The 72,089-nt window shown below is 35.0% G+C and overlaps 5 protein-coding genes across 5 annotated transcripts; 3 read left to right on the forward strand and 2 right to left on the reverse strand.

Moving 5' to 3' along the window:
* Nucleotides 1-9,546: 9,546 nt before the first annotated feature.
* LOC126695223 (uncharacterized) lies at nucleotides 9,547-10,340 on the reverse strand. Its single transcript, XM_050391891.1, has one exon. The coding sequence runs from the start codon at nucleotides 10,165-10,167 to the stop codon at nucleotides 9,844-9,846; it is 324 nt and encodes a 107-aa protein (XP_050247848.1). The 5' UTR covers nucleotides 10,168-10,340; the 3' UTR covers nucleotides 9,547-9,843.
* Nucleotides 10,341-36,459: 26,119 nt separating this feature from the next.
* LOC126696169 (uncharacterized) lies at nucleotides 36,460-37,557 on the forward strand. Its single transcript, XM_050392945.1, has 3 exons — nucleotides 36,460-36,890; nucleotides 36,947-37,008; nucleotides 37,097-37,557. Exons 1-3 carry the CDS (start codon nucleotides 36,460-36,462, stop codon nucleotides 37,555-37,557), a joined length of 954 nt encoding a protein of 317 aa, XP_050248902.1.
* An 8,956-nt stretch (nucleotides 37,558-46,513) lies between these two features.
* On the forward strand, nucleotides 46,514-47,319 carry LOC126696173 (CRM-domain containing factor CFM3, chloroplastic/mitochondrial-like). The gene is made up of 3 exons (XM_050392951.1): nucleotides 46,514-46,885; nucleotides 47,023-47,179; nucleotides 47,258-47,319. Exons 1-3 carry the CDS (start codon nucleotides 46,529-46,531, stop codon nucleotides 47,317-47,319), a joined length of 576 nt encoding a protein of 191 aa, XP_050248908.1. The 5' UTR covers nucleotides 46,514-46,528.
* Nucleotides 47,320-62,683: 15,364 nt separating this feature from the next.
* LOC126696174 (F-box protein At3g07870-like) lies at nucleotides 62,684-63,607 on the forward strand. The gene has a single exon (XM_050392952.1). The coding sequence runs from the start codon at nucleotides 62,684-62,686 to the stop codon at nucleotides 63,605-63,607; it is 924 nt and encodes a 307-aa protein (XP_050248909.1).
* Nucleotides 63,608-65,174: 1,567 nt separating this feature from the next.
* LOC126696175 (uncharacterized) lies at nucleotides 65,175-65,912 on the reverse strand. Its single transcript, XM_050392953.1, has one exon. The coding sequence runs from the start codon at nucleotides 65,910-65,912 to the stop codon at nucleotides 65,175-65,177; it is 738 nt and encodes a 245-aa protein (XP_050248910.1).
* Between the last annotated feature and the right edge of the window lie 6,177 nt (nucleotides 65,913-72,089).

The raw sequence follows: 72,089 nt of genomic DNA on the forward strand, positions 1-72,089 counted from the left end.
AATCTCTGAAAATTGTTTATAGACTTGGAGGCCTATTTAAGGGCTTCGTAAAATTTGACAGACAAGAAAATATATTCTAAAATAAGTACTAATTAATACCTAACCATAATAGGAAACAAATTTGACCTAAAAAACATTAAAAGCACCTAAAAACAAGAAAATAATAAACCTAAACCTAAACCTAAAATAACGAAAATTAGAAATTAAATACCAAAATTAATAAATTACAAAAATTAAATAGTAGCTTCTGTCCTACATTAGACCCCTCAACTTGCAACAAACTTGTCCTCAAGTTCATCTTTGGGATTTGAAATCTTCCATGCCAAGCAAACAAATATTTGGAATACTTAAGCCCCTTGATCTTATTTCCATACTTACAGCTCATCAATGGAATAAACAAATTAACTAGAATTTCTTTTTCCTTGGTCCTCATGCAATTGTAGAGATTTACCAAATAAGAACTAGCAATTGAAACAAATCTATCAACCCCAATAAAATTAATAAACTTTGATGTATCACTTACCACCAAAATAAAAGGATCTTGAAATTGATAATCAAATGATTTGTTTTCATTGAGATCCTCGAAACTTTCCTGTTCAATTTCTTCCTCAATGGTCTCTACCATCTTGACTTCAATATCTTTCTCCAAAATAGGATCTTCATTATTCTCCTCCACAATAATCTTGATTTGAGGATCTTCCATAACAAGGCCTTCAATAATTTCCTTGGAAATCTCTATATTTTGTTCTTTGACTTCTACATAATCTTCAAGAAATGTATTTTCTTCAACATATAAATCTTCCCTTGATGGCGGAAAATATGGCTCTTCAAAATAATTCAAGTATGAACTTTTTGGCCAATAATCTTGTTTTGTATATGACAAAAGTTCATCACAATCCGTGAGATAATTTTGTTAGCAAGAATTTTTTTCATCCTTGGCCATGAACAAAAGATAATATTTGTTACCTTGTTGGATTTTATTAGATTGTATTCATTCCAACAAACGTAAGACATACTCACTAAGTTTATACAAAGCAAGACTAGCTTTTCTCTCATCATGAATATTCTCAATGTCAAATAAATCATCTAAATCAAGTGACCAATCAAGAAAATTTTATTATAGAAATAACCATTAAAACTTGCAATTCTTTTATAAGGCCTATATGAAATTTGCTCACTAATATGTTGCCCATGAGGTATGTTTCCACAACAGTTATCTCTATTGTTTCCATGCTCCAACGGTTTCATCCTAGCAAACATATATGTGAGTATTGGCTATACGTCATGTAATACTTGCTAAGTTTTCTATCACCGAAATCGCTACCATCTCATACGTTAGCCACCAGATTATGAAAAGTGAAGGCTTTGATACTAATTGATGTGTGGAAGCCTGAAGAAAACACACAAGATGCTCTCTTAATGGAACAAAGACTAAACTATTAGCTTTTGTTAGTAAACCTTGAATCCGCGAGAGTTCCTTGAATCCACAAGGAGAAAAGGTTTTGGAATCCACCATAGAAATAATAAACAAAAGTCTAAATTTTTATTAATATCAATAATTTCTAAAAAAAAAGTTTATAGACTTGGAGACCTATTTAAGGGCTCCGTAAAACTTGACAAACAAAAAAATATATTCTAAAATAAGTCATAATTAATACCTAACTATAATAGGAACCAAATTTGACTTAAAAAGTATCAAGAACACCTAAAAAAAGAAAAAGAAAATAATAAGCCTAAACCTAAAATAACTGAAATTACAAATTAAATACCAAAATTAATATATTACAAAAATTAAATAGTAGTTTTTGTCCTACATCAGAAGGCCTCAACAATTATTGTCACTTACCTACTTGGCGTGTTGCTTTCTCATCGAGCTTAATAACTTGTTTGGATGGAGGAAGAGTAAGTTAAATTATCTTATTTGAATGTATTTTAAGGGGGAAGGGGGAGGGATTTAGAAGGGTTTGGAGGGATTTTAACTACTTCTAACCCCTCATTTTTAATTTCCCCAAATTGGAGAGATTTGGAAGGAGAGTAGAGCATAGAAACATAGGACTAAATAAATTACCAAATTTACTTTTACCATATTAACAAAATTACAAACTATGAAAATGCTAATTATTCCCCTCTCCTTTACTTTTTTTTTAAAAACATTCAAACAAGATGGAGGATAACCATTTTCATCTACTCTCCTCTCCTTCCAAACTTCCAAAAATAACATAAAGCACACTTGTTAGGGACGCTTATTGAATTGATTACAGATGCTTCAAAATTTTTGTAATTGCTTCGAATTTTACTTTGCCGACGCCATTTGTAATCAACGTAGGTGTTATTTGTTGAATTAATAGCACAAAGTTTAGAACTGCCTTTAATTACCTACTCTGGACTCTAAAGGATTGCCACATTAGTTTCACATTTACTACTTTATGCTCCTTATTGCACCACTTATCATGCAATATTAGGGCACATTTTGTAGACTGTAATAGACACTGTAATATAATAGATATTCCTATGGCATAACTATTCGGTTGTTTGGTTATGTTTTTATTACAATGAATAGTTATTCCTTATGAATAACTATTCTTCAAAATGAGGAATAACTATTCATTATCAAAAGTACTGAATATCTATTCCTTCATCTTATGTAATAACTTTTTAAAATAATTTCCTAAAAAACCATTAGTTGCCACATCTTCTAAAGGAAAGAAAATAAATTTTCCTTCTTGTTAATTATTGGCTTTATTTTGAACACCCTAAAATAAGTGTATTTTAGGAAATTTGATTTAAAAATGATTTAATTACACCTTCTTTTTATACTCTACTACACTGTGGATGCATATTCAGAATTCTATTCCTAAATGGTCACCAAACTAATGAATAATAATACTTATTACATTTCAACTTAATGTATTCCTTGTAATACTTATTCCTATTCTCATGTAATAATCATTACAATGTACCAAACATGCTCTTAATAAATCAGAAAATTTTTTATTAATACCAACAAAGATACAAAGAGGCTTTTAGGTTTGGATGCGTAGTGCAGCCATTTTTTTCATCTCTTGGAGCTTGGGGTTTTTATAAGTTCATGATCTTCCGTTTTGGTGTGACAAGTAGATAGAGAAAGAATGGGGTTCTGATTTCTGAAGCTCCCAAGCTAAGAAGAGGAGGGCATCTTGCTTCCTTGCTCCTGAGCTAAAATTAGTAATATACAGCCATTTTTTCTTGGCTCAGCCAAATATAGAAAAAGCTTAGTGTATGGCCAAAAAGAAAAGAATTTCGATTCTCAGTTCTTACATGTCCACTATCTAATATCTCTTTTTTCACATCCATTTTTATGTGTTAAAAAAGTGGAAAAATTTAAATTGTGAACATTCCTGCATCAATTTTAGATGTGTGTGAAATAGTAAACGTAAACAAGTGTGAAAGGATATTTTCTCAAAAGAAAAATCCTTCTCTCTTGATGTTTAAGGTTCCTTCATTTTATGCCTTTGTTCCTCAAGTCCCTATGTTATAACCATGATCTTCCAAGAACCTATGCCAAGGATTTTATAGGAATATCCTTTTTTTTCCCCACTCAGCCTTCAATACCAAAAAGTGTGTGTGAGAGATTGAAACCATAGAACCATCCAATGAGTTTCACTGCAGTCAAACCTTCACGGAGGTTCCTTTGAGTGCAAGAGATTCTAGTTTTTGCAAGCGAGGATTTTGTGGAGCAAATCACTACATAATAATTCTAGAGGTTCAGAGCTACTATGGTAAGAAGGCAATTGACATTTGAAGAGGTTGCATAGAATCTAGGCTACAAAAGTTTTATGAATCATTGACTACTTTGTAATTGCTCCTTATTTAGTGGATTTTCTACGGGACTATTTGTGCCTACCTAGTGGTTTTTCCTTCAAAGAATTTGGCATTTTTAAAACAGTTTTTCCTATAAATAATTCGTCATTTTTAAAATAAAAAATAAAATTCCACTTCGTAACCAAATATTTGTGCATTATCTTTATTGCTTTGATTGATTTTATTTATTGCATAACTGTGATAGATTTAATTTATTTGTTGGGTCTTTCTTTTAACTGGTGTGATTAATCATTAAATTTGTTAATTCCACAAATTTAAAGTCATGGAGATCTTAGCTTTTTCTAATAGAAAAATACATGTCATGAGTCTTATGACTTGGGGGTATTTTCTGTTTGCTAAGGGAAGGGATGGACTTAGGATTTTATGCTAGTGGGGGCGAGAGTATAAAGAAAAAAAAAATTCTAAATAGACATCCATATTGTAAGGACTCAATTTGTAACGACCCCAAATTGGTTTATTGGGTTCGAACGTTAAAGACCCAAACAATAAATTTGTAGAGAATGGGCTAAAAGGCTAGGCCTTAGTCGCCGGACAGTTGTTAGTCATGATGTTCATGATGGTCGCACAGGGGTGAACTAAGTTTGTCTAAAAATACTTTCTCTCTGAGACGGCCTGAAAGGCTCCAGTCATTGGACCTCGTCTGATGAGCTTAATGTTCTTATTATTCCTTTTACTTTCGGTTCCAATGGTTCAAGAGTTCCTCCAATGGTTCCAGAGTCCCCGCTCTCCTTCTTGGTGCATGAATTCTTACATTATATAGCCCATCTCAGTTGATCCTGACCTTCCATCTGTTGATAAGGCAGGTAACTACTCGAGTGCCTGTCCCATCAGCCGCCTTCCCCCACTTGCTGTTAGTTGCAATACCCGAAGCCACACTGTTTATGGGTCTTTTCCCATCAATGTGGTTAGGACGTTTGTTGGCACATTTAATGTGGAGGTGACATCTTTTCCTTGAACCGCTCCCACACTGTACCCCCGTGCGAGTCCTATTCTACTCGCCTTTTTTTTTCTGGGAGCGCTTTGAGGGTTGCCTTTGATGACGTGTCGTTCTTCCCTTCTAGGCTTTGGGATGCTGAGGACAAGGTCATCCTCAACTGCATCTCTAGGCCATTTGGACTTTCGCTGCATGTTTTCGGCAACGACTCTCCTCGGCGCGAGCCTTGGACCCTAATGGAAAATGGGCCGGAGTCACAAATTCTCTGGTCCCACACATATAATTTTTTTGTTCTTTTTTTTGAGAAGGACATACAGATAGTATTAAAAAATTTATAAATCTACAAAAATTGTTGTTTCTAAATACATTAAAATGCAATCATCTATAAACAAAGACAAAAACAAAAACAAAATTATGTTTTTATTTTATTTTTTTATTTTAATACTAGGCTGGCTAGGATTTTTTATTTTTATTTTTTGAATTTAGAGCATTCATAGTGGTGATGCTAAAAATTTTAGTTTTTAGTACTCCAAAAAGCTACTTTATCTATTTTACCACCCCACTTTGCAATACAATCAATATCAAATGTTCTATTTTTTCTTATCACTTCATTTAAAATAATATAAACAACTCATTAAAATAATAAGGAAGAGAGAGAATTTGAGTTTTTTAATTGAAGGAAGAGATATAATTTTAATAAAATATTTTATTTTATTTTTAATAACTTGCTATAGTCAGCCAATATTTATATCTGTTTACTGTTGTAAGAATGAAATTTGTATCCCTAGCCCAGATGATAGATGGACTAAAGCCCAAAAAACCCAAAACAATGAATTTGTAGAGAGTAGGTTGAAAAACAGGGCTAAAATGAGTTGGATGACAAATAAAGTGGATTTAAATGACAAGAACAGAAAGATAGATTAATTTCAACTAAAGAAAATCATCCTTGGCATGGTCCAAGGAGATCAATTCTAGTATATTTCTCTTAAGTTTGATTACAAGTTTGTTTCCTAATTGTTACAGTGTTTCTCTCTAGATTTTTCGATCCCCTTCTCTCATTGCCTCTCCCTTTTTTTATACTCTCTTCCCCTTTCATCTTTACCCGCCACGTGCAGACCAGATGGTTGGTGTTTGATCATTGTCCCATTAGCTCCTTCCTAAAGTTTTTACATAGTAGCTATAAGGTTGAAAATCACTGTTCAGATATCACCTCCATATTAATGTGGTCAGAGAGTTAGCTGCAAAGTATTTAATGTAGTGGTGGCAGCTTTCTCCTTAGATAGCAGCTTTCTCCTTAGATATTTTAGGACTCCTCTCTGTCCTTTGTTTCTACAATGCTTACCTACACCAGCAGAACTTCCTAGAACATTGCCCTGGATGGTAGGCCACCTCTACGAACCTCAGCTTTTGTTAGCCGAGGAGGTACTCATCCTCGGCCCAACCTCCTGGGCCATTATAATCAAAACTAATTTCTTTATTTACTAACACGGGCTCCCTTGATAATGTTTACTTCTCCTTAGATGACCCCCATCCTCAACTTAGGCCTTAGGCTCAATATATACATAGAAAATAAGCTCCTGGGCCCAGTACCCCTACAATAGCCCCTCAAGATTCTTCTTTCTAGCTCCTCGGGAAGAAAAGCGGATTTCGATGTCACCTTAGCTAGTCCGTGCTCATCATACATCACCTCTGCCTATGTAGATGTCTTTTTAACTACCCAAGACATGCTCTTGACGCTTCGGCATACGAGACATGTCTTCATTAAATTTTTTGCAGCTCCCTATCCCCCACGTTCTACGGCGTGATGTGGATCCAACGGTTGAGAATTCTACTAGAACATGGGCAGGAATTTTCCTGCTTGCAGCTTTCTCTTTGATATAAATACCACTCAAATCAATCGCCCATCTCACTTTAGCATTCATTTAGCTCTAGCGCACATACACTAAACCTGCCAATTTTCCTAACTCACTCGTGCCTTTATAAATACCAAAAACCTGTCCGAGGATACTTCTCTTCTTTCTGTAAGTCTTCACAAATCTTTACACTTTATTTTTCCATATATTTTTCTTTTCTCTGTACTTTTCCTCTACTCGGCTCCATTTTCTCCCCTCAATCTTTTTAGTTCTCCCAAACCTTTCTAAGAATGGGTAGATTCAAGAGTTTGATAGACTCTGAGGAGGGAATAGAGAGCTTTAGGACTCAGTATAGGATCCTTCCAGGAGTAGGCATTAGGTACTGTAAAGAAGGGCAATGGCACGAAGATAGGCAAGAGGGAGAGGTAGTGATTCCGATAATTGTCTTCATAGAGGGTAGGATGAGAATCCCCATAAGCACCATAACTAGGGATTATCTTAGGGCTCATAGGTTAGCTCCTACCCAATGTGCCCCAAATATGTTTAAAATCTTAGGTTCTGTAGACGCCCTTAATGAAAGGATGGACTTAAACCTCACACATCACGATGTTAATTGGGTTTACAACCTCAATCATTTAACGGGGCAAAAGTAATACCTAAAATCTAGGTACCCCGAGATCAAGCTCATTCAATGCCTCCCCGAATCCAATAAGGGCCTTAAAAAGGACTTCTTGATCATGTCAGGGGAATGGCACGATGGCCTCCCCTGCTCGACGAGAGAGGGGAAACCAGCACAAGCATATCCAAATTGATGGAGAAATTTTACATGAAAGGAAATATGGGTTTGTATCCCCTTCTTATATATATATATATATATATATAGACACACACAAGCACAAGCATATCCAAATTGATGGAGAAATTTTACATTAAGGCCTAGTATAATAATTATAGATTGAGTGAACAAAATAAATCGTGTTGAAAAACTAGGGATAAGTGCGGATTAAAAGTGGAGATGATCATGAATGAATAATTTCATTTGGCCAAGAAAATTTTGTTCAAAGTGTGAGTAGGCAAAATCAAAGGGATTAAGCTTGCAAATAGAAACAGGTGAGACAAAGTGAAATTTGATACCAATTAAGGTTCTACCACATTGTACGGGCCACTACTCTCCACCACTAGTGAATATCAGTTCCCATTAGACAAGCATCACATAGTTGATCCAGTTGACTCTATGCATTGTTTCCCACTTATTATGGTCATAAAACCAACAGCATGATTGCTCTTCTTTTAGGTTCTACACTCATCTAAACACTTCGAAATTCATTAGGCCTCTCTAATGATTACCAAAACATTTTTCTTCTTTTTCTTTGGAGATATGGACTATATGGATGATACCGAATCAAGGTTTTGTGGATAGCACATATTCGCTAAACTGCACCCAGCAGAAGAAAAACAGTAGCAAGAGATCTAAAATAAATTTAAAGAGATCATTCTCCGTTTTATTTGTGAGCTTCGTATCATGGAATCCATGTTGTGGTAGACAATAGATATCTGGTAACAAAGTAGGGACTTGTAGATAAACCCAATGGAATTTATTCCCATAGCTTTGATTGAAAAAGAAGAGAAAAGAAAAGCAAATAGAGACAGGCCTGAGTATCATGCTATAGCTATCATTGAGGATTACCAACTATTATTATTATTATTTTGGAGAATCGATTATCAGCTCAATTTGATGGCCTACAATTTTTTTTTTTTTGGAGAAGTACAAAATGTTTTTAAGTGGGGAAGATTAAACGAAAACTTCATATTATAAAAATCTAAACTAGTACTTGATGGGCATGCAAAGTGTGTGAACCATGATCAGGTGCTGATGTTCTATAATTCCAATTAGGCAACAAAGTTGTATCACTAAAAATAAAAAAGCTGCAAAGTTTTTTTTTGAAGCTAAAAGAAATGGAGTTCCAAAGATTTTAGTGAGCCTCAAAGTTTGAGATTCCTAAGGTATGAGTTTAGTACTTCAGTTTTAAAGGTTTGAACACCAAAAGAACAAAGGAAAACAAAAAATTGTTCATATTTTAATTTCTCAAACCAAATTTTAGTTAAAGAAGTCCATCCTTGTACTTCTAAATTTTAAACATGATAAAAGGTATTCAGCATAAAGTTTGAAAATTATTTACATTTTTACCAAAAAAAAAAAATTATTTAGATTAATGCTTTGTTAATTAATTTAAAGTTTGAACAATCTATAAATTAACTATATTATTGCTTCTCTTTATTGATATTTTAAAAATTTATTAACTAATATTTTTAATAATTTAAAAAATGAAAATAGGTACATAAAAAGTATCATTTCTTTTTAGGATGTAAATAAGAAAAAAACAAAAATCAAAACAAAACAAACTTAGTGGAAAATCCTGGTGTCATTTAAATTAAAGACAGCTTATGGTATAGCGGGTTTATTTTTATTTTTATTTAAATCAGTACTTAAGAGCAGCTTGAATGTAACCGGAAACTCCCTTATTATGCAATTTTTTGCTTCTTCTTCTTCTTCTTCTTTTATTTATTTTATTTTTATTTTTTATTGCTCTTTTAAAAAAAATATATATATTTATATATATATATATATATATATAAATAGTCACTCCCAATTCCACTGTGGGAGTAATTGCATCCCGTCTCAATCTGTCACACACCCATTCTCTCTCTCCCAATAAACAGACCAAATTTTAAATTGCAGCAATCAATTATTAATATTATCTTATAAAGTACTTCTAAAACAAAAAGATTATCCTTTAATTTAAAACACAATTAATAATTATTCATTCATTCTGTAAGCTTTAGATCATTAAATTCTTTACACATTTACATACTACATAGTATATGACACAACTCAACTGAAGCAAACACCATCCGAACCAACTGATATTAATTGATACACCAAAGATCTCCATTCATATATGGACGTACAATTAACTTCACCTCAAACATTTTCTCATTAGGTAAACAAAAAATTAAGAGAGTAATATTTTTACATGGATCACCACAAACTAGCTAGCTAGGTTATTTCTTCCAAATCATCCAATATCCATGCAAGAACTTGTCTAGTCTACTAGTATAAAAAGAAGAAGAAAGCCCATGTCGTTTCCAAGAGAACCCAGAAAACAAGACCCTAAACCAATATCACTTCCGTTTCTACATTAATATTGCATAGCGCATGCTGTCACTTACCATAAGATGATTCATCTCTGAAATCTGAGCAAATTCACCAGATACCCAAACCCCATCAGCACCATTAACATGTGGGTGAGAGAGGCAGGAAAGAATTGAAATCGGAGCACGCACAACGCTATATATAAACGAAAAGCCATTCCACCCATGTTGCCTTCTTTCCCTATCAGGAGCATAGATTGGCAATTCAGCTCCATTTCCTGCAGCAAACATATTCTCATCAGCTACTCGTGGACTCTTTTTAATGTTCTTCAGGTTTCTTCCCACTGCAGCCAATATACGCCACATCTTTTTTGGGGAATAAATCCTTGCACGAATTTTTGCAAGTTGCTATGGGCTTTGAGTCTGGTTAGAGAGGTGAAGAGAAGGGTTGGAAAGGAAACTTTTTTATATAGCTTTTGATAATGCTATTTTGGTGGCAGTGTTGCGAGTGCTAGTGTTTATCACAAAGGTTTATGGACGGCTTTTTAGGGACCTTTATTTATATGTGAGTGTTTTTATTTATTTATTTTTTCCCCCTATACTTGTGGGGTCTTTTAAGGCCAATTAATATGCCGACAAATCTGCCTAATTATATGCAAAGCTTTCCATTGGGTTTTCAGTTTTCTTTTTCTTTTTTTTCTTTTTTCCCCTCTCCTGACACAGGAGAAATTTTGTTGATAGCTAGGAGTTCATTTGATTTGAGTACAAACTAGGGTTGATAACATAAATGAAACTTGTGACAAAATGGCTAGCTCAAGCTATTATCAAAGAATAAATAGTGTTTAATACACAAATTATTTTATACAGTTTTACATATATTTCAAAAAGTAATTAAAATTGTAATTCAAAGATAGGTCATGATTTTCAAGTGTAAAACAGTATGTGTGCAACAAGTTTATAATTATTTATCAAAATAACTCGTAGCATTGAGATTCAATGGCAATTATCTCTTTTGTGGGATGTGGTTTAGAGAATGAAATCCTCTTATTTACACTTAGAAAAACAAAACAGAACAAAAAGAGAGAAATATTTTTAAAACCTATTGATGAACTTTTTTCAAAATGAGATTTTAGGGGCTAAGCTCACAAGGCACAAGCCCAAACCAAGGTCTAATGTAGTTCAGGCTCATTAAATGACTCAAGACCTCTCACTCTACTTTGAGTCAAAAAGACTTGCACCTCAAACCCTCCATCGACATGCGAGAACACAACTTTCTTCCTTAATTTCACGGACCCTAAGTAGTAGTCTAACTCTACAACTCAAGCAATCCTACTCATGATCCAAGTTACGGGTTGAAAACAAAAGAAATGTGGGGGTGTAGTCAGGTCTGTGTTTGGGAATTGTTGAAAAAAATTAAGCTTTTTTGCTTTTAGTTTATTTGAAATAAATTAGCTTTTAATTTTTTTTAACACATTTAATATAAAAGTTACTAATTATAAATTTATATCCTTTGATAAACACTATAGTAATAAGCTACCAAAAATAAGTATAATTGATTTTCTATTATATGCAATATTAGCTTATTTGGAACAAAAAATGATAAAGCGTATGAAATTTTGGCCAAGAGCTATCTTAATTGACACATTTTGATGTTTCTAACACAAACATCTAGAATTCAAATTCTCCTTCCCTTAACTATCACATTGTTGTAAAAAAAAAAAAAAAAAAACTAAGGCTGAAATATAATTCTCATCATTGAATTTGGGTATATCTAATTGTCATTCTTCAAATTTAAAATATTATAATTTCACCATTAGAAAATTAGAAATGAATGAACTGTATCCTCTCCTCCATATACCTTAAGGAAATTACATACAAAGTAAACAAATTACAAACGTGGTACATTAAAAAGCTTATATATGTAGCCTGGAATAAATTTAATAACAAATGGACAGTGATGAAATTGATATCTTCTAAACTTTTTAGGGAATGAAATTATAACTTCATAAAAGTTGGTGGAAAAAATATATATCAAACTTGAACCAAGTTTTAAAAACTTAAATTACATTTTCACTAAAATTTAATAAGATGGTTTTAAATGAAAATTTGTGATCAAGAAATTAGTCCAGAAATCTATGATTAAACTGACTATGAAAATTGTGGGAAATAACTTCTGGGTCCCACATTTTGGATCAATATTATTTTCATCATAGTTGTACATGATATTGTGTGCAACTTTATTTAAATCATGTGCGTATGAATAGTTCATTGGAGACGCTAGAATCGTTAGTGCAGCACCAGAGTTGTAATACTAAAGTTAAATATGTTATCACCTTACCATATCATTATTTATATTTGAAAATGCTTCTTGCAATGGACATTAGATACTGAGTCAAAAGTCAAAAGTCAATTTCTCTTTAAACTTAAGTCAAGTGCCACTATAAGATAAGATAATGGAATTAACCAGGTCTGTCTGGATATACGCATGAACCTTCTTTTCTTTTCTTTTCTCGAAAAGCTTGGCCACTATAAGGTACATGTAAATAGGTAAATTGTCTTTATTTGAGTATTGCTGTATTGGTTTAGACGCGTTAAGTTGGTCTTGTCTTCAGTGATGCCACTGTTGTTGTATCGTCCAATGGTCAAATACGCACCAAACATGCCAAACTTTTTTCTTTTCTTCTATCTTTTTTTTTTTTTTTTTTTTTTTTTTTTTTTTTAATTTTTAAATATTGTTAACATTTTTACCATTTGGGCTAATGCCAGTCAGGTTTGGAAAATCATTGTAAGAGTGAGGAGAAAAATAAGTAATGTTTGAAGATCCAGTTGAGTTTAGGGATCAAATTAGTTACTTTTAAAAAGTTTTGGATTTAGTTGGCATTAGCCTAAACCTTAAGGGTGTTAATTGTATTTAACTTTTTTTTTTAATTAATAACTTTCTAGGTATTTATAGTTTATGTTCCTTGATTTAAAATATCACAGTTGATCAATCTGTACGAAAAACTATATCTATATCCTGTAAAACAAATCAAAATAACTTATAATAATAATCCATGCATTTTTCTATTAGAATTTATGAAATCTCATTCTTGAGTTTTATTTTACTATTGAATTTTATGAAAGTCAAAACAATGAGTAGAAAAGTTATTTATTTTTCGTTATAATTTCATTAACACTAATTCATGAATATATCTTATCCTGATGAGTATGAGCCCTAATTAAATATTAGTTTCCAAAGAATTTCAACATTAGTAAATACAAGCCAAAAAAGCCCATTGAATTTCAAGCGATTAAATTAAATCACATTTTAGTTAAAGAACATGGAAATTCTAAACCAAACTTTTATAGGTTACATCCCATAAACAGTAACACTAACTCAAAAGCACATCAACAACAACAACAATAAGAGGCCTCTTCCTTTTGATGCCCCTTTCACATTACTAAGAAGTAAGTTATTTGTGAAATTATTTGTTCGAATTCAAACTTGTTCACTTTCTTCTTTACAAACAACGTCAATGACATTTCAATCTCTAAATTTTATTTATTTAAAAAAAAAAAAAAAAAGTTGGGTTAGATCAACAAGTAAAAAATAGATCAGGTGACCGATCAACCCATTTTATTCCAGATAAAAAAATATTTGGATGCAGGTCGAGTTATCAGGTTTGGTCCAATTTTGCCATGGCTAGATGAAGGGGAGTTGGTGATGAGCCATAGTTAGAATGGATGAAGGACTTCAAGATAAATGAGAAGCTAGTACTTTATTATTATTATTTTTTGATGGGAAGACTGAAACTTTATATAAAAATCATAAAGAGAAAGATACATCATGAATAAGAGCTTACTTTATAAAGTAAAGATTTTCTTCCATCCATGCTATAAAATCAACAATACTTGAAGCATGTTTTACTAACAAATGGGCTAGTCTATTACCTTGCCTGCAAATATGTGAAAATTCAATCCGGTTAAAAGCCCCACAAGTCACAATCATACCCTATATGATAGATGCCACAAAAGAAGGAGAAGAGGAGTGACCACAGAAAGCATTGTACACTATCAGTGAATCCCCTTCAATGATGAAATTATGAATACCAACATCCTTTGCTAACTGAAGACCATCTTCAAAAGCCTTTGCCTTGGCTTCCAAAGCCCTAAAGGCGCGCATTGATCTTTTTACTCAATGCTGCTACCACCTGTCCATGAGAGTCACGAATCAGATTCCCCACCCCTACTGCCTCATGAGCCTTGAAGATAGCCCCATCAACATTAATTTTGCATCTCAACATTGGTGGGGGTGACCACCCTACGACTTGAATCATAGGAGTCATTGCAGGCAGACAATTTGCAGCACTGTATTCCTCTAAATATTGCGTTGTCCACTGCACTAAAGCCACCCCACTTTTCTTACTTCCCCTGTGCCTAAGTTCATTTCTATTAAACCATATGGACCATGCAATTGTAACCACCATTGCCACTTTATCCTCATCATATGAATCTGACATTAGCAGGTTCCACATTAAATCAAAAAATGATCTGATGCTGGATGGCTCAAAGACAAAGTGAAGTTTGGTACATTGACATACCTCCTTAGCTCGCGGACAGTTCCAGAACAAATGACCCGATGTCTCTGCTTCCTCATTGCATTCACCACAACGATCCTCATGCAATACTTGTCGTCGCATCAGGTTCTCCTTTGTGGGAAGAATTTTGCGACATGCTTTCTAGGGAAAATGACACACCTTGTGAGGGACTGATATCTTCCACAACAGCCTCCAAAACCTTCGAAGCCTACTGCCATCAAAGCTAGAACCAGTATTGATAGGCCGAGAGAGCTCTATTGCCACCCTATAAGCACTACAGACACTAAACAAACCATTAGTATTTTCAGCCCATATCAGTTTGTCCTCAAGTAGTTGTAGACTTAGGTGGAGTTTGAATCCACGTCCTGCGTCTACGTTTTCAGCAATTGTGCATTTTCTCCTTTTTTTTTTTTTTTTTTTTTTTTTTTTTAGATCAGTGCCTGTGTCACTATTCATTGTCTATGAACAGTGATTTTAGGCTTATGAACATTAAAAAATAGAGTAAACAGTAATTTTTCACACATTTAAAAATTATTTTACTATAATGTTTTTAGTTTTCAATTTTCAGCAAAATAAGTTGTATCCAAATGGACCCTTAATGTCTATTTGACAAAAAATATTTTTGTCAACTTATTTTTGCTACTATTTATGAGTCCCACTACACTTTTTGGTACTATTCATAGGTTCTATTGTACTATTTCAGTTAACTTTTACCTTTATTTACAATACTTTTAACAAGAAGTTTTCAGTTTCAACAAAATAAACATATCCCAAATAGATTCTAAATGGAATGTTCTTGATGATTTCTGCTTTATGGGGAAGAAAAACTGCATCAATCACCTATGTTTTCCAGCAAGTTGAGTCCTGTGAAATTAGTTCACTAACTTGAGTATTGGCATGCAAGATTTCCTAAGGGACACCACCTTATACGTTTATGAAGATGGTAGTCACTTATCTCCCCATACTTAGATAAAAGCACCATTTCCCACATTCCAACGAAGTCCATGTTGTACCAAATATTGAGCTGCCATAATACTGCTCCATGCATACGAGGGATTATTGCCAATTGAAGCATGAACAAAATTGGTGTAGGGGAAATATCTTGCCTTAAAAAGACGATAACTAAAGAATCCTACATTGTTTGAAGTCTCCATCCTTGTTTAGCAAGAAGGGCAAGATTAAATTGCTTTAATTGATGGAACCCCATACCTTTAGCTGCCTTTGGCTCATAAAGTTTGTCCCAACTAAGCCAAGCCATCTTTCTCTTATCCCATTTTTGACCCCACAAAAAATTCCAAATCATACTAGTCAAATCATCACAGAGGGAATTGGGGATTTTAAAGCAATTCATAGTGCACATTGGTATAGCTTGAGCTACAGCCTTAATCAACATTTCCTTGTCCGCTTTAGAAAAAAGTTTCTCTTTCCAACCTGCTAATTTTTTGCCAAGCTTCTCTTTAAAGTCGTTGAAAGTATTCCGCTTATTCCTCCTCACAAGAGATGGTAAACCCAAGTATTTTTCATGCTGTCTAATAACTTGTGCCCCAAATCTATTTTTGATCTCATCTTGAATATCACCGGGTTTGTTGCTACTAAAAAATAGGGAAGTTTTAGCTCGGTTCAACTGCTATCCGGATGCATGCTCATAGACAGTAAGGAGCCTTTGTAGAGTGGTACATTCTTCAAGAGAGACCTAGCAAAAAATAATGTTGTCATCAGCAAAGAAGAGGTGTGATAGTTTAGGACCACCCCTGCAAACAGCTAAGCCCTCCATTTCTCTATTATCCACTGACTTCTTAATCAAAGCTGATTGTCCTTCTACACGTAAAAGAAATAGGTAAGGTGATAAGGAATCTCCCTGTCGTATACCCTTTGTTGGTACTATATGCCCCCTTGGCTTTCCATTAATCCTTACTGAATAAGAGATAGATGTAACACACTGAATAAGAGAAGCTAGTACATTATTTGCAAAAAAAAGGGTGTAAAGTGTTATTGAGCACAGTATAAATAACATATGGCATGGACTTTATATGTGGGAGATCTCACAGTTGGTGAGAATTGAGAAGGCTATGCCGCTGTTTGTTCAACTTTTAACCAATGCGCAGCTTCCATAATCATCACGATAATTTTAAGTTTTCCGCATTAATATTAGTAGGCAGTATTTTATAATAAATTACTTGGGTTTGGGGACAAGTAAGGGGCCGTCCTGGGGAAAAAAAATTATTATATATAAATTTGTAAAATTTTATGATGTTTTTTACTTTTAAAAAAAATTTATGACCACCCTAAATTTTTTTGACCCAACATAATTAAATTTTGGACAAAATTCGGCAAAAAACTTGGTTGTACACTGAGATTACAACTCACTTGATTTTTTTTATTGAATGAGAATTTTGATAATCCCACTATTGGATTACAATTTCTTCTTATATCCTCCATACTTGCAAAATTTCAATAAGATTAAAGATTAATAACTATATCATCAATCAAATGTTTAAATTTTGAGTTTTTGTTATCTAAAATTATACATAACAATAAACTTATGAAATTTGACATGCGTTTTAAAAACATAAATTAAATAACATGCAATTCAAGTATTCAACAGTTAGATTTAAAAAAATATGTAGCTATGTAAAAATTTTGTTTAGTGAGGGTTGTAGCCTAAGGTTACAACTAAGTTTGTAACAAAATTTTGTCCTTAAACTTTAGTCCCCTTAACAATATATTAGACCCCTTACACACACACACTAAAAAAAAAAAAAAAAAAAAGAAGAAAAATCCAAGAAAAATTTTATTGAACTAAAATTTTGAAAGAGATATATCTTGTAACATTGATAATAAGACTATCATGCAATAATTACAAAATAAGAAAACTCATTGAAATAAATTGTAAGACTTTATATATTTGTGTGCGTTTTTTTTTTTTTTTTTTTTTTTTTTATCAATATATAAAGTTTTCTTTTTATTAAATTTTGTATAATTTAAGTTTCTGGAGCCTCAACTTATAGACATCGCACACACTTGTCAGAATTCTATTGTGCTATGTTTACTTAAGTTTCTCTACCAGCTTTCAATCCAAAATGGGCATTGACCTTTGCATAGGGTCGTGAGGTACATTTCAAATTTGTTCATCTTGGGCTTATCAGATCTGGCTGTAGAATATGCTTTCAGGCCTTTTAACACTCTACCTTTTAGAGCTCACCAGCCTCATCCAATGACTCAGTTTTGGATTGGCCACTGGTGTTATGGTCCTACAGGTTGTTGATAAATGGACTCCTAGTCTTACTTTATTGTTTACAACAACGCTTCTTCTTATCCTTTCTTCTTCTTTTATTTAAATTTTTTTCGTCTTATCTTATTTAGTTGTTTTCTCTGTCAATTTAAATTAGTACTATAAGCATTTGGTTTTGCTCTGCGTGTCACACCATTTGGTGTTTGGAATTTCGATTAAGCATTTGGTTTTGCTCTGAATATTCAAGGCATTTTTTTTTAATGTTTTTGTCTAGCCTAGAACTTAGCTCTGGGTGTGAATCCATTTCAAGTTTGGAATAAACCTCTGAGTCTTACTCATTTCTGTTAAACTTTTGCTCTGAAAGGGTAAAAGAATAAAAAACATGGGTGAGAAGAAGAGCAAAAGGGTAAAAATACCCAGCCACCATTTTCTCTTTCGTCATCTGCATGTCCATTGCCACGCGCATTGCGCTACTTTCCAGTTCGGACGGACAGTCCCTGTCTTTCCATCAATTCAGCCTACTGGCGGCTTTGCTTCCCTTCGGGTTTTCTCCTTCCTACTGATCTCCTGTCCAGGGGTGGCTATCATTCCGCTCTTCATTATCTCGTTTGTCCTGTTAGTCACAAGGTTGGCGTTCGTCCCTCTAGTACAACTGTTGCTCTAGCTCTTGATTGTGCTAGGTGAGTCGCTCGACTACCGCGGCAAGGGTTTGCACTTCACTTTTCAATGCGTTGGAGGGGTTTTCAGTCTCCTGGTTAATGGTAGCCATCGATTGCGTTTGGACCATGTAACTATTTGTCTTAGAAGCGGTTATACGGCTAATTACTCATCCCCGCAGACGGAGCCAACAAATAATGCACAAAAATTGTCAGTAAGTTAATCATCTAAACGTGCGTCAATTGAGTACCTGAAGAACAAATGGGTGAACAACTTACAAAGAGCACCGGTGAGATGCCAGCCAAAGACCCTCTGAAGGTTAAGTCAGTGATAGAAGAATCTCTAATAACTCAAGCACACAAGGGCTAATAGATTTTGCGTACCTTGGGTAAGAGGAGGCTTAGTGCTTATATAGTTGTGTAGGATTGTCCAAGATCCTGTGAACATAAGATTTTTCCTTGTATGAAAGATACAGAGTTAATGTTCCGAGATCTTGGGATCTTGCCTCCCATATTGGGAGGATACGAGCGTGTAGTAGGGTCTTTGGGCATGGTGTGCACGCAAAGGTTTGTGGGGCCCACGGACCAGCTGTCGGGATCAAGAGCAGCTGCACGTTGGGCTTATGTCCTTATTTGTCAGGCTTATCTACCCCATACACAGGGTATCCCCTTACTCGTCAGTGTGTTCCCATTCACATTCGTCGATACGAGCCTAGTCCTATTCGTCGGTTACATGGGTCCCTAACCCCATGGGACCCATTGGATGGGACCACACTTCTCGAAGGGCGGCAGGTTTCATAGGTGTATGGTCGGACAAAAATGCCCTTATCAATGACACTCCACCCATTATTGATTCAGCTTTGCATGGAAAATTTTTGAATGGAGCCCTTCATTGGTTTGTTATTAATGATGGGAGGACATTTGTGTGTTCTTTTAACCTTGATGATGAACAATTCCAACCATTCTCAGCACCTTTGCAATTTGCTTAGACGACATGATCTCCTACAAAATGGGGGAAAGGATGAGCATAGGTGTTTTGAAGGATCATCTCTTTTTTTTTTTTTTTTTTTTAAGAATGATAGAAAATTTATTGAAACCAATACTTAGAATAGTACAGTAAGGCCAAAACTACAATAGCTTGGTGTGGGGGGACAATGACTACAACAACTGTCATACCCCGATGGAAAAGTGCACTAGTGTACGCCTATATCAGCTGTCTATTTTCTGTGTTGCCATACAAGTTTTGTATTCTGTTAACATGGTATTTGCTCTCTCCATGATGACCCTTGGCTGAAGCTAAACATGATCAAAATAGAATTTATTCCTGGCATTCCAAATGCTCCAAGCCGTTGCTGCCCACCTGTCTAGATCTTCTTCTTCCAACGTTGTCTGCATTTTCTTGAATAGCAGGAAGAAATCATGCACCTCAATGTTGCATTTCTACACACGGCCCCTCATCAAAGCCCACACATTCCGTGCAAATGGGCAAGTCCAGAGCACATGTGAAGTTGTTTCCGGTTCCTGTCGACAGATATCGCATGTTGCCTTAATTCGAACTTTCCTTTGACATAGGTTGTTCCTCGTAGGTAGGCAGTTGCTACATGCTCTCCATATGAAGTTCCGCACCTTTGGGGGGACATTTAGCTTCCAAATTCGTCCCCATGTTGCACCATGTTCACGAGCTGAAGAGTGCTCTGCCCATTCTCTAGATTTCAGCTTTAAAGCAATGTGGTATGCAGACTTAACTGAGAATTGTTATGTCTTGTTCGCTGTCCATATCAGGTTGTCCTGTGAGTCAAGGTGATTAAGTGGGAGTGCTAGAATTTCTACACATGTGCTTTGGGTGAAGGTAGCCACCAGCTTGCCCCTATCCCATTGTCTTGTATCATGGTTGATCAAGTCGCTGACTCGCATCTGATCATCAGGTTCATTGAGGAAGACCGGTTTATTCTATAGCCATTTGTGTGATAGGACCCCAATATTTTGGCCATCTCCAACCCTCCATGTGGACCCCTCTCTTATGACATCTCTTGCAGCCAAGAGTGACCTCCAAACAAATGATGGATTTGGTCCCAATTCAGCCAACATAAAACTACAGTTTGGGAAGTACCTTGCCTTGTAGACCCTATAGAAGAGTGATTGGTTGTTATGAATGAGCCTCCATGCTTGCTTGGCCAACATTGCCAAATTGAAAGCCGATACATCTCAAAACCCCATTCCTCCATTCTGTTTATTTGTACACAATTTTTGCCAATTAATCTAATGTATCTTCCTCTCCTCCTTTGTTTGTCCCCACCAATACTTTGACAAAATCGAATTGATGTTGTCACAAATAGATTTGAGTATTTTGAACAAACCCATGGAATAGGTCGGTATGGCTTGTGCCACCGTCTTAATTAGGATCTCACAGCTAGCTTTGGATAGAAACTTCTCCTTCCACCCCATCACTCTTTTAGTTATTTTTTCTTGGAGCTCTTTAAAGGTATTGACCTTAGATTATCCACTTGCAATCGGTAGGCCCAAGTATTTCTCAGTGTTTGACATAATCCTTGCCCCCAACAATTGTTGAATTGCTCTTCTCACCTCTGGCTTGGTATTGGTGCTAAAAAACAATGAAGTTTTTTATCTATTGATTGCTTGTCCTGATGCCACCTCATAAGTCTCCAAAAGGTCCAATAATCGTTGGCATTCCTCCACTGTGGCTCGACAAAAAAGGAGGCTATCATCTGCGAACAAAAGGTGAGAGATGCACACCCCTTGTTGGAAAGATTTTATGCCTCTTAATTGGTGGCTTTCTTCGGCTTTCCTTAGCATAGCAAATAACCCTTCAGCACAAAGCAGGAACAAGTATGGTGAGAGTGGGTCTCCTTGCTTTATACCTCTTGATGGGGTGATGAAGCCTCGTGGTTCCCCATTTATTAGAACGGAATATGAGGCAGTGGTGAGTGTCTCCATGGCCAAGTGCACCCATCTTGGAGAAAACTCAATTTTAGCATTATTTGTCGCAAGAATCCCCACTCCACCCTATCATAGGCTTTGCTGATATCCAGCTTGATTGCCATTTGTCCCATCCTTCCTCTTCTTCAATTCTGCATCCTGTGTAACAACTCATAGGCTACAGTAGTGTTATCAGTAATAAGGCGATTAGGAACAAATGCACTTTGAGCATCAGAGATAACCATAAGGAGTACAAGTTTCAAATGGTTAGCCAGGACCTTAGAAACAATTCTAGAAATTACATTGCCCAAACTTATTGGCCTATAATCAGACATGTGTTTGAGATCATTATTTTTTGGGATCAATACAATATGGGCATAATTCATCTTTTGCAACATATGACCAGAATTTAAAACTAAAAGGACTACAATTGTTACATCTTGACCCACAATATGCCAAAACTTCTAAAAGAAAAAAGGGGACATACCGTCGGGTCCAGGTGCTTTAGAAGGGTGCATTTGAAACAAGGCTTGCTTGACCTCCTCCGGATTATACCTTTGGAGTAAAGTACTATTCATTTCTGGAGTAACCAAGTGATCCACTGCGTTCAAAACCCCCTCAAAATCTGTTGGGCTCGATGATGTAAATAAGTCCTGGAAATAATGGATGGCTATTTCGGCAATTTGGTCCTCAGAAGTGCACCATTCCCCACTCTAAGATGTGATCCCAGAAATGTGATTTTTTTCGACGCCTCTGGCTGGCTCTTTGATGGAAAATTTTCATATTTTTGTCACCTGCTGGTAGCTAAATGGATCTTGATCTCTGGCACCAGAAAATCTCATCTTAATGGAGGAGTGTGTTGATGTCATTTTTTATAGTTTTGATTAATGGCTGATTTTTCGGGTCATTTTGTAAGGCTAACTCCTCTAAGGCCATTTGCTTTTCTTGGATTTGAGTTTTAAAATTCCCAAAAGTGGTGCTGCTCCAAGTGACTAGTGCTTGCCTGCATTTTTTGATCTTCTCAAACAAGCGATACATAGGGCTACCTCCTCTAATATCATATTCCCATGATGCACGGATCACCTCTTCACAACCCGGTTGGCGCACCCATTTTTCTTCAAACCTCCTTGGAGTTTTCTTCTTCCTGCACTGCTAATTCGGCCTGGACAGATTTATTAGGATGGGAATATGATCTGAGTATGTAGATTGGAGATGAGTTACCTTAGCGTGAGGAAACATAGTTCTCCATTCCAAGGTTGCACATGCTCTATCCAAGTGCTCTTGTACAAACTCTTCCCCCGGGCGACCATTGTTCCATGTGAAAATATTTCCTTGAAATCCCATGTCCACTAACCCGCAATGGAGTAGTGTAGAGCGAAACTCCATCATTGGTTGTTGCTATTTCGGTAATCTGCCTTGCTTTTCATTGGAGTTTAAGATCTCATTAAAATCACTACAACATAGCCATGGGACTGATAATCTAGTGTGGAGATGTTTTAGGAGCTGCCATGATTCCTTTTTCCTACTCTCCTCCGACCAACCATAGAATCCCGTCAACCTCCATGGGTGTTGTTCGTCATTGAGTATGAAAGTGTCTATGTGATGGGGTGAGTAGGTTTGGATGTGTAACTTAATCTCCTCCTTCCAAAGAAGTGCCAAACCACCCCTACGTTGTGTATAAGGCACTACGAGCATGCATCGGTAGGGCAAGTCTTCTTGTATCCATCGCATCTCTTCCACAGTTCATTTTGTTTCCATCAAAAACAAAAATCTTGGGAGCTTTTTCCCTCGCCAAGTGAAAGAGGACATCGACTGCACGTTGGTTCCCAAGCCCCCGACAGTTCCAACTTATAAGATTCATTGCGCTCGGCGGTGCTGATTGCAACCTCTGCCGTTGAACAAATATCATTGTGGGTAACCTCCAAAAACTTGGTCTGTTTTGTGCTTGATACATTGTCCCTTGAGATGTCTGCTTCTTCCCTCAATATTCTCTTCTTGGAGCCGCTGATGGTTGGTTGAGTAGGGTTTTGTTTTGTGGACTCCGTTTGTTTCTGTACTTTCTTCCAAGTTTGTTATGCTCCTTCCCATGCTAAGAGTTTTTTTGCTAAGTCACGTGGCTTCTCACGTGAGTTTTTAATTGACACAGGGGGGTTATTTTTCACGTGCGTACTCAACTAGGACGCTGAAGAGATCATGGGATGAATTCGTATTCTTTAAACCCAGCACGTTACATGCTTCCTTAATAATGTCTATCTCGGTTTCAGGTGCATTAAACTTTGAGATATTGTCCCCAAATAACCCACAGATTAATGATTCATGCATACCCATTTTATCGCCGTTATTTCCATTACGTTGATTGGCATTGAATGTGCCATAAGTTTGTGTATTGAATTTGTTGTTGTCTGAACCAGTGTTTGAATCGGCGGTTGGCTACTACTCACGTTCACCAACGGGCCAGAATTTCTTGGTGGTTGCGGTGGTGTTGTGCTATTTTCTCCCTTTCGCCGATGACCTGCCTTCAGCCACTCTCTGTATGGAGGTTCAACCTGTCCCGAGTCCCTTGGTGTAGAGAAATCCTTCGCTTCATGTCCAAGAATTCCGCAGTTATAACACAGACCAGTTAGGCGTTCATATTTTAAACCGACTCGCAGCTTGTCTCCTTCCGGGCTTAAGACAACTCCCCCCCTACGGATAGGCTTGTCTAAGAGAACCTCCACCCTTATTCTTATGAACCTAGCTTGGTCTGTTGTAAACGCCGTTGCATCTATCTCCACCACCTTTCCAATTCCATTCCCGATATCTCTTCCAATCTCCTCCGTTAGAAGATCAAATGGTAAGCCCCAGATCTGAATCCAAATTGGGAGTGTTTGGAATGTCACGAATGCAGCTGTCATGCCTCTTTCCCATCGTTGGAGTACCAATGGGTTATTATCAAAACTCCACAGACCATTATTCAGCACCCATTTTAACTGACTTTCCAAAGTGAATTTGAACTGAAATAATCCATCCCTAACATCCACAATCCTCAAATCCGATCCCATTTTCCATACTGCTCTAAGCATGGACTTGGCCACTCTTTGGTTGAATGGTTGAGTTGTAAGGAAACAGCCTAGAAGACTTAGTGAGCATTCTTCTAGGATTTCCTTTCTCCGTGTTACTCTCACCTAACACACTTCCCCCTCCTCCTCCATCAAATTGATCCGTTGTAAACGTTCAATGAAGTCGCTATCCATGTTGAAAGCCTTGTCTTTCTAACAAGAAAATCTTCTCCAAGAGAAAAGGAAGTAGGACTCACCCTATGTGAGAAGAAAGACTCACCCTATGTGAGAAGAAAATGTTTATTCTAGCATATTTTGAATAATTCAATTCTTGAAATATGGGTGCTGGGGGACTATGGTGTTTGAGAATCTTAAATTAGACAACATGTCATCAAATTGCCAAGTAATATGCAGAGAGATCTAAAACAATAACATTTTTTGACAATCGAGATATCTTGATGCTGAATAAACGAGATCTTTGTCTGGTTTCCTACGATATCCAATGAAAGAAAGTTTTAGAAATATCGCGTTTGATTTGTAAATAGCGTATCAAATTGTTGCCTATAGTCCAAGCTTGATCTCCCTCAAAGATGTTGTGGTGGTAAAAAAAAAATTTAGATTCATATTTCTTTCTCTAAAATCACAGTTTCAGTTTCTAATAATATCTTGTAAATTTAATAGTAAATTTCATCATTTGTACTTGGACTCAAATCTTTATTATAGTCCTAGAAGGTTTTTATATGAAGACTTTTTTTTTTTTTTTCCTCTGTTTAAATATGATTTAAGTCCAACAAAGTATAGGTAACATAGCATTTAAAATAATAACTAAACCCATTAAAATGCACTCATTAATATGCATTGTGCATCAAGCTCAATAGTTTAATGTGTAAAACTAACAAATCAACAAAACCTGAATACTTTCTCCAAAAAAAAAAAAAAAAAAAAAACCTGAATACACTTATTGAGGCATTGTTCATTAATACACCAAAATAAATAATTTTTTTTTATATAGTTTCTCATCACTCTCTCTTTCTCATGCACCGAATCTACACAAATTGGCAAAAATAGAAGGTAATGGACGACTATGGTTAGGTTGTGAATGGTGTTGGCAAAGGTGGCTAGGTCTAATCTAGGTTTTTACTAGGCTGCAAAATGCATTTTGGACAGGTCACGAAATGGGTTTGATTGAGTTGCGATTCAGGCCCCCCCCCCCCCCCCCCCCCCTCTCTCTCTCTCTCTCTCTCCATATCAAGAACATCGTTAGAGCTTGGTGATGAATTTTTACGTTGATTTGTGCAATTAATTTTTGTGGGTTTCGGTTGATTTGTGTGTTGGTTGCTTGCGGTGGGTGAGGTTGTTGATTTGTGGGTTGATTCTTGAAATTTTTTTGGGTTGATTTGTGTTGGTTGCTTGCAGATTTAATTTGTCGGATTTGGAATGATTTTTGCTTGAGTTGGTTTTTTGGAAATAGAAAAAAAAAAATTTAAATAGAAAAGATATTGGGCATGTTTGGTACATTTTAATGATTATTACAACTTAATAGGAATGAGTATTATAAGGAATATAAGAAGCTGGAACATAACTACTATTTCTAATTATTTATTTAGTATTCCATTTTAAGAAAGTGGTGGAATGACATCATATTTTAATTAATAAAATTTCTTAAAATGCCATTTAAAAAAATTATATAATTAATATATTTAAAAAAAATTAATATCTTCATAAATAGTAAAAAGTTGATAACATCTTACAACAATATATATTTTCTTTTTGAACTTAATAATATTATACATATAATAACCTTAGATACTTAGATTATACAAGTTATCATATATATATATATATATAAATATATATAATAACTAATAGTTCAAACATTTGACTTTTTGTTGACCGCTCCTCATTATGCCACGTGACTATATAAATTTAGACGACGTTTACTTTAAACAACACTGAACAATTGTGACTTTAGGTTTTGCCAATATAAGTTTCAGTATTTAACACCGTTTCCCGTATAGAGCAACCCCATTAGCTCATGCAAAATACATAAAGTAGTCAATTTTACACATTTTGAGCAAAAAAATACTCACATCAGTGAGTGTAAAATTGTGTATAAATGCACAAGTGCTATAGTAACCGTGCATATGCACGGTTACTATAGCTTGTGTATTTAATTTTTTAATATTTTCGGTTACTGTAGCTCGTGTATTTAATTTTTTAATATTTTTTGGTAGTGTTGGGTTTGTGAGAGAGAGGGGTAGTGAGTGAGGAAATAATAAAAAATTGTAAAAGAATGAATATTTTATTGAATAGATGTGTAGAATAGATAGACTGATGTGGGTGTTTTGTAAAATTGGGTGTGTAAAATAGAAAAAATAATTTTTGTTTTTTTTTTTTTGTGTGTAAAATATATAGAAAGTTTGCATGAGCTCATTCGGTTGTTCTAAATGTATATTAAAACAAAGAAACTACTAAAACCAAAAGAAAAACATACATAAGGCAGAGTGATAAATCTACTACCGGGATCCCACAAAAGCAACTGGTAAAGGTATTCTTTGATCATGCACATACACCCTCAAGTCTCAACCCCTAAATCTTGATTTAGAAGAGAAAGATAGTGAGAAGGGAGAAGGTTATCTCTGTTGTATCCCCTTGATGAAAAGGTCAGAAAATATTTTGAAACTACTGCATTTGATCATTCAAAATCCGAGGTTAATCTGAAAATTAAATTCAAATTCTTTGCATTTTGTGCTACTCTGTTGTAAGCGCAAAAAGGATCACATTATGTCCTACTTTGTTGAAAATTGAGTGAAATTATGTAATTAGACTATAAAAAGGTTTTTTGGGCAGCCAACTTTAGTGCTAACGGCTGTAGACAAAACTCCATGCTTATTCTAATTTTTTCTTTTGAAGAAACTATCTTTCAACTTTTGAATTTGAAACTAACCATTTTTTTTTCTTTTTTTTAAATGTTGAAGATTTACATTGGAGGTTTGTGTTATCTGCTCCCTCTAAGTGTTCGAGGAAATGCCTAGACAAAACTTTCCATCACTTAGGAATTATAAGGGAAAATCCTTATAGTTTTCTATTCTTTCCTAAAGTTGTTTTGTATCTAAACTTCACCAAATCCACCAATGATATCTTAACTACAAAGTGAGTCCCAAGCATTAATTGTTTATGTTAAATTGCAAACTGGTGTAGTTTCAAGCATTGTTTAGCATTGAATATGTTCAATTTATATTTTAACAATTTTTTTAGTCATTGTTCCTTGTTTTGGCAATATATCTAAAAGTAGATATTTCATTATACAATCTTATGCAGGGTGAGTGCATTCTCATTATCAGCCCATGCTACTATTATGTCTCTTGGTGCAACCATGGACTTCTTTCTTGTGGAACATGTCACTCTTTAATGTTTGAATTTGATTGGCTGATTTGCAATCTAAGAGTAGCCACTCTTATCTCTTTTTTCCCTCTGTTTTGCAGTCATACATTTTTTTTTTGCTGAGTTTTAATAATTTCTGAGTTTGATTATTAAATTTTTTTTGGCCCTTCGGAAGTTCTAATATCTGAGGTTTTTTTTTTTTTTCCTTTTTTTCTTTTTTTGGGTTTATTTTGGTGTTAAAAGTTAAATCTTTTGAATTGTGGTTTATCTTCTCAATCTTGTGATTTTTGCTTACAAATGCAAGATTCTATGAAAATTTGCAGCTTCAATTTCTGTTTGGTTGCTTTGAAAATGGATGAAAAGGAGATGAATTGAATTTGAGTCCTATGTTTTATTTTTCTTTTTGTGGTAGTTTCCTTCATGGTATACAATCACTCAACCAAATGTAGCAGATGGCTTATTATGTCAGATTTATGCTAGTACATACTTTTCATATTTATTTCTGTTTGTGGGTGTTTGGATTTGGGCTATGGAAGCATTAACTACTTACTAATGGTTGTAATGTCTGAATGGCTTTGATTATACACTTCTTTCTTACTTCTGTTGTTGGTATCTTAAGTGAATTTTAATTTCAATGTTTTTAATATGTAAGATGCACCTTCCTCATAATTAACATCCAGAACTTAGTTGCTCTTATGATGATCCATAACTTTGGATGTATAGATTCACGCAATTGAATGTAATGGTAAGAAGAGAAATTATTAAATTAACAACATTGTGTAACTTTGTAAAAGGTGAATTTATATTAAGTTGTAATTGAGTGAAAATCAATAACTTCATATGTATACATTCATACACAATTGGATTTGCTGGTTACAATAGAATTTTTAAAATGAGATCAATGCTACATGATTGTTGGATAGGTTGAATCTATATTGAGGTGTAGTTTTATGAAAATAATTGATCACATAAGTTTAAGATTTCAACTAGAATTTATGCGCTCCAAATAAATTCTGAGCTACATCTGCTTGATGAACAATGAATGTGGTATAATATGTATTTTCAAAGTAATCTATAGTAAATAGAACTTACTTTTCTTTTTAAAGTATTTTTGCTTCTGTATTTATTACTCAGTCTTACCTAATGCATGCTTATGATGGAGGATTCATTGCTGCTCAACACTGGACTACAATTTAAGGTCTGCAATATATGCTTTAGATAATATTTAGAAAAATACACTTCATTTTATTATTAATTCAAATATTTAATTGCCGCACATACTATATACTTTTAACAATGCTAATGCATAATTCTTCCATCGCATCTTTGTCATGCTTTGAGTTCTCTATTTTTTTTTTTTTCCTTCCAAAATGATTATGTCAGGAAGAACTAATGGTTATTTATCTTGATCAAATGTAAAAACAAATGATTATATATGCTAGGTGTTACATAAAATGCCTCAATATGTACTTTGATTCCTTATACTCATCTAATCTTATCTTCTTTTGTTTTTTTTTTTTTTTTTTTTTTTTTTTTTTTTTTTTTTTTTTTTTTTTGATGAGAGAAAAAGATATTACAAAGGCAAAGAAAACAGCACCAGCAGGGACAAGAACAACCAAAAGACTAAGCACAATCCATTTGGATTAGGTGTCGGACCATTGGGGGCGAACATCCCTTCCACACTTGACTAGCAGCACAATATCTAGCATGATGAGCAAGCTTATGGGCCACCCTATTGTGCTCTCTTCTCAAGTGACAAAGCTTCCAACACCTAAAGGACTTAAGGAGGTCCTCAATGCCTTGATATAAATGGCCTAGGCTGCCATTTGATTCTTTTGACTGAATTTCTTGAATCATTGTAAGTGCATCAGATTCAAAAATGACCTGTGTAAGCGCCATTTCCTTGGCCAAAAGGATCCCTTTTTCTAGAGCCACTATTTCAGTTTCCAGGCTAGAATATTGGCCTTGGAGGACTTCACAGAGGGCTGCCACTATTTCTCCTTTACTGTCTCTAATTATCACCCCTACACTAGATGGACGCCCATCACTGGAAGTAGCACCATCCACATTGATTTTGACCCACCCCGATGGAGGAACCTCCCACCTAGTCGCTTCATTAATTTGGGACTGACAATACACAGCCGAAGCTTCTTCAAACTCCCACCTCATTGTGTTTGCAGAACACCAAATTTGTTCATCTGAGTAACTTACATTCTCAAAGACATTTTTGTTTCTGCAGTACCATATTGTCCAACCCGTTACAAGAAAAATCTCCAAGTCTTGAACCGTGCCCTCATTCACAATTTTTAGAGCAATAAACATCAAGCTGATTTCCTCGCATATTCACTGGGAAACCCTCCCATCTGTTCCACACTTGTAATGCCAAATCACATTGAAATAAAGCATGGGTTATGGATTCCATCTCTTGATCGCAAATAGGACACAATGGCCCAATTTTTACCCCCCTTTTACATAAGTTCAGTCGAGTAGGAAGACCATTCATGCAGGCCCTCCAAGCGAAGATTCTAATCTTTGCTGGAATCTTCAGATGCCACATTTTCTTCCACAAGGGAGTCCTTGGGTCACCAGAAGATCATTCGCCAATTTCAATAACATCTACCAAACCAAGGGCAATGTAATTTGCACTCTTCACCGTAAAAACACCCTTTCTATTTCCTACCCAAATAAGTTTGTCCTCCGGCAAGTTGAAGCTCAGTGGTATGTTTAGAATTGCCTCAACTTCAAAAGGAAGGAACAAAGTACGAATAAGCTCAGCTTTCCATTTCCTAGATTCAAGGTCTATAAGAGCTGAGACCATTGGAAAATCATCAAAAGGGCTCGGAGGAGAGACGACCTTATAGGCAGTAGGGGTAGGGAGCCATTTATCATCCCAAATGTGAATTCGTCGACCATTCCCCACTCTCCATCTTGTGCCACACCTTATAACTTCTAGAGCTCGAAAAATACTACGCCAAGCATAAGATGGGCAGTAGCCAAGCTTTGAGTTCAATACATCACCATGTGGGAAATATTTTGCTCTGTAAATTCAAGCTAAAAGAGAATGGGGATTAGAGAGCAATCTCCATCCTTGCTTTGCTAGCATGGCCAAGTTGAAGGCTTGGAAGTTCCTAAACCCCAAGCCCCCTTTTAGCTTGGATTTGCAAAGATTCTTCTAGCTCACCCAAGCAATCTTTGATTCTTGATCTCTTTGCCCCCACCAGAACCTTCTTATCATGCCTTCAATTTCATCACAAAGCCCTTTGGGTAAGAGAAAACAGCTCATAGCATACGTTGGAATGGCTTGGGCAACGGCTTTTATGAGAATCTCCTTACCACCAATAGATAACATTTTTTCTTTTGTTTCTATTTAGCTTATAGGTTATATACCACATTTGGATGCTAAGATATATTAAGAAAATAACCCAATGTTTCTTTATGTTTCATTATCATTGATTTTACTGTACATTGCACGAGTTGGCGCCTAATGTATATATATATATATATATATATATATATATATATAACTGAAACTTCTGAAACTCTCACAATTTTCAATGTCAACACAATATTTAAATAAAATTATTTTTGTTTAGTCTAAACTTCATAAGGAGTAAAACTCCATCTCTCTAATAAGTCCAACTTAAACTTAAACTCATCATTTAAAAAAAAAAAAATTTTATTTTTGTTTAATCCAAACTTGCCAATGAGTAAAATTGTATCTTTCTAATAAGTCCAACTTAAACTCAAACGTTGATAATTTATCTCCAAATTTGCGAGGTTAATCATGAACACTATAAAAGTAATGTAAACCCCTTTTCTTTTCTCCTTTTTTTTTAAATTAAAGTTTTTGGGTATTATAAATAATTTGGTCCGTTCACTTTATTTTATTTATTTTTTTTTTTTTTACACTACAAAATAAAGAAGTAATCCTTTTGTAAAAAATAAAATTATTAATTCCTTTTCCCAACAGAAAATGGAAATCCATACTTTAGTCCTTAAATCCGATGGAACCAAACCGACCTAGGCCTAATATAAATAAACGTGCAAATTAGAATTAGAGGGAATTAAGATAGAAAGAAACGAAACTTTGGTCATAGTGTTTGTTGTTTTGGATTTTGATTTTAGGGGATGGAGTGTGACTTGTGATATTGTTTTGGAAGATCAAGATGGCACAACTGGGAATATAATTTATCATCTATATGTATATACAAAAAATTGAAATCTCTAAAACTTTCACAATTTTTCACGTTAGCACAATATTTAAGTAAATTATAATTTTATATAAATAAAATTATTTTTGTTTAGTCCAAACTTAATAAGGAGTGAAACTCTATCTCTCTAACAAGTCCAACTTAAACTCAAATTTATCATTTTTTTTAAACAAAATTATTTTTGTTTAATCCAAATTTAATAAGGAGTAAAACTCTATCTCTCTAACAAGTCCAATTTAAACTCAAATTTAAACGTTGATAAGTTATTTTCAAATTTGTGAAGTTAATCATGAACATTATAAAAGTAATGCAAACCCCAATGTTTTTTTATTTATTTTTTATTTATTTTTTTTAAGTAAAGGTATAAGCTCTTCTTATGTTATTTTCTTCTCCTCTACTTTGTTTAAAAAAAAAAAAATTATGGTTTTTCATGTATTTTTAAAAAAAATTAATTTTCGTACATAAACCACCAAACTCTCTTTAACTGTTTTTTACAAAATAAAAAAGCTTGCAATAATTGAAATTGTTATTTTGAATGTAACTCATTTTTTTTTTCTCTATTGTTTAGTCATATATATATATATATTGTTTTGTTTCAATAATTTCTAAGTAGTTAATCATCTAATTCTTTAATATTTTTTTGGTCTTTCAGAAGTTTTAATATCTAAATTTTTGAGTTATTTTTTTGCAGTATCTAAAATTGTCTGACAAATTTTTTGTAAACCATTGCACGATCAAATAATGACTTCTTCATCAAATTGTAACACAAATTGAACTCAGACAAAAGCAAATCATGCAATGGTATAGTTTCTTAATCAATTTAAAATTTTATAAAATTATTTTAGTTTACCTCACAAATAGGTAAGTTCCTGTGTAGAACACGGGGTTAGTGACTAGTTTATATATATAACAAAATATTACGCCTTCGTTCTCATAAAGGAGACATGCTTGAAGATTCATGGTTGGAATGTACAGGATAAAGGCATGGAGCAACTAGATAATTTAAAATGTGACTCTGTTTTGGGGTGGGGTGTTCAACTCAAGCTTCGATTTTCCTTGAAATTGATGGGGTCAGCAAGCTCACCGATTAAACCAAATTCGGTGATTAGAGATAGAGAGTTTCGACGTGTCGGAGCTGGATCTGGTATTTCAACATCCACCAAATCACATCGATGTATACCTAAATTTCCTTAAGTTTTTCCCCTCCCAATCTCTTTCACAAAAATCCCTGTTTCTCTTTATCTCACTTAACCCACCCTTTTAACCTCAACAGAATTTGCAGCGTTGTTGGAGATTCAGTTGCAAAGCCCTCAAGGACAAGGACAAGGACAACCCTTACTGTTAGATCACAATTTTGAATGTTTTATTTTTGATTTGTGGATTACTTTTTCTCTCTGTGGTTTAGATTTGTGATTCTGTAGAGTGTTTGATGTTTGATTTTCTGTGTGGGATTTGTGGGTATGGGGCTTTTGATCTGTGGTTGTGGACTTGTGGGTGTTATCTGTGGGTTAGAAAGGCCAACTGAAACTGAAACGAGCTGGCCTCAGACAGGTAAATTACGCTAGTGTGGGCGAAAATGGGTAATTACCCATAAAAAACAAACTATATAGTTAGTAGGGCCAGTTTACAAACTATATGGATTTCTAGCAACTCGAGCCTTTAAGGCTCGATTTTGGGCCCCTAAATCGAGCCTCTAAGGTTCGGTTTAGGTAGTTTGATGTGGCAAAAATCCAGACGGCGTCTACGTGGAACTCGAGTTTTTGATACTCGAGTTCCACGTAGATGCCACGTGGACGCCACTATGCTTTAAACTCGAGTCTCTGAGACTCGGTTTACTAAAAGTGAAACCGAGTCTTAGAGGCTCGAGTTTCAAAGCCCTATACGTCTGGCAATGGTCATGTCTGGTTGGTCATGTCTGGTTGTTTGGTCATGTCAAATGCTTTGTCTGTTTTGAGACATATTTAGAGAATATATTAGATGCACAAGCAACAAAAAATGTCAAATGCTTTGTCTATTTTGAGACATATTCAGAGAATATATTAGACTAGCACAAGCAACAAAAACTTCTCTCAGACCATTTTGAATCAGTTTTGTCTGTTTAGGAACGTACTCAATGAATATTAGACTAATAATAAAAAACTCTCACACTACTCTCAGATGCAGAGAATATTTTGACTGAACACAACTCTCACACCTTCAGTAACTTGAATCACAGAACCTCAACAACTCTCACACCTTCAGGAACTTCAATCACAGAACCTCTCTCAACAACTCTCACAAAAACTCATAAACTCTCATACATATTTAGCAGCAAAACATTGCTCCTCTCACTCTCATACAATCTCAACAGTACATTTGCACATCATCATGTCAGGTAAGGGTCTCCTCACTCTCTAATTAGTTGTTTAGTGTATATAGCTGCTTTAGAAAGTGTTGTTTGCATTGAATTTGTCATGCCATTTCCTAATAAAATATTTGTTTGTATTAGGCAAATATATTTGTTTCCTGATAAGATATTTGTTTGTATTAAAATATGTATATTTGTTTCCTTATAAAAAATATGTATATATATTTATATTTATATTTATATATTTATACAACTATATAATTAAATATTTATATATACATATATTTATTTATATATTTATATAACTATATAATTAAATAATTAAATATTTATATAAATATATTTATATTTATATTTATATTTATACAACTATATATAAATACTTATATAAATATATTTATATAAATATTTAAATATTTAATTATATAGTTGTATAAATAGGCTAAATATAAATATATTTATATAAATATAAATATAAATATAAATATAAATATATATATATATATATATATATATATTAGAGAAAGATACAGGAATCCACTAATAATCCATCCACATAGAAATATGGAGTAGACATGCATAGGTTCCAAATATGGAGGGAGATTTTCTTCTTTTTCTCTCTTATTCAATCTTGCACACAAATTCTTCTACCCAATAATGGATATGTGAATCCAATTTATAGAATTTGGCATGAATAATTGCGTATAAAACAGTAAGAGAGATAACTTTGGGTTATATATTGAGTGGACCTGGCGGCTGGCTACTTCGCCCATTGTGGACAAATTTTTAAAAATTTAAAAACTTAGGCATATAGTTCGAAAGCTGTTAAAAGATGTCGAGTCTATCAAAATATGACAAGTTGATGATTTTTTGTTCTTAGCTTTTTCTCCATCTATATATAATGAATTTTGCAGTGAAAATTATTTCATTGAAAAGTAGGCATATAGGACTTCAAAACGAATATAATTTGATTCAATGGTGATTTTAAATAAGTGAAATGCGACCGTTTGAAATTGGCACAACTATATTATCTTCAATATTTTCACTTGAGTAAAATGTTCTTGTTCCTATGCAAATTTGTAGGTTGTGAATTCTCATTTGTAGAAAATGTAAACAACCTATACAAGGCACAATAACAACAACTTTTTGGTCAGAGAGGGCAGTCACGAAATGAAGATCTTGAAGCCTTTCTCTTACTTAATTTAGAAACAAAAAACAAAATAAAAAACTTGGGAAAAAAAATAAAAAAACTCATCTATGTGTTGTGATCCAAAAAAACAAGTTATTAGAATTCTTGACAACACCTTAAGCCTTAAACCTTTAGTAGTTAAATCCCTAGAGTTGTTTTTCCTTTCAAGATTTAGTGTTTTACCTTAGTTACCAAATCTTGTGCTGCATAATTAGGCTTTATCATTATTGCTTTAGATTTTGAAGTTATCTGCTTCCTTTCTCCATAATTTGGATGAAATTTGAGTTTCTATATCACATCTGGTATATTTGATTGTATATTAATGCCTTGATTTTGAAATTAGATGATATGTCTAATTTGATTGATCATGATCATATTCACATTAGTGTTTTTTTTTTTTTTTTTTTTTTTTTTTTTTGTTTGTCTGATGAACCTTGCTCTATGTTATTTCATTAATAGTAGTGTAATAGGGTATGCCATTAATTTAAAATTACTTGAATGATGTTGTTACATAATTGCACTCATTCATTTGCACATCCTCATGACTTTTGTTGTTTGGTTTGATATTTTTATTTATATTTTTGTTAGAGCTGAGTTTAAATTTTGTAATGGGGGTGAGTTTTGTCTTTAGTTTTTTTATTTGTTTGAGTACAAAATTATAATGATTGAGTGTGTTTGTATGTGATGTGGGGTGAGTATATGCAATTGTTACACTTTTAGAAGTTGTGATTTTTGTACTTTGAGTAGATAGAGAAGATTTTGTAATTGATGTTAAATGAAAGAGATCAAATATGTCACTAACATAAATTTACTTGGCTCTCTAATAGGTTCACAATCTTTGAAGAATATTGATATAAATGTATACTTCGGTGGACCCCTTTACAATTCTGAAGGGACTGACGGATTCCCATTTAGAGGGGAGGGTATCGAATGCTACTACATAATGTTACGTCGTAAGTTGAAGACGTTGACTGATTTGAAGAGGAAAATAATGGACGAATTGAAATTGAACCCTACTTGGTATGACATCAAGATTATTTATTGTTACCCACAAGAAGTCCGTCATGAACAGATAAATTACAGGTATATGGCAATTAAAGAAGATAAACATGTAAAGATAATGTTTAATAGGATCCAGAAAATGCCCCAAGTAAATGCTGCTGAGTTGTATGTAAGTTTGGAGGCTGGTGTAGACAACACTACTGAGGTGGTGCAACAAACAACTACAGCTTTACAATTTACAGCCCTAGATGATGGATGCACTACAATGGGAGGGTATGCAATGGGAGGTTATACGCTCCCATCTCAAGATTATGTTGCGAATACTGGTGAAACCCTCTATTCTCAAGAGACACATTTAGAGGAGGAAGACGAAGACGAAGACGAAGATCATGCTGCGAATGATGGTGAAAATATTGATGATATGGATCAGTACGAAGAGAGGATTGAGCAAGGCGACTTTGAGAATGATGTGGATGAGCATGAAGTCATTCCTAATTTTGAAGAGGAAAATATGGAGTACCATGATGAAGGTGATGCAGATGATGATGATATTGGTGTTCAGTATGATACAGATACGACCACTGGCTACAGACCTCCTGCGGACTCATTCTCTGCAAATACTTGGGAAGATATGGTTAATCCTTCATGTCTTCAGATACCATTTCTTTGTACTTGGCAAGATGGGATGCATTTTTGTAAAGGGTTGACTTTTGCAAATAAAGATGCGGTGAAGCGTGCATTGATAATATACGCAGCAAAGGATAATAGAAATTTCTCCATCCAAAGGTCGACCAGAACTCAATTGTGCGTCGCGTGCGTTGACGACAACTGCAAGTGGTACGTTGGGGCATACATGAAGCCTAAATTCAATGGTCTGTGGATGGTCGCATCTTATGTGGGTCCACAAAGTTGTATACCCTTTGGGCTACGAAGAGACGGTAAAATGATGGATTCTACTTTTGTTGCATCAGAAATTGTGGGAAGATTGCGACAAAAGCACACTACTCCTATTGATGAGCTTTGGGAGATCATACGTACTAAGTATGATCATGAGCTTTCTTACTATAAAGTATGGGACGCAAAACAAAAGGCAATTGCTAAGATTTTTGGGGATTGGGAGGAGTCTTACCAAAGGTTGCGAAAGTTGTTATTGGCATACTTGGATCAGGATTCGGGTACCTAGTACAGCTATCAAACCATACCTAGGCCATTAGAAGGTACTACGTTACTGCGCTATGTATATTGGGCATTCGCTCCATGCATTGCTGCATTTCAGTATTGCAGGCCAGTGATCAGTATTGATGGAACTCATTTATATGGTAAATACAAAGGGGTATTAATGATTGCAATGGCAACCGATGCTAACCAAAAGATTTTGCCTATCGCCTTTGCTATTGTGGACAAGGAGTCAAGGCCTAGTTAGGGGTGGTTTTTAGAGTGTCTCAGGACTTCGATAAAGCGTGTTATACCTAACAAGGACATTTGCATTATTTCTGACTGACATAAAGGTATCAAATGCGCCATTCGAGAGTGGCCTAGAGGGCAAGACGGAAGAGAACAGGTATATCATCGATATTGCCTTCGACATGTTGCTAGCAACTTCAACACACACTTTGATACCCAACTCTAAAGGCATTGGCCTTGAAAGCTGGGTATGCGACTCATGAAGCTAAATTTGAGTCCATAATGCAAACCATTAAGGAGGCCGAGATTAATTTACTGAGGGGTGTAGACCCTACTGATTGCCGGATTGCACGTTATATGCCATACATATATCTAATGAGTGAGAATCTGGACAAATGGACCCAGTCACATGATGGTGGAAGACGTTACGGGGCAATGACAACTAATATCTCTGAGTGCTTTAATGGGGTACTTAAAGGTGCCCGCGGTTTGCCCATTGCTACAATGGTTGAGTTCACTTTTTTTAAACTTGTTGCATATTTCCACAATCGACATAAACAAATTACTTCTGATCTCTCTCAAGGTAAGGTGTGGAGTGATTATGCAATGGAGATCTATAACAAAAATGAGCAGAAAATTGCAAGACACACTCTGAGGAATTATAATCATGCAGAGGGTATATATCAAGTGGTTACCCCGTATAATGACCATAGAGCTAGAGGGGGAAATCACAGTCATGATGTGCGCATATTTGATAGAACTTGTGGTTGCGGAAAGTGGCAAAACTTGAAGATCCCTTGTTCACATGCAATTAAAGTTCTTAAAGGTCTGCATCTCGATGCGCCCAGCTATATTGACCCATGTTACAGTTTGAACAACGTCATTCTCACATATTCACATAATTTTGTGGTGCCAAAGTCAGAGTCATTATGGAGGGACGTTCACGGACCATGGTGGGTGCCTGACCCACTATTGTTGCGGGCCAAAGGTCGTCCTATGATGTCAAGGATAAGGAATGAAATGGATGGGGTACGGCGAGAACGGGGAAGCTGGAGGGAAGATTCGGACTTGAGGGAGATTCAACCAAGGCAACAATGTAGAGTGTGTCATCAAGAGGGGCATAACCGTAGATGCTGTCCCAATTCCCGTGGGGCTTCGACAAGTGGTAGTGCTATAAACTAGGCAAGTGCCGTCACTAATTTTATATAATATACTCAGAATGTCATTTGGTTTTTGTTCTTTGCATTTGGAAACTAATAACCGTATTTAATGTTTGTCAGGCGAGCGGAGACTCGATTTTGGTAAGTGACATTGTATGTGGGACTTGTCGTTATCTTCTGTATGGACAAGTGCTAGGTGACTATGTAGAGTATGTTGTATCAGTATGGACAAGTGTTAGGTGACTATGTATAATATGTTATATCAGTATGGAGCTTCCGCTAGGCGAATATGTAGACTATGTTGTATTAACTTAGTTGTTATTTTGTTTATTGTTGTAAATTACGGATAATTGAACTATTTACTATCCATTGTACTCGTTACATTAGTTGCGTTGTGCAGCTTTTTCCTATAATGCGAACAATGATATTACTTTGGCATTAGTAGCTACTACTTTGGCAAGTTCAACCACAAGGCCCTTCTAGTATTGAACTGCCATTGTGTGCTAAGAGGGCAACTATAATTTTATTGAATAGTTACTGTTTTAATCTGGTTGTAGAACTTTAATGTATGCTCCCTTTGCCTATCATATGCTTGTATGTAGTTGTTTGATGTGTAAGGGATCTAGTCAATCTGCTGCAGGGGAAAACTAATTCTGGTCCCATGTTGCAGGAATACCTACCCAAAAAAAAAAAAAATCCCAGAGACTCGATTTCTATTTATGGAAATCGAGTATAAGATACTCGAGTTCTACTGGGATTTTTTTTTTTTTATTACCCCAATTTGAGAACTAATTTCAGGTAATTTCAAGTACGGATAAATTTACACTATTCGTCCCCAATATTTTTTTTAAATGTACCACATTTATCTAAATGAATAATACATCCTTCTCCAAAAAAAAGAAAAAAGAAAGAAAAAAAAATGTACGTTGTTTAAAGAAGAAGAATAATAATATAGGTTCTTTTTTTCTTTTATTACTCTTATATCACACACAAATATATATATATATATATATATAGCAGTATTAGCACATTAAATCAAAATATATTAAATATCTCTTTTCTTATATATATATAAAATTATAAATTCATTATTTTTATTTTTTCTAATTCGATACGTACTAAACAGGGAAATTTGATTCTACAAGAAAAATAAACAAAAAAAAAAAAATGCTCTTCCTTGTACTCTGGTTGTTTTCTACTAAACCGCCAACATCGAGGAGTAAATACCCTGTAAATCCAAAAATATAACTGAAAATAAACAAAATAAAATTATACAATCTAGTTTTTTTGTTTTCAACTGCCAACATCTAAGTAACCCAACCCTGTAAATCCAAAAAAAAGAAAAAAAAAGAAAAAGAAAAAGAAAATCAACATCTCATGTCTTCACAATCCAACAATACACAAAAAGCACACATTCAGCATAATTTCATATCACATTGTAATGCACAAACTATAAGCAAGAAAATTGAGTGGAATATTAAAAGTTCAAACTTGTTCTTTTAATTTTATTTTGAATATAATTCAAGTTCTAACTCATTATTATATAAGACTACATGTTCAAATTTAGTTCATTTTCTCGTTGATTAAGCTCAAGTTTATTGACAAGCTAGTTAATTAACTTATTCTTTTCTTTTATATGGTAAAATCATGTCTAAAATTTTTGATCTTTTCACAAATTTATGAATTTTTACTATAAATGAATTGTTTATAATATTATAAAAAAAACTATAAATAATAATTTGATATCATATAAATCTATTTACAAAGTTATTCAATACAGTTTCAAGTCTATGTAAGTATATATTTACACAAGTAAATATATAAATCGTTAAATCTAGTTTTATTTCGCGAATTTGTTTATGAACACATTATTATGTTTGAATTTAACTTATTTTATTGTTGAGCTTAAACTTAGACTTCAACTTGAATAGTTTGCTAAACAAATAAAAACAATTTTTTACTCTAATTAGCTCATTTACAACCCTACCAAGGTAACCAAGCTAACACTAGAATGCACCCCCACTTAAAACTGAGATCATAACCTCTAATAATGTCATCTCTTTCATCTTTATTGGTTTTTATTTTTTAAAATATCCAAACTTTTTTGAATATCTAACTATTCCCCAAATATATTTTAACTTCATTCCACACACTTAATAATTCCAAGAAATAATCTCTAAAATCCAACACCTCATGGATCTCATAAAACCTAGAGAACTACTAAACCAATGCTTGGAGGAATCAAATTGTAGGATCCAAAGCATTATGAAACCTGATAGAATTCCTAAACTTTTTTCTTTTGGAGGAGAATAGAAGCCCAAAACCGAGCACAACTAGCACTACATGTTATGATTGATCCCTGAGTGCTGTGTCCCATGCTACAGCTACACATGCCCAGAAAACTAAGCCACATGTGCTTGTCCACTAAGCACATATTTTTAATTATCATTCTGGTCGTCTAACCAATAGATTGATAAAAGATTAACAGTCATTGTCTAGAGACATTCTTGTCAAATACTTGAAGTAAAACACATATTACATAAAAATGTATCACAAAAGAATATTTAACAAAATAAACAGAGATGCTAGTGGTATTTTAAAAACTTCAACAAAGTGTAGGCACCCCCACCCTGTTTTTTATATCCATACAAAGAACAGAATTGTTGGCTGTGTGTGAAGAACAAAGCCACGGATCAATGTGAAACCATATTGAAAACAAAAATAATCTTATTGAAATGTGAAAAGAGAAATAATAATGGAATAAAGTGTGTTGTTTCACATTAAGCTTTTAGATACCTTTTTTGAATCTTACGCCGTCTCGTATAATGAGGAGGAGGTCTTGCATGTCCTTCGTCAGATGCCTCAGGCCCAACATTGTGTCCATGTTTGTGCCCCCCTGTCCCACACGGAGGTGCCTTTGATATGCGTTTAGGCCGACCTTCAGCCACAGTAGGTAACCCAACCGACTACTCAGCCTGAACATGGGGTGAGTCAATGGCTGAAGAAGGGGTAATAAACGAATTATGGGAGGGTGGCTCCTGCTGCATGTCAGGTGGGGTTAGATTAATACCCAAGTCAAAGGATGGAATGGGTGACAGCTGAAGAAATGATTGTGGGGTGGGTGGACAAACGTCAGGCCCAGGACAAGGAAGTGGGGTGGGTGGAGGGATGGTGGGGCAAGGAGATAGATGTGGGGTGGGTGAAGGGATGGTGGGCGTAGGGGCTAGATGTGGGCTAGGTGAAGGGATGGTGGATGTAGGAGCTGGATGTGGGTTGGGTGAAGGGATGGTGGCGGTAGGGGATGGATGTCGGGATGGATATGGGGTGGATGAAGGGATGGTGGGGCTGGCGGATGCATGTGGGGTGGATGGAGAGGGATCGGGGGTAGGGACAAGCCGAGGGGTAGCAACAGGCGGACGAGATTGACATCCGGCCAGAGCTGTGCTCGTGCTTGGGCCGGCAGGCATAGCTGCCTCCTCAATCGGGGCCTCAGGGATAGGAGGTTGGACACGTGTCATCGCCTGCACTGCCGTCAGCACTTCAGTAATGTCGTTGTGGTCCTCCGTGCCCACTGGGTGACGCCTCAACAAACGGACGTATCCTTCAATCTGCACATGGAAAAACCACACACATTAGTAATGCAATACGAAATCAACAATGCCAATCGATAATAAAATAAATGTTGGTTCTGAATTGGTTCTGCTACTGATAATTGCAAATTAAAGGGAGATAAAGTGCTAAGCAAAAAATGTAGTAACATACATCATGCTCTCTAAACAGTGGTTTCATGGTAAGAAATATGGTAAGATGTAGAAGACATTGAGAAGTTACCAGCAGAGTCACTACAGCACCAGGCCTATCGATGAACCTCCGAGTCACCCTTTTGAACCAGTCGTGGTACTCGTGTTGTGGAGGCATATCACCAAGCACTGCTTCACAACGCCGATAAAGGCGATTACCCCACTCAAGGATATGCACAGCATGTTTCTACATCCAAGCAACACCGATCTTCCCCCTTAAATCAATGCCATGAAGCACTTTGTTAGTGTCAACATCGCGGGGAATTTCTTGGATCATCCCAAATTGACGAGCGACACGATCCGGTGTATGTCTCTCTACTAGGTGGAAACATACAAGCGGCACCATTGCCATCCATACGGCCCTCCCTGCAACACACCACGGTGAGAGGTCATCAAAATGAGCTTCATATGGCTGCCACACCATCTACAACAGCCAAAAAAGAAGTACACAACACATTAGGGAACAATGTTTATATTTCAAAGTTCACGAAACCTATATGTACGTTCGTAAAAGCGTAAAATAAGGCATTTTCATACCTGGTCTGGCAACATGGAAGCTAGTTGCTCGCGATACCTGTCCCTGAAGATGTGGGTGGGCCTATTTTTCTTGTTTGGGACCCACAACCACCTACAATCAAGAAGAAGGGATCAATATCTAGAACTTTCCTACTAAGATAATTCCAATGTTAAAACTATAATGTAATCACATATAAGTACTGAGATAATCTTAAAGATATTAAACTAATTAATAATATCACTAGAATAAGAAACGGCCCTTTTAAAAGACAAAGCACAGACTAGCTATATTGAGAGTCACAAAATTATAATAGATTAACATAATCATATACATTGAACCTCGGTTTAAAATTTTGTTATGTTGACATAAAAAATTGCTAGAAGCCTTTAGAATCAATAAATAAAATCAAGTTACATGATTGTGGGGTTGGTAATGATCACTTAACAGTATGTTATAGCAGTATGAGGTAGAGACTTACTTCAGGGATAGTGGACCACGTACTAGAGGACCATAAGCACCCACTGGCGGGCCACGCTCAACTGTCAGGCACAAATAGGGGAACCTGGCCCATGCCCAGTACTGGAGCAACAGTAAGCACCCATCAATCTGAATGGTGTCCTCGCTTGCCCTGCATAGCTCTCGATACAACCATGCAAGGCAAGCACTTCCCCAACTGTACCTTCGTGGGTTGTGAAGGTCTTCCAACTACTGAACCCACATTAGATGCACCTTATCGTCGGATTTGTCCATGAATATTGTGTCCCCCAATAGCGCTAGGATGTAGCATCGTGCGTACTTATGCAACTGATCCTCTTCAGCATTAGGCGGCAATGGGTTAGCAACTTTCTCCAAAAACCGGTTGATGAGAATCCTCTGCCCATCAAGTTGCTTATGGTTGTCTTGATTTACAGGTCGAAAGCCAAGGAAGTCCCGGCACACATCCACCCAAGTTTTTTGTGTGCTCCCTGTTATAGCGTCACCATCAACAGGAAGTCCGAGAAGAACCTCCACATCCTGCAATGTGATGGTGACCTCACCATGTGGCATGTGAAAGGTGTGAGTCTCAGGCCGCCATCGCTCCACTAAGACCGTTATCAGGCCATTGTCAATCTCTCTACCCGGGACCTAGAGGAGTCCCTCCAAACCAACTGTGTTGATGATGTTCCTCACTCGGTCGTCCACCATTGGAGGTTGCTAGGAGAACTCTGAACTATGGCTACGGCAGGTAATGGACCCTGGATCCTGCACATAACAAAACCATGGATTAGTATATGACAGCAAATATGTGTACATTGTATGGATTAAATGCATGTGCACAAGTAAATATTTAGTGTTATGTTTTACCCGCCCATTCCAAATAGCTTCGGACCGATGCTTCACCTGCTGTGACAACACCAAGTTGTCAATGGGTCCAGGCTATGTATAGTCAATCCGTCCAACATTTGCAGCAGCCATACTGCAGAAGAATGATAAGCAGTTAGTTTCAGAATTGAACACACAATATGCTTAAATATATAGGTATGAGTTAGAGCAACTAAAGCCAGTTTGTACAATGAGAATTCAGTAAAAGATGAAAGACTGAACTAAAAGAGGCCAATATGAACACAAAGCTTTTTAGACTTAGGATTTTATTTTTAAGGTTACAGTTTTGAACACACGCAGTTTTTGTATTTATTTTTATTTTTTAGAAGAAGATCACACATAGAATAATGCTTAGTTACAAATACCATAATACAATGAAGGGCTTTGATAAACTTACTATCAAACATGAGATTAAAGGGTAATTTAGGAACATAAAAAAAGAAAAAGAAAAAAGAAACTAATGTATTAATAAATATGATTGATTTCATATCAACAACTAAATAAATTAATTTTTGAAAAAAAGAAACAATTTTTTTATATCAATTTTATTACAAAATGCTTACAAATTGACATGATAATTCTTCTCCAAAAAAAAAAAAAAATGACATCATAATAATTGTGATTGATGTCATGACAACCACATAATAAGTAAATTTCTTAATTACTTTTTTTTATGTGTTTTAAATATCAAAATTATTAGAAATTAATTATTATCTCATTTAAAAGTATACATAAAACATAAGTTCATGGATTAGACAATAAAAAAAAATCCTATTAATACAAAAATATGTGTCCATAGTAAGAACAAATACAATATATAATACAATTGTGGAATTTTCAAAATATTAATCCAATTAAAGGTTATTAAATAGTGTGATAATTAGTAACAATAAATATTATGCAAAGTGTAACTTAATGCTAACTACCTAAGAAAGGGATTTTTTTTCCTTTCTCTAAATTGGTTTGGGGGAAATTTTAGTTACATGACCAACTTAATAGTCATGTAACTTGCTTAAATGATTTAATTAATCATGTGATTTAATACATATAGATGTCATTATAAACCACCCCTAATGAGTGAGGAGATTCCTCCATCTTGGATTGAAAGAAAACTTTATCCCCTAAGCAATTAAATCACTAATTCTCAAAATTCCAATCAAATCCTACGGAGAAGTTAAAATAGGAGAAAACTCATATCAGAGTTAAGAAACCAATGGGATTAAGAAACCAATAATTTAATTCGTTAGAATTTAACCATACATATCATCATTTTGGATTCAAGCCTCTTATATATTTTGCAATGACAAGCATTTAGTTTTCCTAGGTGAATGACATATAGTACAGAGATTGAAACTTTTTCATTGTTTTGTGACCTTACTTATCCACCCTTCATGACCCTTTATGAATAAAGAGCAGTCATGGTTTTATCAAACTTGAAGGTTTGGACTCTCTCGAAGTGGTCCATTTTATCAAATTAGGAAGCCTTGGTTCACTTAAAGCAAACAATAAAAGAATTGTGTAAGTAAAAGTTAAAACTAACTTCCTATAATCAATCAATAAGACTCATCATTCATCCTAATCTAAACTAATCTAACTAATCCTAATTCAAAGTAATTTAATTGAATCAATAAAACATATCTCTATCATATTTTATCCAATACTAATTAAAATAAATTAGGCTCTTAACATTCATGAATGTGTTTTTTATATCTGGACCAGCCATGTCTTCTTTTGTATTATCTTTAAGGACAGGATACTATTCTGTTTCTTGCTTCTTCCAAGCTTTTGGAGATTTTTGGCCTGTCTTCCTTGTTCTAGAAGCTGGTCTAATCCCTTCTGCCCAGTAGCATATCAGATCGTGGATACTCAATTGTGGATAGCAATTCCTTCTTGACAGTTGCATTTTTATGCATGCAGAAATTGACAGGGGTCACATTAGTTTCTAGAAACAAGGATTATATTGTCTTTTACAGGGGTAATGACTACTTGCCTCCAGTTGTTACAAAGGCATTAAAAGAGAGGAAGAAACTGATAGATCTCCAACAAAATGTGGAAGAGCAAGCACGAGAAATGGCCTCAGGCTCAATTGTGTCAAAGGCCAAAGCTTCTAAAGGTCCATTGGTTGCTGGAACCCTTGCTGAAACCATCGCAGCAATATCTCGATGGGGAAACCAACCAAGTAGTGAAGATGTTCAGAAAATGATTAAGGATTCAACTTTGACTAGACATGCTTTGTTAGTCAAATACCTTCAGAACAAACTATCTATTGTAAGTTACTAAGAGACAAAATCAAATTTCTGATGCAAAATTTTAGGACACAAAAACCTTCTGCTCTGGTATCTGGACACATAAAATGCAAAATCATATCCAAGCTCTGATTTATATCTAACTTCAAATGGTCCTAGGCAAAAGGAAGGCTCAAAAGGGCTGAGAATGCTTTAGCAAAAGTGCAGGAGTATCTGGAACCTGCAGATATCCCAACTGATTTAGAAACTATAACTGATGAGGAGAGACTTTTATTTCGTAAGATGGGTTTGAGCATGAAACCCTACCTACATCTAGGTAAGAGTAGCCACTTTAACTCTGTACTTGATGCTTTTTAGAACCAGAGTCAAAAACTATTCTGTGTTTCTGTTTCAGGCAGGCGAAGGGTTTATGCTGGTGTCATAGAAAAGCATCAGGGTGATGTCAGAGTGTACTAGAGGAATCTATAATTGGATCAATAAAGAATATTGGACCCTTTAATGTATTTTGAGAGGTCAATTCAACCCAAAAAAAAAAAAAACTTTCATCATAAACTTTTCAATCTACACCAATTGGTGCTACATCACATCCGTCAAAAGTAAGACATGTAATCTCTAAAAAATTCAACAGAAGCTATTAGCCACAGGGCTACTCTGTTTTAAAAAGAAGCAACAGAAATAATCCTAAGAGAAGCAGCCAAGCCCATTCCAATATCTCCTAAATGTTTCAATCAATCTATTATAAGTACATTTTGATCATTATCCAATTACAATTACACTAAGCATACGCTTATCAAACAATCTAGTATGGGAATCACCTAATGCTGAGCAAGACCTGCTGCTTGAGGACTGGAGTATCATGCATCTCAATCAGCCAAACAAACCCCCATTTGGCTAATCAACCCTCACATTTTATATAGAAAACAAAGTCCTAAGGAAATGTGCCAAAGATACTAATTAAGCACCACTAGAGTCATTATCCTATTTAGTTGCTTCCATACAACCCAAGACCTAAAAAATTCCATCAAGATTGAAGACAGGGTAGAAACCTAAATGATGAATAACAACAAAAAGTGATGCAATTGAAATCAAAAGTTATGGCCCATAAGGACTCATTCTAAAACCTGCCCTGATGTACCTGAAAACATTTGTAGCTAGCCACATGATCATGTACTCTACAACTTGCCAACATACTATGTGATTGTATGCTGCAAAGCAGTCATGCAGTCACTTATGCAAGCTACTACCAACTTAAGAACATATAGAAAATATCAAGTATAGTAATGCAGAATGATTGCCATGTGACTGTTCCTCATTACATCATATGCAAGGAAAAATAACTTTAAGTCTTCTTTAAGAGGAAAATTGTTCGCAGCAAGTCTGCAAGTACTTTAAACAACACTTAGCTCCTCAGTTTCCATTTGATATGCCCAATACGCATGAAACACCAATTACTCTTTTATGTGGATTTTGTTCTCGGATGTCATTGAACATATGGAAAATTTAAAATTACTAAATGCGAAAAAAATTTAAAATGACAACCCAATTGAAATATTTAAATGTAAATAAAATTTAAAGGAGCACAGATGCAGAATTCACAAAATTAGAAAAATAAAAAGAGGTTTAAGACATTATCAAATTTAGCAAGAAGAAAGTCATCAAACTTTCAGTAACATGGATCGAATTAAACACTAAATCATCAACTTTAACAAACCCTATCATCAACTTTAACAAACCCTAACATCAACAATTTAATTTAACAAAGACCCAGTTAACAAACCCTAACATCATCACTACAAAACAATGCATAGTTCAAGATTTGAGTATGAAATTTCCCTCATATCAATAGTTCAACCCACGAACAGAACAAAGCACAAAACAAAAAAAATCAAACCCACAAACCAATTCAATCTCAAAACACAATAAAGTTTCGCTCTTTTTTAGTAGGTTTAACAGTTTTATTACAAATTCAATACAGAAACCAAAATAGAAAACAACTTCGTGAAACCAAACTTTCTTTAATTTTTCATGCATGTTTCTCGGCAACCAAACAGTGAACGGTGGGTACAAAGCAACTCACCTTTTTCTTTAGTTTTGAGAGACCGCGTAGACTCAAAGCTTGTTGTGGCTTGATCAAAGCTTTTGGCGAAGGCTGACTGAGACTGAGTGTGAGACTGACTGAGAGAACAATGAGATGGAGAAGCAGGTGAGTGAGAGCGTGAGTGGAGAAAGTGAGTGACTTGGATCAGTGTGTGAGAGGGTGAGACAGTGAGTGAGAGCGTGAGAGTGCGCGTCTGCTCTGTGTGAGAGAGAGGGTGAGGGTGAGCGACAATGGAGAGTGATTTGTGTGAGGTGAGTGAGGCGTTATTTTTGAAAATGCCTTATTTGAAATCGAGTATCAGACACTTGGTTTCCTTGTCTTCCACGTGGAAGATACCACAGCTGAAATCGAGTTTCTGAGACTCGGTTTCACTTTAAGTAAACCGAGTCTCTGGGCCTCGAGATCTACTTGGCTAGATTCCATGTGGACACGCCACGTGGAATTTGGCCATATCAGTTCGCAGAAACCGAGCCTCAAAGGCTCGATTTAGAGGTCCAAAATCGAGCCTTTGAGGCTTGAGTTGCTAAAAATCCATATAGTTTGTAAACCGGCCCTACTAACTATATAGTTTGTTTTTTATGGGTAATTACCCATTTTCACCGCTAGTGTGCTAGTGCTAGTGCAGGGGTAACAAAACAAGCCCCTGTCCTGTGGTGCGGTGAAAAAACTATTCAATAGTTGTAGCAATCCAATCGAACCATGATCACCCCACCCCTACCTCCATTCTATAAAATAAAAAATAAATAAACAAAGAGACATAAGAGTAGGGGTGTCAAATGGGTGGGTTTGGGTGGACATAATTGGGTTGGGTATATAAAACTCATTCACCCATTAAAACTCATTTAACTAATTGTTTCTAACCCAAATCCAACCTAACCCAATTATAATGGGTAAACCCCAATCCACCCAATTACCCAATTATCAAAATTATCAAAATGCCCCTAAAGTGAAAATGACCAAAGTACCAAAATATTTTAGTTTGCATTTTTTAAATGACACATCAACATTTTAATTTTTTTTTAAAAAGCCACGTCAGAAAATTAAAAATAAAATTCTGAATTTATAATTTTTTAAAATTGAATTAAATTAATTTTTAAAATTTTAAGCTTTGAAGCTGAAAAAACCCATTTTTTATTTTCTTAAGAAACAAACACAAACTCACACACACTCGCATACTCAATTGTAGATGCCTCGTTTTTCCATAGCATAATAATTACTCTTCTTACGCTTTGTTTCCCACACGGACTTCATTTCCCAATTCTCATCATTACCCCTTCTCTCTCTCTCTCTCTCTCTCTCTCTCTCTCTGTGTCTGTGTTGAGATCTGAAGAAAAATCATATCAAGATTCAAAATCAATGTTAGGTTTTGAAGTTGAAGGAAAAAAAAAAAAAAAAAAAAAACTTGAAGCAGAATGGAGGTTGAAGGCTGTAGTGGCCGGCATTGGAGGTGGGGTAGGTAGATCATGCAGGGTGGCGGTGGTGACTGGAGGTGCGTGAACTCTAGGTCAGTCTCTGCCTCACTAGGTTGATCGGCTGGTCAGTGGGTGTGGGTCAATGGCAGCGAGGTGAGTCTCGCAAGGTGGACGACGGCTGTGGTGGCGGTGGTGGTGGCTTGGATGGTAGTAGTGTGGTTGGCAAGGTCACTCACTCTCATCACTCTCTCGATCTCTCTCTCTCTCTCTCTTCCCCAATCCTATCTTTCTTTTTTTTTCCTCTCTAAATTAGGCTGATGAAGCTGTTGGATTTTTGACTAAAATGTGATTGGAGGTCGAGAAAATGAGGGAAAATGAAAACCCTCGTGAAACATTGAAATGTCTGAGGGCTGGTTTTTTTTTTTTTTTTTTTTTTTAAATTCTATGGGAAGGGCTGGGTTGAATTTGGGTATAATTTTTTTGAGTTAAATGGGGTTCAATGGGTTTTTAATTAAAACCTAATAATCACTGGGTTTAATTAGGTTAATGCCCATTTAACCCAACTAATAATTAGAGTGAGTCTAGGTTCAATTAGAGTGGATGGGTTTAGGTGGGCAAATAGGTTAGAGCTTATTTTGCTACCCCTACATAAGAGTGAGAATAATTCCAAAGAGAGAAACGAAGCCAAGTTCATTAATGAATTACACCTGACACCTGTTGTGAATGGAAGGCATGAAAAAACTTATTGTGAATGAGAAGACCTAAAAAAAGTTGTTGTGGATTCGTGAGAGAAAGAGAGAGATATTAAGTAGGTCAATGAATAGCTAATACGGCTATTTTGGTACGGAATTGTCATTGGCATTTTCCATGGAAGCCGGATCCGCCCATAGTAATACTTGCTACGTTTTGGAAAATATGTGATATTGATGACTTATATGATTGCATCTACGGTCATTTGATTTGAACTACAACATTTGGGGGAAAAAATTGTTAAAAAATCTACATCCAAACTAGTCTTTTTTTTTTTCTTTTTTTTAAATTTTTTTTTAGAACAAAGTTCAAAATTGATTATAGCATGATGTTACAACCTTACTCAATAAAATAAACATTACAATATATTTTGAAAATGTAACCATTTAATTATATGTTAATTAAGCTCTTAATACACATGTCAAATTTTGTATCAATCGGATATTATTTACTATATGATCTATAAACTTATATTTTATGCATAATTTAAACTACAAAAATTTATAATTTAAATAATTTATTGTTGACGTAACTATTGATGTTTAATTTTCTAGAAATTTTGCAAGTATGGAGGATATATGAAGAAGATGTAATCCAATGGTAGATTTGTCAAAATTTACCTCCAATAAAAAAATATTGAGTTAAATTGTAACTTATGGCTACAACCAATTTTGTAACTAAATTTTATTCATTTTTTTATTTGATGGGTACAAACTAGTAATTTGATATTAAAAAAAAAAAAAAAAACTTGAATAAATCCTATATTATTTAAGATTATCCTAAACTTGGCTTTATTTGGATAAATATAAAAATGGATAAAGTTCAACTTCTTTGGATAATAGAAGAATTCTCTACAACTTCTTATGCAACTTCTTATACAACAATGCAGTAATTAAGATGCTTGGTTGGAATTGACTGTACCATAGAAAACAATAACATATATATATATATATGTTCTTTTTTTCCTTTTTATATATATTTTTTATTTTTTTTTATGAACAAAACATGAGCAGGGGCGACCTGAATATATATATATATATATATATATATATATTCCGCTAATATCAATTGTGACATAACAATAATATAGTATGTGGTACAGTGGTAGTACCCGACAATTTTTCTAAATCTAATCGGAAAAGCATTTTTATTTTTTCGTCTCCAAATTTTGGTGTTTCCCTGCACTGGAATACCCCAATTTTATCAATCCCTCCAGGAATTCTAGATTCCATATAAATAACTACATGACCAAATGTTTCATATATTTCATAGTGAAACAAAATTCCAAAACAAATACGAATCCGCACTCTCAAAAAATGCCAATTACATGAGTCTATAACTTTAATTGTACTCAGCTTGGAATTAGCAAAAAAAAAACCTCAGCTTGGAAAATAGAATTGGCAAAATTGGATCCAAATCAATTTTGTCATGAAGGAAAAATGGTCAACTTGTACTTGACTCGTTGATATTCTAGCTCTGATACCATTGACTACGCAGGAGAGAGCACAGCAGTAATATAGAAGCATAAACAATGATAAAATAGTTGATAAAGAAGAAAATAGCAAAATAGATATAGTCAAAATAAATTAAAACAGGGTATGGAATATGAAAACTGAAACAAATAAAATCTTACTTGAAAATACTTCTGTCTTTGATTAAAACTGAAAACTTCTGTCTTTCTTACAAGCTTTGAAAATAAACACTGTCTGAAGAGTTACAAGATTACAAAGTAAAATCTGTAAAGGGTTACAAGATTATCTGTCTGAAGGGAAGGTTACAAGATTACAAAAAGAAAGTAAAGTACAAAAGTCTTTCGGAGAGGGAAAGGGAAAGCTATAAAGTCTTTCTAAAGCTTGGACCTTGGAATTAAGCTGGAAACTTAGACCTTAGAACTGGACCTGTCTTCTGTCTTCGGAGTCCGTCTATTCATAGATAAAGTGAACCATGGTAAGTCTTCAAAAGTAACCTGAGTTAATTAAAGTGAACTCAAGTTAATCTGTCGGTAGAATCTTGAACAGTAAAAGTCTATCTTGAACAGTAATAGTCTATCTACATGTGAATAATATTCTGTCAAAATATCTTTCAAAATATCTTTCTGGTTCTGTCTGTATTTGTCTGGACTATAATGAATCTGTCTGGAAGCTATTCATGCATGTCGGTGAATAGTGATCTGTCGCCGTTTGTTTGTGCCTTCTGTCTATCTGTCTATTAACTTGTATCCGTGTAGTTATCATAATCTAGTGGATCAGAGTTGTCCTCATCATGCTCGTGGTACACTCCATAACTATTACATAGAGCACAATATGAAATAAGACGGTAAATAGGACCACGATCCTTTGCTGTCATTAGTCTGGGATCCTTAACAATCTTTCTTTGCCCAATAAGCTTTCTTGCTGAAAGTCTTGGACCATATACAGCTATCCTGTTGGTGTAGCTATATAAGTGGAAGCCTTCTCTGTCTAATTCTTTCTGTACATCATAAATCTTGTTACTCATGAAATTAGACCATTCTTGAGCCAGAGCACCTGGATCATCAAGTGATAAATAAGTATCTCCTGTATACCAATTGTGTTCAGGGATACAACCCCAATCATGGATAAGAACTAAAATGTGAGCTGGCTGAGCTTCCATATAATAGCTATTATCCTAAGCTGGAAGAGTACTCCAGATTAGTATTTTCATATAATTAAGTCCTCCAATCTGTGCGGCTGCTTCTCGGATGACATTGGGAAATAAACTGATCTGATCTGCAGAAGTTATGGTTAATTTGCTGATAAACCCTGCTTCTAGCATTTCAGATAGCCACAAAGGATCACAAATTACTGGATCTTCTGTCTCTGTATTGATAAGTAATCCCGGATAGGGATTGTATCTGTCTCCTAGTCCTTCATAAACTCTGTTTGCATCTCCAAAATTGTCATACCATGTAGCTTTATGAGATAGCCATGTATCATCTATCATATCTTCTGTCCTGATAATTGCTGTAGAAACTAATACTTTAAAAAGATGCATCCATCTGTCATAAGAACTTGTTAGGGCTTTATGAGTCAATATTTTCTGTTGAATTTCAGGAAGTAAAGCTGTGATGGCAAGTCTCGTATTTTGCTGAATCTTAGGGTGGAGCTTTGAAAAGCATGTTCCCATAAGATAGCTTTTTAGAGACTGTGATTCTGTCATTGTGGAGCTTGAATCTCCATCCTCCTTGCCAGGGAGTTAACAACTAAGTGCTTCAATAACTGCATCAGTGTTAACAAGATGTAATTCCAAAGCCTGAAGGGTCATTTGGAATAAGGGTTTCTGTCTGAGGGTAAAGGCTGCCTGTAAATTGTCAAGAAGTAGTTTAATATGAAAAGGAAGGTCTGTAAATTCTCCGTCTTGAAACATGAGATCAGTGTTGGGCACTTTTTGCAGAATTACACTTTTCTCACCACATGAATACATTGCCTCTACTAGCAACGTATCCTGAAGGGATATTGTCTCTAATGAGACGCCTTCATGCATATCCGAAATTTTTACTGAAGGCTTTCGGATACCTTTGTGTTGCACCGCTGGTGCCTTGCCCATGTCTTTCTGGGAGAATCTTTTATTCATAGTGGTCTGCAATTGGGTTTTGGGAAAAAGATTATGTGTGGAACAAATATTTTCTGTCAAAACTTCTTTCAAAATTCTTTTGCCAATGTCTTTCTGTGAAATTATTTTGAAATATTTTATAAGAAAAACAAGAAAAGCATTTATAAAACAAACAACATTTATAAAACAAACTTTTCTTTGTACAATTTTGTGCTCTTGCTGAGTAGCAACAGTATTAGAGTAGTCATGATGGGATCTGTCAAGGTAAGTGAGATTCAGAATGTTTCTTAAATCTAGTATGATTCTATTCATACATGTACTACTATATATCTCTTCGTAAAGTCTTTCATTAATAGGACAATCTATCAGGGGATTAATTCTGTCTATTGGGAGATTAACTCTGTCATTACCACAATTAATGTTTTCTTTAATGATCAATAAAGGAGAGTCTGTCAAAGCTTCTTTTATTAAACTATCAGTGTTTTCTATATTTGGTGTGGGGGCAATAGCCTCAAGTTGCCATCTGTCAATCCTTATACTATTAGTCCATGCATATTGATTACAAAAGATTGTATCTATATTTCCGTCTTTTATGCCTTTTCTACTAAGTTCTTCTGTAGATTGGACTTTATATAAAAAAGCAATAGGAGAATAAGAATAAGAACATATCTCTGTCTCTTTGTCTTGTTTATCTTTCTTTTTGTCATTTTCTGTCAATTGATTATCAAGTAATATTTCTGTCTTTAAAGATGACAAACTTCTTTTAGTTCTATAGATTCCTCTTTCATTGATATCTGTTAAAATAGTAACTTTTTTGGAAGAGTGTTTTTCTTTCAGGATAGGTGGTACAATAAATCTAAAGAATATATCTTTTCCCATTACATTAGTTTTAATTCCTTCATCTGTCACTAAAAAGGGATAAATTAAAATCATAAAAGGAATTCCTAAAATAATTTTAAAAGGAAAGTCTTTAATTAAAACAAAGGCTGTTTCAAAATATATTCCATCATGGCATATATGAACCATAGGTATTTTATAATTAATTATTAGTTTTTCTCCATTGGCCTGAATTAATTTTTCAGATGATTTATCATAATATTTTAAGGGTATTAATCTTTCTTGTATACAATCCATATCAGTTCCTGAAGCAATTTCTGTCAAAGAAAACTCTTTAGTAATTTCTGTATACCATTTTTGGAAAATTACTCTGTCAATTAAACTTAAGAAATTCTGTCTATCAAATTTATTACTATTGTTTGAAACATTACTATCTGTAACTTCTTTATCTGTAGGAGGATTAGGGAGGTCTATCATGGGATTAGAAAATTCTTTTATTATTTCTACAATATTATGTTCATTTATGTCCGTTGAATTTTCTTCTTTAATTTCTTTAATTTCCTTTTTTACTTCTGTCATTAATTCTTGTAGAGCTACTGGTTTTATCTCTACACCTTCTTGTTTATTTTTATTTTTACCTTTTCTTTCTTGTCTTTTTCTTTCCCTTTCTTTCGGCATTTTGTAACATGGTGTCCATATTTCCTACACCTAATGCAAGCAATAGGTATTTCTATAGAGTCTTTCAAATTTAATAAATATTCTTTTTTGCCTGTATGGTGATCTGGTAGATTTTCTATCAGTTTTATTATTATGTCTTTTTATTTTCTTTTCCTTTTATTAATCTAAAGTGGGTTGGTTGATTTTAACTCTTTCTTTACTTGATCTATTTCTTTTTGACTAACATTAAATATTTTCATTAATTCATTTGTTATATCTTTCTCAAATTCTAATTTACTAATTTGTTTAACAATTTCATTATGTCTGTCACATTGGTTTTAGTATGTCCATATCTTTTGCATTTATGACAAATAGTATTGTTAACATGTCTGTCAGTTTTCTCATTATCTGATATCTCAATAGTATTTAAAACTGTTATGTCTCTTTCTCTGTCTATTTCTAAAGGTAAATTTAGAATGTTTATTTTTTTAGTTAATTCTGTCAAACCATCATTTTGGGTATCTACTATAAATCTTTCAATTAATCCTAGTCTTTCTTCAATTTTTTCCCTTAAACTATTACACTTTTTGTCTTTTCTATTGACTACTTCTTTCACTATTTCCTCTTTTGCTTTTACTACACTATCTTTTTCTATCTCTTTTGTATCTAACTTCCTACGTATTATTTCATTCTTTTGTCTTTCATACAATTCTTTCAAACCATCATCATTATTTCTAGGACTATCATCTTTTGTCTCTTTCTTTGTCATGTTTCTTTGTTTTACTATGTCTTTTCCTATATCTAATCCTTCATGTAGAGTTTCATCTTTTGAATTGGTTTGTTGACTTTCTATTCTTTCATACATTTCTTTCATGTCTTTTACCATTCCTTTTTTATTATTTCTTTATTATTATCTATTAACTTCTCATGTAGAGATTCTTTCTTGCTTGTCTCTATTAGGCTCTTTTGTCTATCTGTGTCTAGCTTTTTACATATAATTTGTACTGAACAAGAAACTTCTCTATTATTTTGCTTTTCCACCATTTCTTTTAGTCTGTCATTTTCTATAGTACTTCTTTCTTTTGTGAGATCTTTTATTTTATCTTCTATACGTGTTACTCTTTCCTTAATTGGGTCAGTTTCTTCATCAACTCTTTTGTCAGTTGCTTTTAACATCTGTAAATTCTCATCTATATCTTCTTTTAAACTATTATTTATACACCAATTATCTGTCATAGTCTTTGTAAAAAATGACCTTTGATGGGGTCCAAATTCTATTTCTTTTTTAAAATGTGAATTTAAAGCTTTCATTCTTTCATAGAGGTCCAAAAAACTATCATTTTTCTTTTCAACATTAGTATATATATAACTATCATTTTTCTTTTCAACTTTAGTATATATATCAAATCTGTCAATATTTTCTAAAGATTCTAATTTTCTATTAATTCTGTCTAAAAAACTATTATTGTGTTTATTAGTCTGTCGGTTGATTTTATCATCTGTTAAAGTACTCCAATTATTTGTGTTACCATTATAATTATAATCATTAATTTCACTGTCAGAATCAGAATCTGTTTCATATTCCATATCACTATTTGACCAATTATCATCTATATCTTTGATGCTATAACCTTCATCATAAACTATATCATCATAGTCCATGTTTCAAATTAGTGTGTGCCTAGCCTAAGTGTGAACAAGCAAACAGATGATGAACTGATAAATGTATTTATTCTCTTTCTAAGCAATTAATAATTACTGGCAGAACTATTACTAACCATTGGTTTCCTTGCTATCGGGACCACCTCCTCGAGAAACTCCATTGCGGGACCACCCAAACAACGCTTGTCCGTCAGCTACAACAAAGGGGCTGACCAACACGAAACTATGGTTTGCCAACGAGTCTCTAGGCTGACCAACGCTAACAAGGAGCAAGTAGTGGCTATGTAGTAATATAAGTTCCTAGTAACTTCTTAATTGCAAAAAAATAAAACTCATACACCTACCATCCATGGCTCTGATACCATTGACAAAAAAAAAAAAAAAAAAAAAAATTTACTCAGCTTGGAAAATAGAATTGGCAAAATTGGATCCAAATGAATTTTGACATGAAGGAAAAATGGTCAACTTGTACTTGACTCGTTGATATTCTGGGTGTGGTCAGGTTACCCGTACCTAACTTGACTAGACTTGTTTTTCAAAGAAGGGATTTTTTTTTTTTTTTTTTTTTTTTTTTTTTTTTTTTTAAGTTTGAATTTAATATGCTAAGTTGGACGTTCTTTGTTGACTAAAAGAGAATTACAATCATTTTTTTGAGCTCTATTTAATACAACACAATCTCTTGAGCATTCTTATAACTGTGGTTGCTTTTGAATTAACCTTTAAAATTAGAAGTAAAATTCGTATTCAGTATTTATATTTCATTTCGTTTGGAATTGTGGAAGCTTTGTTGTGTGCTTGACATTTATTATATATATTTGAAGGTAATTTGATTAATTTATAATTACTCACCAACTTTTTTTTTTTGAGAATGAATTACTCACCAACTTAATTGAGGCATAATTCTCAAGTATTAATATTTCTAATGCTAGATCTACTACCAATGTTGAGTAGATTGGGATGAAATTGATATTAAATATTTACTTATTTTTCCTTACCCAATAATCTAATATGTTACATTTTTTTTAAAGTTTTATTATTATTATTATTATTATTAGTATTATTATACATACAGCTGGAACAAGGGCACCTAAGAAGGTTGACAACTTGACATGCATGGTGATGTTACTAATAAGCAAATATTGGATTGTGCAAGCTTAGAAATTTAAGTATTATTTAACTTTTTTTTTTTTTAATTTTTTCTTATTTGTTCTCTTGTTTTGAAAGGAAGCGAGAGACAATATGATCGTGTGTGTATATATATATATATATATTACTATTATTTCTTGCATTAGTGGAAAAATATGAGTCAACCTAGAACCCATATTAGGAAGACCTGTTTTCTATGTGATTTGACTTGTAAGTCGATATAAACTAATGGTTATGAATTGAGTGGGTATTGTAGAAGAATCTAAAATCTCACCTAAACATAGGAGTTGAAGCAATTGCATCAGTCATTGCAAAATACAAAAAAGTGTAAATTTTACACATTGTTTTCTCTCTCTCTCTCTCTCTCCAAAATGAACTCAAGCTTCTTCTCTTCTCTCTCATCTTCTTTTTTCTCTGTTACAGAGCAACACACCCATAAGAACAATCCAACATAGAGACACACAAACACGCCCACATGGATAAACCAACCAATAGCTTATGGATCAACGTCGCCGGCGAAGATGCCATTTATGCTTCAATGGAAGTGGATCAGTGGATCAGTGGTGGAGATCAACATTTCTGGGTCGATTGGACCAATGGATCAATACTTGTGGAGTAGATCGGTGCTTGTGGTGGAGATCACTACCTGTGGAGGAGATCGGTCATTGTAATAAGGAAGGAAATCTGTCTGTGAGAGTGTGAGAGACAGAATCGAGTTTGAGAGATTAAAGAGATAGAGAGAAAATAAAAAAGATAAAGAGATAAGGACAAAAAATTAAAAAGAGGGTAATAAAAAATGAATTAAAATGATTATTTAAATTTAAAAAAAAATGTGTATAATAGGTAGTTTGATGTGAATGTTTTGTAAAAGTAACTGTGTAAAATAGAAAAAATAAGTTGTATCATAAAATAGAAGGAAAATTTTGCGCCTACGGGTAACTTATATAAGCACTATAAAAGCAATATGATCATATATATATATATATATATATATTACTATTATTTCTTGCATTAGTGGAAAAATATGTGTCAACCTACAACCCATATTAGGAAGACCTGTTTCTATGTGTCTTTACTTGTAAGTCGATGTAAACTAATGGTTATGATTTGAGTGGGTATTGTAGAAGAATCTAGAATCACTCACGTAAACATAGGAGTTGAAGCAATTGCATCAGTCATTGCAAAATACAAAAAAGTGTAAATTTTACACATTGTTTTCTCTCTCTCTCTCTCTCTCCAAAATGAACTCAGGCTTCTTCTCTTCTCTCTCATCTTCTTTTTTCTCTATTACAGAGCAACACACCCATAAGAACAATCCAACACAGAGACACACAAACACACCCACATGGATAAACCAACCAATAGCTTATGGATCAACGTCGCCGGCAAAGATGCCATTTATGCTTCAATGGAAGTGGATCAGTGGATCAGTGGTGGAGATCAACATTTCTGGGTCGATTGGACCAATGGATCAATGCTTGTGGAGTAGATCGGTGCTTGTGGTGGAGATCACTACCTGTGGAGGAGATCGGTCATTGTAATAAGGAAGGAAATCTGTCTGTGAGTGTGTGAGAGACAGAATCGAGTTTGAGAGATTAAAGAGATAGAGAGAAAATAAAAAAGATAAAGAGATAAGGACAAAAAATTAAAAAGAGGGTAATAAAAAATGAATTAAAATGATTATTTAAATTAAAAAAAAAAATGTGTATAATAGGTAGTTTGATGTGAATGTTTTGTAAAAGTAACCGTGTAAAATAGAAAAAATAAGTTGTATCATAAAATAGAAGGAAAATTTTGCGCCTACGGGTAACTTATATAAGCACTATAAAAGCAATATGATCATATATATATATATTACTATTATTTCTTGCATTAGTGGAAAAATATGTGTCAACCTACAACCCATATTAGGAAGACCTGTTTCTATGTGTCTTTACTTGTAAGTCGATGTAAACTAATGGTTATGATTTGAGTGGGTATTGTAGAAGAATCTAGAATCACTCACGTAAACATAGGAGTTGAAGCAATTGCATCAGTCATTGCAAAATACAAAAAAGTGTAAATTTTACACATTGTTTTCTCTCTCTCTCTCTCTCTCTCTCCAAAATGAACTCAGGCTTCTTCTCTTCTCTCTCATCTTCTTTTTTCTCTGTTACAGAGCAACACACCCATAAGAACAATCCAACATAGAGACACACAAACACACCCACATGGATAAACCAACCAATAGCTTATGGATCAACGTCGCCGGCGAAGATGCCATTTATGCTTCAATGGAAGTGGATCAGTGGATCAGTGGTGGAGATCAACATTTCTGGGTCGATTGGACCAATGGATCAATGCTTGTGGAGTAGATCAGTGCTTGTGGTGGAGATCACTACCTGTGGAGGAGATCGGTCATTGTAATAAGGAAGGAAATCTATCTGTGAGAGTGTGAGAGACAGAATCGAGTTTGAGAGATTAAAGAGATAGAGAGAAAATAAAAAAGATAAAGAGATAAGGACAAAAAATTAAAAAGAGGGTAATAAAAAATGAATTAAAATGATTATTTAAATAAAAAAAATGTGTATAATAGGTAGTTTGATGTGAATGTTTTGTAAAAGTAATCGTGTAAAATAGAAAAAATAAGTTGTATCATAAATTCGAAGGAAAATTTCACGCCTACGGGTAACTTATATAAGCACTATAAAAGCAATATGATCATATATATATATATATATATATATTACTATTATTTCTTGCATTAGTGGAAAAATATGTTTCAACCTACAACCCATATTAGGAAGACCTGTTTTCTGTGTCTTTACTTGTAAGTCGATGTAAACTAATGGTTATGATTTGAGTGGGTATTGTAGAAGAATCTAGAATCACTCACGTAAACATAGGAGTTGAAGGACTAAGACTGGAAATTAAAAGAAGGAAGCCCATTGGACTCTATATTGATGCTTGTAACTTATATAAGCACTATAAAAGCTCTTATTTTAGGGCTCCAAGTTCACAATTCACACTCCTTTGAGCACCGGCCGGAATCCACAACAGTGCATAATCAATAGCCATCAAAGGTTTTAATTTAGCCTCTCTCTCTCTCGCTCTCTCTTTTTGTTGAAAAAATCATCTTTTAGAATTGAATTTAAATATTGTTCTTTATAGTTTTGTTTTCCTAAAGCAAACCGATAGTATTAAATTTAAAGTTAATATTTATCTCGGTATCTCCATCAGTTACGTACAAATTTTGGAACTTCATTCATATGATGCTCGATCAGTATCGTTATTCATTGTTTGATCAAAATATTAATTACCAGACCAGTGTTGTTTTTTCCAAAATTAGACTCTTCAATATTACCAGACCAGTTTTGTCCATCCATCATTGAAGTAACTTCTATGATTTCTCTGATTCTCAAAAAAAAAAAAAAAACTTCTATGATTTCTCTCTTATTGGTTATGATTATTATTTGTTTCCTTTCCTTTTAGAAGTTGGTTGGTCATGGAAAAAAGAAGACAATCAATTAGGCATCATCCTTTGGAATTGGAGCTTCCGTACCATATCGTGTTGGATATACTATTAAGGCTTCCATTCAAGAGCATAGTGAAGTGCTAGTCCGTATGCAAACAATGGTTCACTCTAATCTCAGATACCCTGCACCTGCACCCAATGTTAATAGCCTATTGGCCAAACATTCACTTACACATGGTTGAGTTAAGGGCATCCGAATTTCAAGGACTTGTCATAGGCAGCAGGCCCACAAGAATAACCATTAAGTTTAAGACTGATGACTACTTAAAGATTGTTAGTTCATCATGTATGGGATTGCTTCTCTTCAGGAGTTCTCTTCGGGAGCTTTTTTATGTTTGCAATCCAATTTTGGGTGAGTACACTATCATTCCACGAGTTAGAGAAAACACCTTTTCTTGTGTTAACGTTTTTCTTGGGTTCAGTTCCAAGACTATGGAATTCAAGTTGCTTCGATTCTTTAAGCAGCAGGGGCATGGTCATAATATATACATGGCTGAGGTACATACTCTTGGTACAGATTCATGGAGAAGCATTGGCGAGGTTCCAAACATTATTCATTATTCGGCATTGCATGGAACATTTTTGAATGGAGCCCTTCATTGGTTTGTTGTTAATGATGATGAGACATCTCTATGTTGTTTTAACCTTGATAATGAGCAATTCCAACCGTTCCCAAGACCATCACAATTTGCTAAATGCAGCAAAATCTCCCATAAAATGAGAAGGATGATGAGCATGGGTGTTGTGAAGGACCAACTGTTTTTATGTCATCCTTTTAATAATTCAGTTCTTGAAATATGGGTGATGGGAGACTATGGTATCTCGGAATCTTGGACTAGACTGCACGTGATCAACTTACCCATTAACCTGACGTCTAAGGCAATAGCCTTTTTGGACAATGGAGAAATCCTGATGTCAAAATTTTTTTATTGTCAAGAAATTCTTACATTGCATCATTCTGATCTCGTTTCCTACAATCCAAAGGAAGGAAGTTTTAGAAAGATCACCACTAATATGAAAGCAGAGTATCAAATTGTTGCTTACACTCCAAGCTTCATCTCCCTCAAAGATGCTGCGGTGATAGTAAAAAGGTTTTAGATTCACATTTCTTTGTATTATTTCAAAACTTCAGCTGTAAGTCATTTCCTGTCAATTTATTATATATATATATATTTCTTTTAACCTTTGCACTTTAGACTTATATCTTTACTATACTTGTAAATTTTTTATATGCATGCCGGTTATTGTTATTATTATTATTATTAAGCTTCCCAGCCACGTGTGTCATCCTTCCTTCTTTACGATGCTATGCTAAGGTGCACAAAGATGGTGCAATTCTACAATAGCAACAATACTACTTGTTAAGTTTTGAAAAAACTTATATATATATATATATATATATAAACACGTAGGCCTGGTTCTGCGCTCCAATGTTTGGAGCAATTAATTTCCAGCCCAATATCTGCACCCAGTTTCCCATTTTTGAGGTTTCTACTATGGACACTTGGTTGAAAGTCTTATCGATCGAACTACATTTTTTGTGTTCTTGCTGTTATCGAAAAGCTCTTGTAGTGTACTTTCTAAAGGATCCGACTTCATGCTATATTTGGTGCACTATGCATAAAGTTATTAGTCTTGGAAGTTGGCTAATATCCAAATGGGATGAAACTCCAAAGTTTATTTTTGTTAATTTTGCGAGTAATATCGTATGATTCAGATGTAGTATTGAGATAATGTTTTCTCAAGAATGTAGATAATCACCTCTACTTGAAGAAAGTACCAACTCTTTCTCTGGATCCAATTTTCGTGGGCGATGGAAAATCCAAGCGCGAAAGAGGTCCTCGAATTAATTTATATAGGTTTCCGCATGATTTTTCCCATCTTCGAGACTTTATTTTTCGCCCTTTCGGTCCTCCGTTTGGTTCAAACGGGTGCGTTGAAATTAATGCCTATGATATCTATTTTCTAAACTAAACTAAGTCATCCACTTTTTGGTTCTAATTTTAAATTTGTTTGGGATAGAAAATGCTTAGAAAGTGGTGTCAAAATTAATTTGTTATTCAAAAGTTTCTTTTTTTTTTTTAATATTTTTTGTAAATTATTTTTCTTTAGAGTATAAATTTTGTAATACAAACGTGCCAAACTGAAATTTTTCAAAAGCTTTTTCCATTGACTCCTCACATGGCAAAACCGTTGGTCATTTGATTATATTGAAAATCATAATTTTTTTTATTAGTAATAAGAATTATATTAATCATGAAGAAAAAATGAAAATCGCAAATTCAAGGTGTTCTTGATGGTGAACACAAAAAGCAATAAACAAAAACAACAGAAATAAGAAAAGCAACTTAGGGGGCACTTCTAAGGGAAGTAAGAAACTCTAGAGTAGAAGAACAGTTTGAAGAACCCCAGCACCTTGCCTATTCAAAAAGAGTACTTTGGCTGAGAGCTCGTAACTGATCAAGCGATTTCTCTATAGCCTCAAAAGAGTGCCGGTTTCTTTCCATCCAAACAACCTACATCAAACAGCTGGGAATTATATTCCATATGTCCAAAGAAAATTTCCCCAACCAATTACTCCAACAAAACACCAAACTCTCCACTGAACCTGGCATGACCCATTGAATCCCAAAAACTTGTAACATTTGCACCCACAAAGAATAAGCTACAGGACAGTAAATGAGAAGATGATCCATAGATTCCGCAGAACAACAGCACATATAGCACCTATTATCCAAGGTAAGAATCCGACCATGGGTTGCGATCCACAAGAAGAAAGCCACCCTTTTAGGAACCTTGACTTTCCAAATCCCCTTCCAAGGGAAGCTAGAGAAAGATGTACCCTTGATCTTATTATAAAAAGACCGAATATCAAATTACAATTCCCATTAAGACACCAATGGGGACTATCACGCCCAATGCCTCTTCGAATTCGAGACTGAATGAAATCTAGGAAAGAGATAGCAGCTTCTAATTCCCTTTCATGAAAATTCTTGTAAAATCTCAAGTTCCAAAATCTATTACTCCCATCCTCCTGATGACCCAACAAATCAGAAATGCAGGCTTCCTTGTCAGTTGAGCACGCATATAATTGAGGATAGAGCATTTTAAGTGAGGTATCCCCGACCCACCTATCATGCCAAAAAATAATGCGGGAGCCATCACCCACCACAAGAGCCAAATGTTTGGAGAACCTCTCCCAACCGTCATTAATACCACACCAAAGACCATACCCGTGGGCCCTTTTGCATTCTTTAGTATTCCACCCCCCTTGACCCTCTCCATATTTGGTGGCCATAACCCTCCGCCAAAGATGAGTTCCTTCTTGGCCAAACCTCCATAACCATTTCCCTAAAAGGACTTGGTTGAACTGAACTAACTTCCTAACCCCCAAACCACCCATTTCTAGAGGTAAACACACCTTCTCCCAAGCCACCAAAGAATGTTTATAACATTCCTCCGAAGACCCCCACAAAAAATTCCTCTATATACGCTCCAATTTGTCAGCCACAACTACAGGGATGGTAAATAAGGATAGGTAGTATGTAGGAAGACTAGAAAGGGTACACTTCAAGAGTGTAAGTCTACCACCCTTAGACTAATATATACACTTCCAACCAGACAGCTTCTTCTCCATCTTCTCCAAAATAGGATTCCAAATGGATGCAATCTTGTACAAGGTGCCCAAAGGCATTCCCAAATATTTCATAGGTAGGCTACCCACCCTACAATGAAGAATGTTAGCCAAAACACCTATATTACTGAAACCTTGAAAATGTGTTAATAACACAAGAGCTGTTTAGACCCCCAATTAAAATTACGGCTAGATTGCTTTTACTCTAACTTATCTAAGTGCGGAAACAAGAGTAAATAAAGCGCAATAAACCGATACTACTTTAGTGCATAAACATGAACAACAAACATTAAAAGTAAAGCACAAGAGTAAGGAAAGAGAGATGCAAACACAAGATAACACGCCGATGTATTATCGAAGAGGAAACTAAAGAACTCGGCGAAAAAACTCTCTGTCGCCCTCCAAGCGGTAATCGATTCACTAAACAATCAGTTGGGATACATGGGTTAGCAAGAGACCCTCTAAGCCTAATCTACCCACTGTACCTAAGCCATCCAAGCTCCTACTCCAACAAGGCTTCTCGGAACCGTGTCTTGTCTAACTCTCCAGATCCTGCAACAAGCTCCATGTTGCATCCGCCATCCTTGGCATCTTCCAATGCTTCCCAGCAACACCAAAAATACTCACTACATTGAAAAGGTGTGAATTGTGTTTGGGTACAAATCTCCTTTCAAGGTATGATAATGGGAGAGGGAAAGAGAAGAGGCTACAATAATTTCTCACTAAGGATGAGTAGCTCTCTCCTAAAATGATGGGTGTGTGTTATAGAAAACCTATCTAGGGTTTTTCTCTCTGAATGGTCTCCTTTACATTTGTGGGTAATAAGGGTATATATAGCATGGGTGAAGGGTAAGCAAGTCACACTTAAAAAAAACCTCCAGGCAAAAAGTTTCACAACTATCTCGTGAGAAGGCCTTACCCACGAGACACTCGCGAAAACGACAGCCTGGCACGACTCTTCAGCTTCCAGACATGTGCTCCTCACGTGGCTCTTTTGCGGGTTAGCTTCTTGCGAACTTCTCGCGAAATCCACTGATTCTTCACCAACTTGATACTAAACCCAATATAATAAAATCCCACAAAATACAAGGAACAAAATTAAAGCAATTACAACACTTTTTGTCATGAAATAAAGCCAACATAAAACATAGTTGTAAATCACAACTTTACAATTACCAACCTCCCCCACTGGGACAATCTCACTCTTCCCCACATTTACCTTTAAACCAGTAAAAGCTAGGAAGCAAGACAAAGCCAGTCTAATGGACAACAACTGATCTCTAGAAGCATCACAGAACAAATAGAATCATTTGCAAATAGCAAATGTGATATGCGTACCCCGATAGAGTTAACTGGTCCCACATGAAAACCACAAAGCAAACCACTATCCTTAATTTTCTTCAGAATCTGAGATAAAACTTCCATAATCAAAAGGAAAAGAAGAGGAGACAAAGGATCACCCTGTCTCAACCCATAAGAACTTCCAAAAAAGCCTGCCGAGGATCCATTCACAAGAATTGAGCAGCGAATAGTAGAAATGCAAGCCTTAATCCACTCCTTCCACTTCAACCCAAAGCCCATCCTATTCAACAAATAAAGTGAGGCATCCCAATTAACTTGATCGTAGGCTTTTTCTATATCCAACTTACAAACTACACCCGGGGAATGACACTTCAATCTACTGTCAAGGCACTCATTCACAATTAGCACTAAGTCCAAAATTTGTCTCCCACCAACAAAGGAATTTTGAGTCTCCGAGATCAGACTGTCTAACACCACTCTCAACCTATTCACCAACACCTTAGACAACAACTTGTAAACACTGCCCACCAAGCTAATAGGCCGGAAATCCTTTATATTGACAGTATTAGATTTCTTAGGAATTAAAGAGAGAAAAGAAGCATTTAGAGACCTTTCAAAAACTGAATACCTATGAAAATGCTTGAATATAGCCATAACATCAGCCTCCACAACCTTCCAACATTTATGAAAAAATGCCATGGTGAACCCGTCCGGACCAGGGGCTTTGTCCCCCTCCATCTCTGCCAGAACTTGGGTGACTTCTTCTTTCGAGAAATCCCTCTCAAGGGACAACCTATCATCCTCCCCAGCACAAGCAAAATCCAACCCATCCACAGTTGGACGCCACGTGTCTATCTCTATGTAAAGTTCCTGATAAAATTGGACCACCTAAGAACGTATAGCAAATTCATCCTCATATAATACGCCATTAACCTCAACGCTGCTAATATGATTCTCTCTTTTATGAGAATTTGCTAATCTATGAAAGAAGTGTGTATTGTTATCTCCCTCCTTCACGTACAGAGCACGGGACTTTTGTCTCCAGAAAGTCTCTTGTAAGGAAGCTAAAACTTCGATCTCACCTTTAACCTGAGTTCGGTGAGCTTGTTCCGCATGCGAAAGGCCCAGAATATCTTCCTTGGCATCCAAGCCCAATAATTCAGACAGCAAACTCTTCTTCTCAAAAGCCAAATCACCAAATTCCTCCTTATTCCACTTGTTTAGGTCTTCTTTAAGAGCCTTTAATTTCTGAGCCAATACAAAGCTTGGAGAACCCGTAAAACAATAACTGTTCCACCACTGTTGAACCTTTTCTACAAAACCCTCAACCTTCAACCACATGTTCTCAAACTTAAAAGCACAGCGCCCCTTACCCACACCACTAGTTTCCACCAAAAGCGAACAATGATTAGAAATAACACGAGGACGCACCGTTTGGGACACGTTTCCAAAATGGTCCTCCCAATCTAGTCCTGTCAATGCGGGACATAGACTTTAGTTTGGAGTCCTTAAACTAAGTGAAAGAAGCCCCATCTAATGGTAGATCCACTAGGAATTTATTCTCTATGAAATCCGAAAAAGCAAATATGGCTGGGCTAAAAGACTCACAGCCAAGCCTTTCACAAGGATATCTAATAATGTTAAAATCACCAAATAAAAACCAAGCCTTGTTCCATCGAGTACGCACCCTTGGTAACTCCTCCCACAAAGCAGCCCTATGTAGGTTTGCATTTAGACCATAAGTGCCAGTACAAACCCCTTCAAAACCATCTAAAACACTCTTAAGGAGAACATTAATCGAGAACTGACCAATCGACACATCAATTTTCTCAACCAACCGCTTGTCCCAAAATAGTAAACCCCCCCCCCCCCCTTAGATGTTTGAACCGCATCTAGGACAACCCAATCAATGAAAGGACTACCCAATAAGCTAGACAGTAGAATTTACCAATGAAAGCTTAGTTTCCTGGAGACAGACTATATCACACCTCCATTCCTTAAGGAGATTCTTACAAACCTCCCTCTTTTGGGGATTATTCAAACCCCTAACATTCCAAGAAAGGAGTCTTAAAGTCATTTATAACAACCAATAGCCTTAAAATAGTTCGACGAACCTCTATAGCGAGAAGAGGACCCATCGTAATTTACTGTGGATACTTGACCCCAAAGTTCTCTAAGACCTTTCTGATCAGGTTTAATAGGTCTTCGAACACACCCATTGTTACAACCTCAAGACATTCTTGTTCCAGTAGACAAAATAAAGCCACACACTGAGCTTCATGTCGTACAATAGGAAAACCCACCATTTTGCAAAAACTTCTCATCATTGTGGAAACCCATTTAGACTATTCACCCTCTTCATCAACCCTGGTCTACACCTTATCCTTCACTGCCTTTGGATCCCACCAAGATAGCGGTACACACTCCAGAGGACAACTCTCTTGCTGCCCACTACCAGAAACATTAGATTCTGTTCCCATTTTCTCCCATGGAAGAAGTAGAAGTTCCGACCCCCCATTTTGCAACCCATCTACAAGCTCAACACCCAAAAACATCATACTTGTTTGGGAAGTACCACCATCGTTCACCTTGGGATGGGACTCTGTAAAAACATCCTCTACTTCCTCCTCAGACCAAGGGTTCCCCTCCCTATCCAAGTTGGACAAGAGAGAAAAACGATTCAAGTCTTCCCATTGAGGACCCTGAGCCGGATTCGACCTTAAGCCCACAAATTCCAGGTACCCAGGGTGTCGCAACTCCACCGTTGAAAATCATAATCAAGCTTATTGGCTAAGTATTGTCACATTTTTCACTATTTCCACGATATCTTGCTAGATTGAAATCCAATTTGGACCCACTAATTTTTGGTCAAATTGAGATCAAACTATGGTTGACCTTTGTCAAACATGCGAAAAGTATTTGGAAATATTTATTTTGATGTATAATAATGAAATTTTGTAGTCGGGTGAAATTTTAAGTTCAGTTGACCATCTGTTAACTCGGTCAAATATTGTACAACAAAGGGCATTGGGACAAATTAAATTATTTTTTTATATTCCTATGATCCCAATGTAAAAACAAAGATTGTTAAAATTGTTGAAATTAAATTTGTATTTTTGTATATAATGCAGTATGGACATAATGCAGTATTTTTGCAAATAAAACGAGGTTAGACATAATGCAGTATGGACAATGTATTAATGGGGAAATTGTGCACTAATTATTTATATTAGAGACAATTTATTTGGAATACTTATCATAACAAAGAAAAAAATTAATCAATTATTCGTCATGTTTAGTAGCTTGGGCAATATTTAAACCATCATATAAGAAGAGGTGTATATGGGTCGAGTTAAGGGGTTTCTTTAATCCGACCCACAATGGTTGGATTAAAAATATCCAACCCATCATAATGGTCCAACCCAACCCAACCAACCAATACACGTGGATCAGGTTGGGCAATTTTTTTTTTTTATTTAATTGAGCATTAGAATAGTATGAACACAAATAAGAGCAAATTTATAACTTAATAAACTTGATCATAGCACCAAACCAAAACAAAACTATTTTATTAGTGCTTCAAAGTTCAAACCAACACAAATAATTAAATCAAATAGTTTTATTTGTCGCCCCTGTCATCTGAAAATTCAAAGTAACAGCACCATCATACACAAATTATCAAATAAAATGACATTTCATTTAGTTAGTAACATATCAAATAGTTCTATCTCAACTCAGTTGAGAAACAAAATAAATAAGATCTAGTTTTATTATTCTATATTCCAACTTAGTTGATAAATAAAAAAGTAAATAATAAAATAATAAAATATATATTAAATATAGGTGAGTCGGGTTGGGTTAGGCGGATTTGTTAATTTGTTGACCTGCACCCAACTTGACCCATAGTCAAAATCTTTTTTGACAATCTAGCCCAACCCACAAACCCATAAAAATCGACTCAACTCAACAAATTGGGTTGAATTGCATTGGTTTTGGCAGATTAGCTGATTGGTTGCACACCTCTAATCTTAAGGCAAAACAATTTAATCAAGCGAGCATATAAAAAATAATTTTGTACTCGAATTTATTGAAATAATTAACTATTTGCAAATTCTTAAAAGTAATATGTTTATATTTTTTGTGGGAGGACGAGAATCTGAGAACAGAAGCAAGTGAGAGAAAGTCCAATGTAAGAAGAACAGACCTTGGAAAGCACTGATTGCAAGTCCTTGTGAAAAATATAAACAACTCATGACAAGCACAAAGAGACTGCAACACCCGAAGACCCCGAGGATACTAACGTGTCCTTGAAGGGGCTGAGGAACAATTTTGAAGACCATCAGGCATAAACTAAGAAAGAGAAGGAAGATTTGTCATTAGGTAAGAAATGGGAGAATGTAGATAAAGCACCTGTTACCTTCGCATTCAATGCTCTAAACTCACTTAGTTGGCCGCATTAATGAGAAAATGACCCCCGAACAGTGTCATCATAGCTCATAGCCTAGTGTAGAAACCTTCTATTGAAGCACTAATGGGACAAGTATTAAGGGGAATGAACCTTAACTCTCCAAGTGGAAGGCCAAGATACAACCTAGGAGACTATTTAAGGTAGAGAGGCCTCTGTGAAAAGGAGAGGAAACATCT

Source organism: Quercus robur, chromosome 8 (assembly GCF_932294415.1).
Source record: "Quercus robur chromosome 8, dhQueRobu3.1, whole genome shotgun sequence".
NCBI lineage: Eukaryota > Viridiplantae > Streptophyta > Magnoliopsida > Fagales > Fagaceae > Quercus > Quercus robur.

What these genes read in the sequence shown, in the direction of transcription:
- LOC126695223 (XM_050391891.1), bottom strand. Translation starts at nt 10,167, where the DNA reads ATGTGGCGTATATTGGCTGCAGTGGGAAGAAACCTGAAGAACATTAAA.
- LOC126696169 (XM_050392945.1), top strand. Translation starts at nt 36,460, where the DNA reads ATGGCAATTAAAGAAGATAAACATGTAAAGATAATGTTTAATAGGATC. An exon ending in TTTGAAGAGGAAAATATGGA is followed by an intron (nt 36,891 to 36,946) that starts GTACCATGATGA and finishes AGTATGATACAG; the next exon opens with ATACGACCACTGGCTACAGA. An exon ending in CAAATACTTGGGAAGATATG is followed by an intron (nt 37,009 to 37,096) that starts GTTAATCCTTCA and finishes TTGCAAATAAAG; the next exon opens with ATGCGGTGAAGCGTGCATTG.
- LOC126696173 (XM_050392951.1), top strand. Translation starts at nt 46,529, where the DNA reads ATGCAGAAATTGACAGGGGTCACATTAGTTTCTAGAAACAAGGATTAT. An exon ending in TTCAGAACAAACTATCTATT is followed by an intron (nt 46,886 to 47,022) that starts GTAAGTTACTAA and finishes AAATGGTCCTAG; the next exon opens with GCAAAAGGAAGGCTCAAAAG. An exon ending in GAAACCCTACCTACATCTAG is followed by an intron (nt 47,180 to 47,257) that starts GTAAGAGTAGCC and finishes TTTCTGTTTCAG; the next exon opens with GCAGGCGAAGGGTTTATGCT.
- LOC126696174 (XM_050392952.1), top strand. Translation starts at nt 62,684, where the DNA reads ATGGTTGAGTTAAGGGCATCCGAATTTCAAGGACTTGTCATAGGCAGC.
- LOC126696175 (XM_050392953.1), bottom strand. Translation starts at nt 65,912, where the DNA reads ATGGGTGGTTTGGGGGTTAGGAAGTTAGTTCAGTTCAACCAAGTCCTT.